Source organism: Chiloscyllium plagiosum, unplaced genomic scaffold (genome assembly GCF_037043375.1).
Source record: "Chiloscyllium plagiosum isolate Xiang-an unplaced genomic scaffold, Cpla_swu_hap1 HiC_scaffold_46, whole genome shotgun sequence".
Lineage (NCBI taxonomy): Eukaryota > Metazoa > Chordata > Chondrichthyes > Orectolobiformes > Hemiscylliidae > Chiloscyllium > Chiloscyllium plagiosum.
Genome location: NW_028270184.1, coordinates 64,091,741 through 64,163,829, shown reverse-complemented (window position 1 = coordinate 64,163,829; position 72,089 = coordinate 64,091,741).

Genomic DNA, 72,089 nt, shown 5'->3' with positions numbered 1-72,089 from the left:
CATTGGATAGGCATATGGAGGATAGTGGGCTAGTGTAGGTTAGGTGGGCTTGGATCGGCGCAACATCGAGGGCCGAAGGGCCTGTACTGCGCTGTATTCTTCTAAGTTCTATGTTATAATTTCAATTCCCCATCAATCTGTTTCTTTCTTTCCTATCCTCTGCTTGCTCCTCTCTCAATCTCACTATCCCTGCCTGTCATTCTCCCCACAGATTTTGTTACCCTCTGTCCGTCTATCCCTCTTATCTCCTATTGAATTCGTTCTATCTCTCCCTCCATCGTTTTTGTCCCTCCCTCGATCAGGTGCAAAGATCTGTGTTGAAGGAGGAGAATATTAGAGGAGACAAAATGGAACGTCCATAATTGGGATGAAAGCGAAAACGTTTTGGGCAATGCTTGGGGAATCTCGTGTTTGAGTGGAAAGTATTTGTGAAGGTGGGGGAAATGTTTGTGTGCACGGAGAGCAATATTTGAGGGTGCGATGTTGTTTTGAGGCATGGTATTTGGGTATGTGTTACAATACTGCAAAGGTGGGCCACATTTGCGGACACAGCTCCGGGAGTGTAAAACGGAGCAACGTGAGTCAGTGATACTTTTAGTAGGATGTATCGGGTGGCAAGAAATTGAGCGGGAAGAAAGTGAAATGAAGGGGTAAATGGGTTCTCAAAATTCTGAGGGCTATATTTGGCCGGGTGTGCCAATTTCGGCAATTTAGGATGGAGAAAAAATGTTAAGGGACAGGGAGAGGAAGGCAGGGAGAGTAAACACCTGGATACGCCAGTGTGAACAGAAAAGAATGAAATGAAAAGCTGATGGTGAAAAAGAGCCAGTGCTACAACTGAGAGATAGAGACAAAGAGAGAAAAAAAAACCAAAATGGAGTGAAGAGTAGAAACTCAGAGAAACAGTCAGAGACACAAAGCAAGAAAAGAGAAAGAGTACGAAACAAAAAGAGTGAAGAGTCGGGTTTGTGGACGATAGTTACACAGGAGGGGAAGAGACAAAGAAAGAGGGAATAGAAGAAAGAAGGAACAAAAGAGAGACAAAGGCGAGAATGTGAACAAAAAGATAAAGGCACATAGTGAAAAGAGAGAGAGAGAAACAAATAGAACAGGAGAGGAAGGGAGGAGTGGTCACTCAGCAGTTCAGGAGTCCAGAAAAAACATAGAGTGTGAAGAAGAAATACTCACCATTTCTGTATATCACAGCTCTCTCTCTCTCTCTCTCTCTCTCTCTCTCTCTCTCTCTCTCTCTCTCTCTCTCTCTCTCCCCCTCTCTCTCTCTGCCTCCTTCTCTCTCTATCTCCATGGTTTCTCATAATCCCTGGGGCTGCTTCAGGGAGGGGAATGGTAAAGGTTTAAAACAGGCATTGATATTCCAGCAGTACCCACACTCTCCCACACATAGTGAGACAGAGACAGCCAGAAACCCTCTGATATTGACATCCGGGCTCCATCCAAGTAGCAAAACGTTACAGGTTTGTACCACATTTGGAATATTGCGAGCAATCTTAGTCCCCGTACCGCAGGAAGACTGTATTGGTCCTGGACCGGGCCCAGTGGAGCTTCACAAGAATGCTTGTACAAATGACAGGCTTAACATGTGAGGAAAATTTGAGGACTCTGCAACTATACTTGATGGAGTTTAAAAGGATGACGGTGATGTGATTAAAACTTACAAAACAATGAGCGGGCTGGACAGAGTGGACGTTGGAGAGACGTTCCCATTGGTAGGAGAGATGAGGACCCGAGGGCACAGATTAAGAGTAAAATAAATACCCTTTAGAATGGAGATAAAGAGAAACTTCTTTACCCAGGGTGTTGTGAATCTATGGAATTACTTGCCACAGAAGGCTGTGGAGTGTAGGTCATTGAGTATATTTAAAACAGAGATAATTCTTGATTGCCAATGGGATCATGGGTTACGTGGAGAAATCAGGAAAATATCAGCTATGGTTGAATATCAAAAAAGACTCGATGCGCCGAGTTTAGATAATTTCGCTCCAGTGTCTTATGGTCTTATGGCTACCGAGAACTGGTTTATAACCCCCACGTCTGTCACTTAAACCCTCTCTCTTCCCTAATTACAATTCATCTAGCCAGTTCCCAATTTCTCAACCGAGAATGCAGCTCCCCCAGGTAAGGAGTAAACCAAAAGGATTCTTTGTGACATTAAAAGGGGGATGTAGGAGGGCTGGTAAAAAGCAGCAACACAAAAGGTCAGTCCAGTGACTCCATTCTGTTCCCTCTTCCCCGTCACTCTTTCTCTCTCCACTTATTCAAGCACACCCACATATACACACACAAACTGGCCCCAGAGTTGAAATCCGAACAGAGACAAAGGTGCAGTTTCAACTAAATACAATATATTTTTATTTCGACAAGGGAACAGCGTATTCTGTAGTCAGGGAACACAAATTTATCGCACAGTATCTTCCCGCAGACCACAAAAAGTGTGAGTGTGAGTGAACTTTACCATTAAATTTACTTCGACTGATTATCTGTAAATTTCCTTCAACTGATTTTCGGTGAATGAACATCAAACACTTTCGCAAGTGGATATCAAGGAATTACATCGATCTGCTGAATGAGTGGACGTTTGTTAATTGCATAAATGATCGTCAATTTATTAATACATTCACCTCCTCCCTGACAATGGAGCAACGGATATCACAGCACTGTCCTACTTTCTCATTGACATATCATCAGAAAAACTGATAATTATCTGATTAAAACAAAACGTGTTAAAGGTGGTTATACTCAAAGAAGTGTCAGTTACTGCTCACGCTGCCTGTATGAGTAAGTTGTGTTTCTGTCTGTGTCTGTGTGTGTGTTTATGTGTGTATGTCTGAATGTGTGTCTGTGTCTGCACAAGGGATTTCCTCTCCATGTCGATCTCTGAGTGTCAACGTGTCTGTTTTGTGTTTTTATGTGTCAGTCTGCTTGTGTGTCTGTCAGGTTTGCGCATCTTTCTGCATTTATAGAACATAGAACATAGAACATAGAAGAATACAGCGCAGTACAGGCCCTTCGGCCCTCGATGTTGCGAAGATCCAAGCCCACCTAATCTACACTGGCCCACTATCCTCCATATGCCTATCCATTGCCCGCTTAAATGCCCATAATGAGGGAGAGTCCACCACTGCTACTGGCAGGGCATTCCATGAACTCACGACTCGCTGAGTAAAGAACCTACCCCTAACATCTATCCTATACCTACCCCCGCTTAATTTAAAGCTATGCCCCCTTTTAATAGCTGACTCCATACGTGGAAAAAGATTCTCACTGTCGACCCTATCTAAACCCCTAATCATCTTGTACACCTCTATCAAGTCACCCCTAAACCTTCTTTTCTCCAATGAAAACAACCCCAAGTGCCTCAGCCTTTCCTCATACGATCTTTCTACCATACCAGGTAACATCCTGGTAAACCTCCTCTGCACCCGTTCCAGTGCCTCCACATCCTTCCTATAGTATGGCGACCAAAACTGCACACAATACTCCAGATGCGGCCGCACCAGAGTCTTGTACAGCTGCAACATGACCTCAGTACTCCAGAACTCCATTCCTCTACCAATAAAAGCCAGTACGCCATCTGCCTTCTTCACCGCACTATTAACCTGGGTGGCAACTTTCAAAGATCTGTATACATGGACACCAAGATCCCTCTGCTCATCCACACAACCAAGTATCCGACCATTAGCCCAGTACCCCATCTTTAATGTTACTCTTACCAAAGTGAATCACCTCACACTTAGCTACATTGAACTCCATTTGCCATCTTTCTGCCCAGTTCTGCAGCTTATCTATATCCCGCTGTAACCTGCCACATCCTTCCTCACTGTCTACAACTCCTCCGACTTTCGTATCATCCGCAAACTTGCTCACCCAACCTTCTAACCCCTCCTCCAGGTCATTTATAAAAATGACAAACAGCAATGGTCCCAAAACAGATCCTTGCGGAACACCGCTAGTGACGGCACTCCAAGATGAACCTTTGCCATCAACTACTACCCTCTGTCTTCTTCCAGCCAGCCAACTCCTAATCCAAACCTCCAACTCACCCTCAATGCCATACCTCCGTATTCTTTGAAGTAGTCTACCATGGGGAACCTTATCAAACGCCTTACTAAAATCCATATACACCACATCTACCGCTTTCCCCTCGTTCACCTCCTTAGTCACCTTCTCAAAGATTTCAATAAGGTTTGTGAGGCACGACCTGCCCTTCACAAAACCATGCTGACTATCCTTGATCACATTAAACCAATCCCTTACAATTCTCTCTAAGATTTTGCCCATAACAGATGTGAGACTCACTGGCCTATAGTTACTAGGGTTATCCCCACTCCCCTTCTAGAACAAGGGAACCACATTTGCGAGCCTCCAATCTTCTAGCACTACTCCTGCAGACAACGAGGACATAAAAATCAAGGCCAATGGCTCTGCAATATCCTCCCTTGCTTCCCAGAGAATCATAGGATAAATGCCATCAGGTCCAGCGGACTTATCTATTTTCACCCTTTCCAGAATTTCCAACACCTCTTCTCTACATACCTCAAAGCCATCCATTCTACTTAATTGTGACTCAGTACTCACATTGACAACAATGTCCTGTTCCTGAGTGAATACTGACGAAAAGTATTCATTCAGTGTCTCCCCAATCTCTTCAGCCTCCACACGCAACTTCCCACTACTATCCTTGACTGGACCTATTCCTACCCTCGTCATTCTTTTATTCCTGACATACCTATAGAAAGCCTTAGGGTTTTCCCTAATCCTATCAACTAAGGACCTTTCATGTCCCCTCCTTGCTGCTCTTAGCTCTCTCTCCAGGGCCTTCCTGGCTACCTTATAACTCTCAATCGCCCCAATTGAACCTTCACGCCTCATCTTTACATAGGCCGCCCTCTTCCATTTAACAAGGGATTCCAATTCCTTATTAAACCACGGCTCCCTCACACGACCCTTTCCTCCCTGCCTGACGGGTACATACTTATCAAGGACACTCAATATTGCTCCTTGAACAAGCTCCACATATCAAATACGCCCTTGCCTTGAAGCTTACTTTTCCAAGCCACATATCCTAAGTCATGCCTCACCGCATCATAATTTCCCTGACCCCAGCTATAACTCTTGCCCTGTAGTGCACACTTATCCCTCTCCATCACTAGAGTAAAAGTCACCGAATTGTGGTCACTGTCCCTAAAGTGCTCACCTACCTCTAATTCTCACACCTGGCCTGGTTCATTACCCAGAACCAAATCCAGTATGGCCTCACCTCTTGTTGGCCTCACCACATGCTGTGTCAGGAAACCCTCCTGCACACATTGGACAAACACTGACCCATCTAACGAACTTGAGCTATAGCTTTCCCAATCAATATCAGGAAAGTTAAAGCCCCCCATAACAACCACTCTATTACTTTCACTCTTCTCTTGAATCATCCTCGCAATCCTTTCTTCTACGTTTCTAGGACTATTAGGAGGCTTGTAAAAAACTCCTAACAGGGTGAGCTCACCTTTCCTATTCCTAACCTCAGCCCAAACTACCTCAGATGGCGAGTCTTCATCTATCGTCCTTTCCACAGCTGTAATACTATCTTTGACAAGCAACACACCTCCCCCTCTTTTACCCCCACCTCTGACCCTACTAAAACATTTAAACCCTGGGACCTGCAACAGCCAATCCTGTCCCTGTTCTACCCATGTCTCCGTAATAGCCACAACATCGAAGTCCCAGGTACCAACCCACGGTGCAAGTTCACCTACCTTATTTCGCATACTTCTTGCATTGAAGTATACACACTTCCTGTTTACAGGCACCCTCCTTTGAAATTGATGCCATGTTCCTAACCTCCCTACACTCCAGGTCCTGCACCCTAAAGCTACAGTCTGGGTTCCCATGCACCTGCAGAGTTAGTTTAACCCCCCCCCCCCAAGAGCACTAACAAACCTCCCACCAAGGATACTGGTGCCCCTCAGTTTCAGGTGCAGACCATCCTGTTTATGTGTGTGTGTTTCTGTATGTATGTATTTCTCTCTGCATGTGTGCGTCTCTGTGTCTGTGTGCCTGTTTCTGACAACTTGTTCGTGTGTTTGTAGCTGCATGTGTGAGCTAGTCTATCTGAATATGTTTATCAGTGTGTGTTTCCATGTCTCTGTGTTTCTCTGTTCAGTGTCGTCTCTGTTCTTTTGGTGGTGAATTATTTGACATGGTGTTGGGTACCAGCCCCCCCGCGTTTCTGTCTGTTGCTTGGCAGACGTTAATGTACATTTCTATTATTTAGACGTGGAATTTGTACATGGAGTCCGTGGATGCTGCCTTTACTCACTGGCTCCTGAGTGGGCAGAAACGCTGAAATTTGTTCGTCTAATATACTGTCGGCTAATGTTGGTCCAACCAGCATGACGCTCAGACTGTTACCATAATGGCAGGCTGCCTCATTGCTGAAACCTTAAACTAAAATGAATCAAAAAATCTAGATGGATTGATTACTGAGCGAGATCAATTAATTGATGGATTTGGGTAAAGGGATATTTCAACACATATTTTCACTGCTGCCTGAACTTAGTCTGTGTCAAAGCATAAATCGTTGTGTTTATGCAGCAACTGAGGAGCTACAGCATAAAGTCCAATTCCTGCGCAAACCTATCCAAAGTCATGGAATCCGACCCCAAATACCACTTTCGGTTCATTAAATAAAACACTGTCAAATAGTGACCACAACAGGATGAAATTGGTCGATATCACAAAAAGTAAAATTATGGATTGTTTTCGATTTCTCATTTCTGTACCACATTGACCATTACGGTTGGTGGTAGCTTGTAGTCTTCTACGGGCTCTACTGGTCACTAAAATGTGTCTGACGGTGAAAGATCTAGAGAACTTGGACAGCCGAGGTTAGAATTTAATGGAGGAACTCAACTGCGTCCCAGACACGATTTAATCGAACATCGCCTACTACAATGCAAAACCAGAGGAAGATCCCCAGCCGATACTTACCTATGAACATAAAGTGCCAGAAAGTGGTCTTTAAACAGTTCAGTACAGTTTCTGTTCCCAGAAGCACAGCCGCCGTTTTCTTACTGTAATATTATTGTTCAGATTCTGGCAACAAATGTCTGCAAATCGATCAAAGGTGAACGTGGCGCTGAACCACACAGTGGCTGCATAAAGCAGGGCAGCGTGGATATTACACATGGGGATCGATTCCAGGAAATAAAATTGTTCCTGATAAACAATGGGAATGCGTCTTGACATCAGCTTGAAGATAATTGCAAGTAGATCCACCACTGACATAGTCCCCAGGTAACGACTGACACATGGAGATAATCCACAATCTTTATTAAGCAGGACGTAGAGGTCATTGTGTTAATTGTGTGGACGGAAAACAACAAATTATACAACAGCATTGTGGCAATGTCACCTGTTTGATTGAGCACAGAGAGAGGTTTTACGATGTGACACTGTATTCAGAGATTTATTTTTAGATAATTGGAAACAACCAATGTGATTGTCCGTATCACTTCGAAAATCTGATGTAAAACGCCCAAAAGACGCACAAGCACGCATCTATAAGAACAGATGGTTTCTAGAAAATTTCCACACATTGGATCACTCGAGAGTGGAAATGCATCACTTCGACACATTTCTTCATGTAGATTGTGAAAACCTTGCCCTCAGTTCCTTGAAGACTAAGGTTGGAAATTTATTTCTTTTAGTCTAAATTGTGGTCGATCCTCTGTTGTGAACAAACGTAAGTCCAGCATAGGTCTATTGACCCCTTCATCTGCCTAAGGTGACTTCTCATTGGAACGTAATCTAGTCCCTCAGGATCATATCTTTTGTTTGTTTAACTGATGTCCGGCTGTTCCCACGTAACGTTAGTTATACAATTTTCTTGAAAATGTCGATTATAGAATATGACAGAGTCATAAAGATCCTCATCAGAAAAGCCCTTCTGTCCATGACATTCAGTGAGATCCACTTACCCCACAGCTGAAATCTCCCCACAAAGTAAACTCAACTGACATTTTCCAAACAAAAAGAATAAGACTAAGCCTCTATCATTTGACGTAAGATCCGCTTTTATGATCATGTCGATTTCAGCCCTTATTCCGAGATCTCTCCCACCTCCTTCCCAGTCTTGTATAACACTCTCTGCTGCAAGATATCCTGATATCAGTGCTCAGATCACCAAGCAGCCAAGTTTCTCTGAAACCATTAAGTCATATCTATTTCCATCAATGTATGCATTGAATTTCTCTGCCTTCATTTGCATGTAAATTTCAATTCAGATAGAGTGTTTTACGTTCAGATTTTTAACCATTATTCTCTACCCAATTATTTCCTTTATTTCTCATAACGACTGGTCAGGAAACAGTGTGAAATCGTCGTACTCTCAGAATCAGACCATACGGGTAATGTTCCATGAAGCACCATCATCATCCCTGGGCATATCCTGACCCATCGGCAGGACAGAATCATCAGTGATGGTCGCTCTGTGTATACAGGCAAGAAAGGAGTTACCCTGTGATCCCCCAATATTTATTCCTGAACCAGAGAAAACTCATGGTAACAGTTCGAAGATGGCCAAGGAAATCACCTGATGATGGACATCGACTGCCCTCCACCACCCTTCACAAGGATAACTCAGTCTCCCTTGAATTTGAAAAATATTCGGAGGAAGCACTGAGGTTGACAGGGCAGAGAACGTACTCTGGGTGTGGTGCTTCAATGTCCATCACCAAGAGTGATTTAACAGGCCGACCACTGACTGAGCATGGCGAGGCCTCAAGTAAACAAAAGACAGCCTGCAAAGAGCGATGCCTAAAGCAACAAGAGGGAAAACTTCTCAGCAAACTACTTGTCATAGATGTATCTGTCCCTTATAATATCTCTGGGAGCACCCAGTGCATAATCCTGGTGATGGGAAACACTCAGCCTGATATGGGAGACAATGTCCACCGTGATAAATTAGTCTCTATCAGTTTAACAGAATTAACGATTGTAGCGACACAATGACCAGTGCTGGGTCCTCAACTGTTTGCAAACTCTATAAATGGTTTAGGCATATGGACCAAATGTATTCAAAATAAATTTAAGACACAAATATATACTTCCCTCAGGAAAAGAAAATAAGAAACTGATTATTTTGCAATGATTGGCTTTCAGAGGAAATGCTTTTTGGCCAATCAGCTCTCCATGAAAGCAAAATGATGTGGCGTAGACGTTTTCCGAGTGTGCTGCTGTGACAAGCACATGTATTTGTTACTAATAAAGTACAGTTGTCTCTGACACAGCGTGCAGACATAGCTTACTCAGGAAATACAACCTTTTAATGTTCTTCCAATCACCGTTTCAAACGAACAAATAGGTTTTAACCCGAACTCGTGGAAAGGGATTTTTTTCGACAATGGGAGCGATCAGCCAGACGTAGCAAGCTTTACTTCAAGACAGCTTGTTTATAGCAGACCACTCTTCACCCGAACCAGATAAAACAAAACACTTCTCCAAACCAGCTGTAGTATAAACAAAAGCAGGAGAGTGCACAACACAACAGCAATACTTATTGTGTACGTTGAAAGAAACCTTGTTTTAAAAGAATGTATCTCCACCGTTCACAATTTTTTTTATTCAAAATAATCTACTTCAGGTATAAAGAAAATGACTGATTAGGGATAGTTAACATTGCTTTGTGCGTGGACAATCATGTCTCATGAACTTGCTTGATACATTTTGAAGAAGTAACAAAGTGGGCAGAGTGGTGGACGTGATCTATATGGACTTCAGTAAGGCGTTTGGCAAGGTTCCTCATGATAGACTGGTTCGTAACGTTAGACCTCATGGAATACAGGGATAACTAATTATCTGGATGCAGAACTGGCTCGAAAGTAGTAGACAGAAGGTGGTGGAAGAGGGTAACTTTTAAGACTGGAGGCCTCTGACGATTGGCGTGCCGCAAGGATCGCTGCTGGATCCACTGCTTTACTTTTGTATAAAAGATTTGGATTTGAAAATAGGAGGTATAGTTAGTAAATTTGCCGATGACACGAAAATTAGAGGTGCCGTGGACAGCGAAGAAGTATACATCAGAGTACATGGATTCTTGATGAAATGGGCCAATAGGTTGATGCTACATTTTGGGAAAACAAATCAGAGTCGGATTTTATGCTGATGTTATGTTCCTGTGAGTGTTGTTGATCAAAGAGACCTTGGAGCGCAGGTTCATAGTTCCTTGAAAGTAAAGTCGCAGGTAGATAGCATAGTGATTAAGGTGTTTGTTATATTTTCCTTTATTGTTCAGAGTGTTGAGTGTAGGAGTTGGGAGGTCATGTTTTGGCCACGTTTGGAATATTGCATGCAATTCTGCTCTCTTTTCAAATGGAAGAATGTTGTGAAACTTGAAAGGGTTCATGAAAGAGTTACAACGATGTTGCCAGGGTTGGGGGATTTGAGCTATCGGGAGAGGCAAACGCCCGAAACATCGATTTAACTGCTCCTCGGATGTTGCCTGACCTGCTGTGCTTTTCCAGCACCACTCTAATCTAGACCTAGTTTTTATTCGCTCACATGATTAGGTATCACTGGCTGATCCAGAATTTATTGCCCATAACTAATTAGCCAGAGCATAGTTAAGAAACGTCTATATTGTCTAGGCATGCATGTCAGCCATACCAGGCAATGATCGCAATTTCCTTCCCTAACGGACATTAGTGAGCCAGATACTTTTCTCTTCACAATCGACAAAGGATTCATAGCCATCAGCTGACTATTGTTTTTCCAGCATTTCCTTGAATTTCAATTCGTTTTTCTGGCATAGCAGGATTCTAACTCAGGTCCCGAGAGCATTACCTAGATCTTAGGATAAATAGCCTAACGATAATATCACAAACCAGTTGCGATATTTGTTCAGCATGGAGCATTTTGCAGACTTGGGAAGATACAAGACGGTACTCTTCCCACTATGCAAAGCATAATAGTGCATTAATCTCGAATCCGAGGTGAGGTATCTGCCCAAGATATGGCTCTTTGCAGTGCACACCAGACCCAAACTGCTCCAAGGAGACCACCAACATCGCGGTACACAACAAAGCAAACAGAATGTGCTTTAATCATTCCCGCCCAGCACCTCTGAAATCAATAATCCTGAAGTGCTTCAAGATGCTGGTCCTAGCCCTCAACAAGTCCAGTCACTCAGTCTGCCTTGGTCCTCTGCAACTTACCTATCGACGGAACAGTACCACAGTGGATGTTGTATCCCCAGCCCTGCGCTGATCCCCGGAACAACTGGACAATAACGACATCTATGTCAGATCCATGTGCAATGAGTACAGCTCCAAATTCAACACCATTATACCCTCCAGACTGATCTCAAACTCCTTTTCCTTGGCCTTGACTCCATCCTCTTGCAGCTGGATACTCTACTTTCTCAACACACAGACCGCAATCAGTGAATATAGACAGCTGCACATCCTCCACGATAACACGAAAAGCTCGAGCTTCCCACACCCGCCAAACCTACGTCCCCAGCTCCCACTGTACTCCCCGTTACACCCATGACAGTGCTTAGAAATTCCAAGCGAACACATCCTCAATTTTGCTGGTAAGACCACTGTAATAAGAAAGATGGTAAGTCGAAATACGGAAGGGAAGAAAACGGTTTGGTGACATGTGCAATGGGAACAACTTCTCTCTTAATGTCGGCAAAAACAAATGACTGATAGTTGAATTCACGCACGATCTACATCAACAGAGCTGAGGTTGTGAGGGTGGGAAGCGTCAGGTTCCTCAAAGTGACGAGAACAACAATCTTTTCTTCCCTTTCTTTGGAGATGAGACGTTTAAGATGGCAAAACGACGGTTCTTCTTCCTCCGTCCGCACAGGAAATTTGGCATGTCCATGAGGACCCTCAGCAATTTTTACGAATACGCCATTGAATGCTTATAGTCCAGATGCATAATGGCCTGGTATGCCAACTGTGCCCAGGACAGTACGCAATTACAGAGTTTGGTGCGCACAAAATAGACAAACACCAGAAGCCAACCTTCCATCCATGGAGTACACTACACAGCTCGCTACCGTGCAAAGGCTGCCACCATCATCCAAGGCCCATTGCACTCCAACAATGATCGCCTACAACCTCACCCATCAGACAGAAGATAGGGAACTTGCAGCAGCAGGATCCGGACCAGCTTATTTTCAGTGACTATTGTTCAGATGAATAGAGTTTCCAGCTTCATATAATGCTGAACTGACTAGCATTGTTCTTGCCGAGTGCACTCCGTGTGAAATATACCTTGCATGCCTCTGTCGCACTCTTTCTGAGCTGCACATCCTTGCTTGCAAAAATCTGTCAGTACTGCTCATACACAACGCTTTTCACTGTACTTCGGTACACGTGCCAAAAATCAATCAATCAATCCGATTTGATCAGTGAGTTTGGCGCAGTTATTCTCCAAGCATATACAGCTGTGTACACCAAAACAGTACATTGTTCGATTATACTGAGTTAGATCGCTGCCCAGCGTGGAAAAGCCTATGCTGGAAGTGACGGGATGTGTGGTTGCCATCCATTTACAGCTCCATATCTCCATTGTGCGATGAGAAGGGGAGCTGTGAGTGTGAAAATTACTGCCTGAGATAAATATTGGGATATTAGTTAAAGAACAACGACTGGGACGGAGTTTGGAAATAGACAGAGAGAGATTGAGAATCAACATCATGGAAGGATGTGGTCAACAGGTTTCAGAATGCTGAAATGAAGACCTTTTGGTAGCATCTTGCAGCATGTCCCAGTATTTCTAGGAATTATGCGTGAAAAGAATTTTGGTTGGAGTTCAGATGATGGACAGAATTGGATGAGCATTTGTTCTGCAGCTTTGATACTGGGAGTGAAGTCATGAGAGCCTATGTCATATTGGGCTGAGTCGAAAATTAAATTGTCTCAGTGACATTTGAATTGACTGTTACAGAGGGATAATCTGCATGAGGCCGCGTTATTTTCCTGTTGCTTTCTTATTAAACTCACCTCAATAACTAACTACCCCACCCATGGTGTTCCACTCATTCAATTTCTGCCCAATTCCCCCATACATCATATCTGGACATTCAGTGATCCCTGGCACTGGTGCTAACTTTAAAAGAGCAATTGGCATGCGACTGAGATCTTTCAAATTGAAACTGCTCTATACAGTTTACCCAGAGCATGGCAGACAAGTGGCAATTGCAACATGATTTGTCAGCATGGGCACAGAGAACTTAGTGGAAGGGCTATTATGAAGGATACTATTCTCTTCCAAGAGGAAGCCACACCACCAGACCCACCGAGAAAGATCTGTGCTCACCACGCACAGCTCAGTGCTAACACTGTTATCTGAACAAATATCCAGTCAAACAGGAGAAGATTTATTCACCTTCCCCAATCTGCCAGAGCAAGTTTTATCTTATTCCCTCTGCTCCTTCACAGTCACTGTGTATCTGTTACAGCTACACCCGAACAAGACTCATGCGACAGTAATATCATCACTGCATGCAGCAACTTTTACCCTCATCATTCTGCACCTGCTTTCCCATCCACGCAACGACTCCACATGCTTAACATGGTTTGCTTCAAGCATGTCTTCGGAAAATTGTTCCCATGAGCACGGACTCTTCAAACAATATTTACATCAGCTTTAAACATTTATGTAATCTTAAGCGCACTACACAGACCAATCAAAAATAGACACTTCTTTTATGGTGTTTAATATATAATCACAATTCGTAGTTCTGGTTAATTCGCTTCGCTCTACTTGTATTCAGCCAAAGAGAGCATTTAAAAACTTGCATCATTAAAATATGCTATTTCTAGTACAGAATGTTTTTCTCCTCAGCCGTTATCTTGAACGATATGTGATTTGTAACTTCTTCACTATAATCGAAGTTTCTATTTTTGCGTGTTTGACCATTTTTGCCTCAAGCAATTTCATACTTGACAACTCAGTTGGCTGTCCAGTTCGTTTGTGATGCAGAGGTAGGCCAAAAGCACACATTTATTTCCCCACCCTTACTGGAGTTTCCATGATGGGCCAGCTTTCTCAAACTACCCACTCATCCGAGGTGCGGTCACACATATGTTACATTACCATGAGTGGACTGTCTCTAATCAAAAAGCAGCTCCGTGATCCTCCGAGACAATAATGAATTCATTTTATCAAAAATAGTTTCCACATTATCATATATTTTATATTTCTGGACGATCTGATCATCCACGGCTTGTTTGTGGGACCAAAGTAAGCATTTTTCCCCGGTTTGCCCATTTCTGCTCATGATCCGATAATTCTCTACTCCATCAGTATTTATTTATCTGACTCTCTGTACCTCAGAAAATTCAATGTTTCTGCTTCCAGTGCTCTCTGGGGAAGAGATCTCCAAAGAAAAGCAAATCTCTAACGTAATAAAATAAATCCCCTCATCTCTTCAAAAACTGAAGATGATTTATGAAGAGCAACATTCAATGTAAAATGTACTCGCTAGTTGTATTCTCAATTAACTCTGTAGGAACGACGTTTTACGTAGCTATAACCAATCTGGTTGAGAACGTATCTGGAGGACACTTTCTGAAAGATGGTTTTTGTCTTCGGATGTAACTTTTTTTATTTTTGGATTTGAGGCCTTATGTTATGAACGTTGACATGTTACCTTCGAATGAGAAGCGATTTTATTTAATCATGTAAAATCCTCAGTAGAGTAAATGCCGTGCATAGTCGATCGCTGTTTGGACAACCCAAACATGTTGCCATTGGGTTTCGCAGATTTATTGAGGAAGTTATTCCAGTAATGAACCCATTATTTGTAGGTGACTGAAGAAATCTGCCTGATCAGTGGTATGACTGAGCATGACACAGCCTGAGACATATATCATTTGCCATATCACCGACCTTGTTATATTGAAAATTTTGTTCTGACCATTGGAGAAGTGGGACTAGAAATGGAATTAGACACCCCTCAACATTAGTCAGAACAGGGGATGAGTGGAATTCATTCAAGTGGGATTTCGCTTTTCCAGAAGTTTATGGCAGCTGAATCTTTAAATTATGATGAGGTTGACTTCATGTGATATTCGACAGACAGAGGAGTTTGAGATACTGCACTATTTTCAGAAATGTGCAGCTGGGATCACAGTGAGATGAGCCACGATCTTATTTACTGGTGGAGTAGTACCATATGGTGGAATGGATCTCTCGTGCTCCACAGTCTTAAGTTATGATGTTACTTTGAAGCTTTTGAACTTGCTAAACAGGAGTAGATCGAGCCGACTTCGATAGTTCGATTGAGGGTGGAGTGTTGTCTTGGAAAATCTGATCAGCGTCAGGAAGTCTACCCCCATCCGCATCCCACCCATCCACATTCATCTTTACATGCCTCCCTTCGCTGCAACTTCTCCTCCAGATGTTGGTCATGTTACAGACCCAGAATCGCCCTGAATAAAGCCCCGTAATTCACGCAGTGTTAGCTCAATGTCCTCCAGTCTCCCTGAATTCAGTATTGCACAACACACTTCCAGGAAAGGAGCTAGCTACTTTCCAATAAAAAACGCGAGGAATAAGAACAGGAGCAGGTCATTCATCACCTCAAGCCTGCTCTCTTATTTAATTGTGACGTGGTGGATATATTTCAGGGCTTAACTCGAAGTTTCCGCTCACTCCTTGCATCCATCAACTTGCCAGTATGTTCAGAAACCTATCAACATCTTTAAATACTTTCACAGGTGTAGTCTTCTCAACTCTCCAGGTTAGAGAATTCGTGACATTCACAGTCCTGAGATAAGACATTGCTTTGTGGCTCACTTTTAAAAAGAAGTCCCTTATTCCATTAACGCGTTCACGATTTCAATACTCCACGCAGGTATAGAAACTACTTCGCAACATGTACCTTCACAAGCCCAGACTGTATCTTGCAGTTTCAGTAATTATTATTCTTCATTCATTTCAACTGCAATAAATACACACATAACTATTAAAGACATTTTTGAAAAGTCAACACTTTCATTCCAGGAGTCAGCCGAATGAACCAAACTAATTACTTGCTGCAACAGCATGCCAGCTTTATGTTTAATACAAAGGAACACCTCAATGCTTTTGTGCTCTCTCTCATGTTTTCGACTCAACTCCATGAAATATAAGCCTGCCTTTTGTTTCTCATTGTCAAAAGGTCTCATTGCAAGACCTTTTTCTTGCAATAAATTCCACCCGCCAATGATTTGCTTACTCACTGAACTTGTCTTTATCCCAATTTAGATTCCTTACATTCGAATTGCAACATATCCTCCCATGTATGTTTGCATCATCCATAAACTCGGATATAAATTGCAGTTAATCTTCACCATCAAACCATCGGTATAGATCGCAAATAACTGGTAAAAAAGGACAGATATTTGTGGTAATCCAGTAGACAAATCTATTTAATCTGATGAATATGCAAGAGCCTTGGCTCTTCGACTTCTTTGCGTTCACCAATCCTCATTCCACGCTAATACTTTATCCATCACACTGTGAGGGTCCGTCCTGTGTAAGCTTCTTCATTTTATGGAGACACAAAAAACACAGCAAAGCTTGTTATCCACGAGTTCTCTTTTATCAAGTCGAATTTGTACATTGTTTGGGAACTCCAGCAAAATGTTGCATGATTTTGTGGGGCAAATCATTATTTCTCATTCATAAAACTGTGCTGACTCTGATTTCGTTACGCTTTTCTAACTATCCTTGCAAATTCCTTCCTTAGTACTTTAGCAGATTCGTTGTAGTATGGTCAGGCTAAATGGTTTTTATGTTCCTACTATCAGTCTCGCTACCATCTTAAAGATAGGCGTTTCTATGGAGGTTCTCCAGTTACACTGGAAAACTCCTGCAATCAACTCTTGCTACATGTTTTTGTGCTTCTAGCCAAGTTATTATCATATTATTTTTCTTCTCTTTTTTTATCTACTCTTAACTGCTTCTGGTCCCTAAAAGAAGTACTCTAAAACCAGCGTGCACTAACTTCTGCAAATTTAAATTGCATAGTTTGTGATTGAATAGTATCCTTTTGAGTCATTGTGCGCCATCATCATTATAATATCCCTGCAGTATCGTAGCAGGCCATTTAGTCCATTGAGAACACACCAATCCTTCAAAGAACATCCCACCCAGATCCACGTCTGGAACCCTGCAGTTCCCATGGCTAACCCACTGTTCTGACACATTTCTGGGCATAATGGTCAATTTATCATGGCCAATACAGCCAAATGTGTACACGCTTGGACTGTGGGAGGAAACCAGGCCACCAGAATGACACCCATGCAGACACTGGGTCAACATGCACACTCCACCGAGTTCCTGACTGTGATATCGCACTCAAAAGCTGAGTGCCGTGAGGAAGCACTGCTGACCGCTGGGCCATCCCTAGGTGGTTCACCTTCTTATCGAGTCATTCTTAATTACCAGAATGAATCATGGTTGAGCATTATGAAACATCTGTTAAATGTCAGTCAGTGTACACCACTGACCTTCCCCAGGGTCCATTTTCACATCCCGCTTTAGAACAGATTTAAGACAAATATCTAGTTATTTTCCATCATTCAGGAGAACTCTCCATATGTGCGTGAACACAGGATCAGCTGAGAATGACTCCATTGTCTCAGTTTTCCCATCATTGTCACTTGTGCTCAATGCTGCCAATTTCTAATGAGAATCCTCGAACATGACCTCATTTGCCCTCAACTGTGAATATCACCCAACCCTGGAGAACAGAGCCTTCAGCCGTGACCGACCCATCTCCAGTGTTTCTGATATGACACCATCCCCTCCTTCCCAGAAGGACGATAGAGACCAACATGTTCTCAATTTTCACTTCACTGGAATGCACATTCAAAGAATCAACCTCCCAAACTTCGACCACATCCAGCAGGATAGCACCATCTAAAACACTTTCCTTTCCCTTCCTCTGTTAGCATTTCAGACACTGTACCCTCTGCGACACCATCCATCACCACGAACAATTCTCCCATTTTGACTTAACATGCAACTGCAGAATCCGCAACACTTGCCTGTTCACCTATTCTCTCCTCACTGTCCAAGGCTCCAAACACATTCTGCAGGTGAAGTAGCATTTCACTTGTACTCTGTCAATCGATTCCACTGTCATTGCTGCTCACAATGCAGTTTATTTTCCACTGATGAGACCAAACAGAGATTGCTTTGATGAAGACTTCCAATCTGTCTATAGGAATAACACTGACCTTGTCATTGCTTCCAATTTCAAGATCCCACCTTGCTCCCATGCTTACATTTCGGTCCTGGACTGCTGTAATGGTCCAGTGAAGCACAGCCCAAGCTCGAGTAACATCTCACTTTACAATTTGGTACGTTACAGCCTGTGGGACTTAGCTTCCAATTCCAAACATTCACAGCATGACCTCATTATGGCAGTTCTCCATTTTTCATACAATCTCCCTCCTCGGTCCCCTCGATCTTGTCTTTTTTTGTATCTTATTTAACTTGCACTGCATAGAGTGAACTCATAACTCCCATTTACAACTCCATGCACACCCATTTTTCATCAGTTTCTCTTTCGTCACAATTAAAAGCTGGTTTGTCTTTGGAAGTGAGATTCAACAGCCTCTGTTTTTCGTCACCAATCCCCTACCTCCGTGAAGATATTAGAAGTTCACTTAATAATCCTTTTCAGTTCTGAAGAATTGTGACACTAGGCTTGAAGCTTCATCTCTGCTTCTCAATCTCCGCAGATGCTACCGGACTTGCTGAGTTAGTATAGAAATGATGAACATATCTTTAATAAAACAATAGCCTGTGCTTCGTGGAAATTTGGAAGCAAAACAAAACAAAAAATCCCTGGAGAAACTGGGAACTTTGGAAAATGCTCACTGTACTCGAATGATTAATTTTGCTTTCACTCCACAGATGCTGCCATATTTGCTTATTTTCTCCAGAAAATCCTGTTCTCAAACAAGTCTCAAAGATTTCTGTCAAAGCTCAAACCACCTTTCAAACAAGGAGTGCTATCCACCAGAAAGTGAATGATAATGCAAGGTCCACAAATTTATTGATTGTGAAACTACTTTGGGCTGGCATCATTGGCAACACAAATCTTTTAACTATATTCAGGGAGAGAATCAGAGGGAATAACATTAAATTTAACTACAGAACACGGCACGACTGGAAAGAAAAAACATTCATGCGAATATGTTAAAGTGGTTTTGAGTAATATGATCATGTGACACCATGAAGAAACCATGAGGGGAAGAGAATATTAAAGTGGAAATGTTGTAACGTTCAAAGCCAGAGTCATTCACTGAGTAAAAGGATGGTTGATTAATGGGTCTCAGTGTGAATTGAGGAAGTGGCAGCAGAACTACATTGCAGATATTGCAGCTCAAAGCTTGACATTCATGTGGTGCTGTAGATCACAGCAGTAAATGAAGTAGAATTGCATTCAATCAAAATCTGCAACTCTTTTTTGCACGGGGTAATCAATCTATGGTTCGTTGACGAGTGTGGATGGACATACCAGTGTTCGAAGCATGTGCACCTGAAACTGATGTCAAGCCATAAAAGCTGTGAAAGTTGACTGATTGAGTTCCAAACTGCAGAACTCTTAGAGTGGGTGAAATAATCCTCAGACCACCAGAGACATGTAATCTCTACAGCCCTGCCACATCCATTTGTAGACAGTGATGCACGACGAAACAATGGACTCGAGGACAGGGCTCCAGAAATATCCCCATTCTAAATAATGGAACAGTCCTGCATATCAATGCAAAAGACAAGATTGTGATATCTCTACCTTCCTCAGCCAGAAGTGTTGAGTCCACGATCCAAATCCCATTCATTATGATGTCCACAATATCACCAATGCCAGTTTGCAACCAATTCAGGTCGCTGCACGTGACATCAAGAAACAAACGAACATGCAAATCCGACAAAGGCAATGACTTTTGACACCATTCAAGCAAAGGGACTGAGGACCGGTGCTGCACAACAAGCTGTGTCCCTGACGAAACGATTTCAGTTTGCTTGCTGAGCTGAAAGGTTCACTTTCAGACATTTTGTCACCATACCAGGTAACGCTTTCAGTGAGCATCTGGTGAAGCCTGTTGAGTCTATCGCCATCTGTTGGTACATTTCTGTATCTGCTGGCAATTGGTTTGCTTTCTCAATGTCGTCTGATCATTTGAAAATGACTGGCACGCATAATTTGTCTGCAGAGATGATAACAATGTTTTTATCTTTTTGTGTCATTGCAATGTTCCATTTCTTGTGTATTGAGTGTGTTTCCTTCCTGTTTCCTGCTTACTGCTGGTGCTACTGTCTGTCTGATGATTTTTTGGGCTTCACCAGATGCTCACGGATGATGTTACCTAGTCTGAAACCTTGTCGAAACGTCTGACATCTAACTTTCCATGCCAGCGAGTACATTTACATTCAGACCATTTTCTAGAGCTGCAAGTCTTCTTGAAACGAGCCAAGTTGATTGTTTTAGCTCCAACCCTGACATCTCCTTGGCAATGTGGAAAATATTCAACCATGCTCCTAAATGGAGTACAGTTATTATTAACAAATTGCCACGACCTCAGTCTCATACAGATTGTTAAATCAGTGGACGGTCATTTCACATAGCCGTCAATCAGCATAGAAATATGCTGCTCACTGTGGTTTATGGTAGATCCCCACATGGAGATCCTGCTGACGTGAAAATGTCGCTGGATTACTAACCCAGGCTCACTAATGCCCTTCGGACAGCAACACTTTACCGAAATTTCTTTGTACTCGAAGATCAAACTAAACCACATACCCATGATTTTACGATCATCCATGTGCCTATCCAAGTATCAAATGAATCTCTCTAATTTATCTGACTCGATTAGTACTGTAGGCACTGCCTTCCGGTACTCACGATGCTCTGCATTAATAAGCTACCTCTGACAGGTCCACTAAACCGTCTTCCGATCACGGTAAAATTATGAACCCTCGTGAGAGCCTTTTTCCCCCCTTTGTTGAACATCTCCTCAAAGGACTTTTCTCTCACAACATAGGAATTCCATAATGCGATTACCCACCCACCAGAAAATCATAAAATAGGAACTCTAATAGCTCCGTTGATTTATTGAATTAGCTATTTATTTCTATGTAATGTTTGCCTATCCTCCATCTCCATACTATGCTCCTCCTCTCTAACCATTACTTTAGTAGGACAACGTGAGGATTGCAGATGCTGGAGATCGGTGCTGGAAAAGAAGATAAGGACAGGCAGAATCCAAGGAGCAGGAGAATCGAAGTTTTGTGGCAGAAGCCCTTCATGTGAAATGTGGGAGGGAGTTCAAAGGGGGATGAGAGAAAAATAGGAGGGTGGGGGTGGAGATAAGGAGAATATAGCTGGAGAGGCAATTGTAGATGCAGGTGTGATGTGGGTATAGTCATAGGTGGCAGGCGAGGATGGAATGGATTGGTGCGAAGGAAGATGGACAGATACAAAAGCTTAAAAGGGTGGTGACAAGTTGGAGGGTTGGATCCGGAATATGGTGGGGCAAGGGGAGAATGGAAACTTGTGAAGTCGACGTTCATGCAATATGGTCGAAGGGTCCCAAGACGGAAAATGAGGCATTCTTCCTTCAATCGTCAGGTGCCTTGGGTTTGGCGGTGGCGGTGTTGCGTGTTCTTGGAAGAATGGGAATGGGAGTTGAACTCATCTACCACAGGACATTCGGGATGCTTGATATGATAGTGTTTTTTTTTCTGGATACGTTCGGTTATTCTATATTGTATCTTCTTTTGTTTGTGTTTTATTTAGTAACCTTTAGAATAAACTCTGTTTTGAGTGAAACCAAGTGGTTGGGCCAATTGCATCATTGCTGCAATATCCACTTTACTTCTGCTTGATATAAAGAGGAAAGGTAGCGTCCGGCATCTTTATTTAAGCGTTATGAATGTGTCTGCCCTGGTCCATAACAGACTGTGCAGCAGGAAACATGTTTCCGCTGATGCAGGATTTGTTCTATGTTTCCAAATTGGAATTACTGTTGCTGGATTTGAAGGCAGCGTGTGGTAGTTGTAAGTGTGTTTTCTTCCAGGTGTTGAATTCAGTTAGTTTAAACAATGCTTGGGATTGCCATGACATTTTCGAATCACCAAGAGTTCTCTGGGGTTGGAAGAAGTGACCTTGGCGTTTTTGAAAATGTGAATAAGACCAAATTGCTGGAATGAGCAGAAATCTGGAGGCGGAGCTGGCTCTTTCTACATTAGCTGAACGTACAAATTTACTGAAAATGCGATCAGAATCCTTGGTGATGGCTGAAATTCAATTAAAAACGAAGGAGGTTGGATTACAGTGAAAAGACAAGGAAAGGGCAACAAAAATGAAACTTTTTGAATTACGATTAAAAAGAAGAAATGGGGAGACAAAAGAAGAGAGAGAAAGGGAAGTAAGAGATTTTGAAGTTCTGAAATTGGCACTTAACCAAGAAAGTTAGCTTGAAAGGATGGAGATGAAGGCTGAAGGTAAGTTTAGTGAGGAACAGAACGATCGTGAGCAAACCCATGGTAACCAAACGCCTGATGAGGATTTGGTTCAGTATATTCACTCATTGTTTATATTTGATGAGAAAGATATGGAAGCGTATTTCATCTTACTTGAAAGGTGGCTAAGGAAATGCAATGCGCAGTGTCCATGTGGATTTTGTTGATCCAAACAAAACGTTTGGGTGGAGCCCTTGAGGTATTTGCATCACTGTTAGAGGATGTATCTTGGGCTTATGACGAGGTGAAGAAACAACCTTAAACAATTTTGAAATGTGCCAGAAACGTAGAGACAAACATTCAATAGACAATAGGCAATAGACAATAGATGCAGGAGTAGGCCATTAAGCCCTTCGAACCTGCACCATCATTCAACATGATCATGGCTGATCATTCCTAATCAGTATCCTGTTCCTGCCTTCTCTCCATAACCCTTGATTCCACTATCTTTGAGAGTTCTATCCAACTCTTTCTTAAATGAATCCAGAGACAGGGCCTCCACTGCCCTCTGGGGCAGAGCATTCCACACAGCCACCACTCTCTGGGTGAAGAGGTTTCTCCTCATCTCTGTCCTAAATGGTCTACCACGTATTTTTAAGCTATGCCCTCTGGTTCGGCACTCACCCATCAGCGGAAACATGTTTCCTGCTTCCAGAATGTCCAATCCTTTCAAAATCTTATACGTCTCAATCAGATCCCCTCTCAGTCTTCTAAACTCAAGGGTATCCAAGCCCAGTCGCTTCAGTCTTTCAGTGTAAGGTAATCCTGCCATTCCAGGAATTGAACTCGTGAACCTACGCTGCACTCCCTCAATAGCCAGAATGTCTTTCCTCAAATTTGGAGACCACAACTGCACGCAGTACTCCAGGTGTGGTCTCACCAGGGCCCTGTACAGCTGCAGAAGCACCTCTTTGCTTATATACTCAATTCCTCTTGTTATGAAGGCCAGCATGCTATTAGCCTTCTTCACTACCTGCTGTACCTGCATGCTTGCCTTCATTGACTGGTGTACAAGAACACCCAGATCTCTCTGTACTGCCTCTTTACCTAAATTGATTCCATTGAGGTAGTAATCTGCCTTCCTGTTCTTGCCACCAAAGTGGATGACCATACATTTATCCACATTCAACTGCATCTGCCATGCATCTGCCCACTCACCTAACTTGTCCATGTCACACTGTAATCTCCTAATATCCTCATCACATTTCACCCTGCACCCAGCTTTGTATCATCAGCAAATTTGCTAATGTTATTGCTGATACCATCTTCAATATCATTAATATATATTGTAAAATGCTGCGGTCCCAGCACGGATCCCTGCGGTACCCCACTGTTCACTGCCTGCCATTCTGAAATGGAGCCATTTATCACTACCCTTTGTTTCCTATCAGCCAACCAATTTTCAATCCAATCTAGTACTTTGCCCCCAATACCATTACTCACTAACCTCCTGTGTGGGACTTTATAAAAAGCTTTCTGAAAGTCCAGGTACACTACATCAACTGGATCTCCCTCGTCCATCTTACATCCTCATAAAATTCAAGAAGATTAGTCAAGCATGATTTCCCCTTCATAAATCCATGCTGACTCTGTCCTATCCTGTTACTACTATCCAGATGTGCCGTAATTTCATCCTTTATAATAGACTCCAGCATCTTTCCCACCACTGAGGTCAGACTAACTGGTCTATAATTTCCTGCTTTCTCTCTCCCACCTTTCTTAAAAAGTGGTATAACATTAGCCACCCTCCAATCCTCAGGAACCGACCCCGAATGTATCGAACTCTGGAAAGTAATCACCAACGCATCCACGATTTCCCGAGCCACCTCCTTCAGTACCCTGGGATGCAGACCATCAGGCCCCGGAGACTTATCAACCTTCAGACCTAACAGTCTCTCCAACACCAAATCCTGGCAAATATAAATTCCCTTAAGTTCAGGTCCTTCAGCCACTGTTACCTCAGGGAGATTGCTTGTCTTCCCCAGTGAACACAGATATGAAGTACCCATTTAATTCCTCTGCCATTTCTTTGTTCCCCGCAATATATTCCCTTGTTTCTGTCTTCAAGGGCCGAATTTTACTCCTAACCAATTTTTTGCCTTGCACATACCTAAAAAAGCTTTTACTATCCTCCTTTATATTATTGGCCAATTAAACTTTGTACCTCATTTTTCCTCTGCGTATTTCCTTCTTAGTAATCCTCTGTTGCTCTTTAAAAGCTTCCCAGTCCTCAGTTTTCCCACTTATCTTTTCTATGTTATACTTTTTCTCTTTTAACTTTATATGTTTCTTAACTTCCCTCGTCAGCCACGGCCGCCCATGCCTCTTCCTGGGATCTTTCTTCCTTTTAAGTTGAACTGATCCTGCAACTTCTGCATTATACACAGAAATATCCGCCCTTGTTCCTCCATGGTCATCCCTGCTAAGGTTTTCCAGCATTGAACTTTGGCCAGCTCCTCCCTCATAGCTCCATAGTTCCCTTTATTCAACAGAAGTACTGTCACTTCCGCCTGTACCCTCTCCCTCTCAAATTGCAGATTGAAGCTTATTGTATTATGGTCACTACTTCCCAATGGCTCCTTCACTTCGAGGTCTCTGACCAATTCTGGTTCGTTACACAATACCAGATCCAGAATTGCCTTTTCCCTGGTCGGCTCCGGCACCAGCTGCTCGAAGAATCCATCTCTGTGGCACTCCACAAAGTCTCTTTCTTGAGGTCCAATACCATCCTGATTCTCCCAGTCTACCTGCATGTTAATATACCCCATAACAACTGTAGTGACATCTTTGCGACAGACCAATTTCAGCTCCTGATTTAACTTACATCCGACATCCAGACTCCTGTTTGGGGGCCTGTAGATGACTCCCAAGAGGGTTTTTTTTCCCCTTATTTCGCAGCTCTATCCACACTGACTCTACATCCCCTGATTATAGGTCCCCCCGCGGAAGGGACTGAATATCCTCTCTTACCAACAAGGCCACCCCACACCCCTCTGCCCGTCAGTTTGTCCTTATGATAGCACGTGTAGACTTGAATATTCATTTCCCAGGTCCTGTCCACTTGAAGCCACGTCTCCTTTATCCCCACAATATCGTATCTGCCAATCTCCAAAAGTGCCTCAAGCTCATCCATCTTATATCTCATGTTTTGTGCATTCATGTATAGTATTGTTAATTTGTTACTTTTCTCACCCTTCCCATTAACCCCTATTTCACTCAACCTTACAGCATGATCCCTTTCTGAGTTTTCTGCCTCATTGGTACAGTTGTTTTTCGTGACTTCTCTTGTGCTAACTTTCCCTTCAATTTCCTTTTTAAACAACCAGTCTGTCCCCTCCCCCCCCTCCCCCCCTCCCCCCCCACCCCCCGCTACTTAGTTTAAATGTAGCGGTGCTGCAGTAGAAAACCTGCCTGCCAGAATGCTGGTCCCTAACCTAATAAGGTGCAAACCGTCTCTCTTGTAGAATTTATGTTTTCCACAAAATATACCCCAGTGATCCAAGAACTTAAATCCTTGCTTCCTGCACCAGTTCCCCAACCACACGTTCAAGTCCATTATCTCCCTGTTTCTGGCCACACCAGCACGAGGAACTGGAAGCAAACTGGAGATAACCACCTTGGACGTCCTGCTTTTCAGCCTTCTTCCTAATTCTCCGAAGTCCCGCTGTAGTATGTTCCTCCTCTTCTTCCCGACATCATTTGTGCCGACATGTACCACCACCTCTGGCTCTTCATCCTCGTCCTTGAGGATTTCCTGCACTCTGTCCGCGATGTCTTTCACTCTGGCACCAGGAAGGCAACACACCATCCTTACATCCCGTCTGCTGCCACAGAAACCCCTGTCAGTTCCTCTGATGGTGGAGTCCCCTATTACCACGGCTCTGTGCGATGTCCGACTCTTCCACTCTGCTTCTGCGCCAACTTTTGATTGACAGAACTGGCCGCCTTGCGAACTGGCAGTGTCATCAGTCTCTACTGTTTCCAAAAGCTTCAACTTGTTCCTGACAGGTATTTCTCCTGGTGTCTCTTGCACCTGTCTCCTCTCTGCCTTCCTCATCGTCTGCTCTCTTCTACTCTCTTCTGGTATGGTCGGTGTAATAACCTCACTGAAGGTCTTGTCCAGAATGATCTCGTCAGGAGTCTAAGGGGGCTCTCTGGGCAACCCAAAATTGAGGTTGAAAGGATCAAAGTAATTTTGAAAGGTCGATAATGGCATTAAAAATATCACTAATCTGTGACACACTGAAACAGAAATTGATTTTGGAGGAGTTCAAACAATTACTTCCTGAAGTACTGGGAAATCATGTAGAAGAGTAGAGAGTTCAAAGAGCTAGCTGAGCAGCTGAAATGGCTGATGATTATGAGTTGGTTAATAAATTGATGTTTGGCTGCCAAAATCAATTTCAATCCGTGAGAGATAGAAATTGGGGAAAAGAAAAATCGACACGTACAAAGGGAAAGGTAGATCGCAATGAAGATCATGAGGACAAACTACTACAGGGTGAAAAGGCAACTGTTGAAGGAGAAAGAGAAGTTGAAAAGCTCAGATGTTTTCACTACAATGAATTAGGCCATGTGAAATCACAGTGTTGATGGGTTAGGTAGTGCACGGTGCATTGGATCTAGGAAAACAGGATAAGCCAGTAAATTTTGTTGAAGTGGTAACGGAAATCATAGTGGAATCGGAGAATCTGCACCCGAATGTACAACTTGGTCGGAGGTTCATTAAGGAGGAAGCGACAGACCTTCTTAAACTATGTATATGCAAAGATAAAGTTGACTGTCCAAGGCTGGAAACACCAGGTAAAGAAGTTGAAAACATTAAAAGAAACAGGATCTCCTGAATTCTTGATGTTGCAAGATGAGGTACCACGACGGACCTTTGTAGGGAATGTATTAGTTACGGGAATTTATGGTGAGACAAGAAACGCTTAATGATGTAGAGTGAGTGTAGCGTGTGCAGCGAAGAGTGGAGAAGTTGTGGTAGGAGTACTGGACAAGCTTGCAGCTCCAGGGATACAATTTATTCTTGATAATGGTATAATTGACAGTAAAAGTGCTGACTACTGAGATTGAAAAGCTAGGGGAAAATCTGGCAAATGTATTATTGTGGGACACATACCCAGGGATTTTTCAGGATTGTGGGATAACGAGGTCACAAAGTAAACAGTGGAAAGAGAAGATATAAAACAGTGCAGATCAGAAATTGAAGTGGAATTAACAGAAACCCTGTTTGACCAAATGTTTGACACAAACCAGGATCAAATAAATGACAAAGCAGCCAACCTTAGCTCAGATAAATTGATTTACTTCCAGCAGAATGATGAAAACTTAAAATGATTGTATCAAAAGGCGTACACAGAAAAATAATCTACACGTATGTCTGAATGCTACGGTCTTAAATATTATGTCTTATGAGAAATTAGTGCACATCACATAGTGAACAGATGAGAAATGGGAAGACGTTCACCAAGTCGTATTGCCAGTGGGGTGGTATTGCAGATGGAGCATGAACCACCAGGAGAGCGTAATGTAGGGGTAGGAAAAGCTCAACCTAAAGTACAAAAACATTTTTACTGACCTAGACTGCATAAGGATGTCATTGAATATTGCCTGATATGTCATGTATGTCAGGTAATTGGAAAAACACAGGAAGTAATAAAACCCGCACCTTTAATACCTATTCCTGCATTTGAGTCACCTTTCACAATAATCTTAATAAATTGTTTAAGACCCCTGCCAAGAACAAGAGAAAACTGCGTAGCAGTATTTCGTAGCAATAATGAATGCATCCCCGAGATTTCCAGACCCCGTTCCCTTCTGCAATAGCAAAGCTAAAAGGATTGGAGAGAAGCTCATCAAATATTTCACAAGATACGGATTAGCAACAGATACAATTAGATCAGGGATAACACTTCGCATCAAAATTGGTTAAGGACAGCTTAGAAATTTTAAAACAGTTCAAATCTACTGCGTTGAATTTAGAATCACAGGGAGCCGGAGAAAGGTGGCATCAGACATTAAAGACCATACGGAGAGTTCATGGCTAAGATTGCCCAGATGGTTGGGACAAGGGAATTCCGAATCCAATTTTTGTTAGAATAGACGTATCAAATGAATCGAGCAAACTTATTCCATTTGAATTACTTTTTGTCATGAAGTGAGAGGTCCAATAAAATTGATTAAGAGGAAACGGGTAAGTTATAATTCAGAGACCACATATTTACACGATGTGTCAAATTTTGGATAGCAACTGAAGGGTTCCATAAGCCCTCAGGTTTCTGAAGCATCAACAGGAGGGGCGGAAGCAGACCTTGAGCATCTGAATCAGGAAAAAGTACAGGACATTCATGCCATCGATACTATAATGTCGGAACACCAGGAGGATATTCTTCCCAATAAATTGGAGAACCAGGAACAGAAGAGTCCATTCAACCACTCATGCATCTTGCACATAAATGTGAGCAGACCTTTTACCGTCTTGTGCCTGTGACACAGGAAAGGGAAGAGATTGTGGAGGTTATATGCCCGGGTTCATTCCCCAACTAGAAGTGCAAAACAGCCGCTTCCCGATTTGGATTATTTGCATACTGCTTTATAAAACCCTCCTCGATGCTCTTTACAAATTATTCTCCATCTCGAACTCTGACACTCAGTAAATCCTAGTCAATATTAGAAAAAGTAAAATCTCCTATAACCACCACCCTATTGCTCCTCCATCTTTCCATCAGCTGTTTATATACTTGAGCTATCTCACGCTCAATGTTAGAAGGCCTGTAGGATAGCCTCAACATTATTACTGCACTCTTTGTATTTCTGAACACTGTACATATTGCCTCACTTGCTCGAGTCCTCCACAGCGCCTTCCTTCAGCAGAGTTGTGATATTGTCTCTGACCAGAAATTCGACTAGTGCACCCCTTTTGCCTCCCTCTCAATCCCACCTGAAACATATATGTGACAGGATGTTTAGTTGATTATCATGCCCTGCCTTCAAGCAAGTCTCAGTAATAGCAATAGCAACATATTCCCAGGTACTAATACAAGCCCGAGGTTCTTCTGCCTTACACACAATACTTCCCTGACTAAAACAAATCCATCTCACAATAATTGTCATTTTGCAGTCAGCGTCTGCTACCTGTCCTCTCTTTCCTGTAATCACCCTGACTACACGATCGCGTTGCTTGCTGGATTTTGTTACTGCACCCATACTATTCACTAACCTATTCATCTGGTTCCCATCGCTCTGTCTCATTACTTTAAACCTTCCCCAACAGCGTTAGCAAAAGCACCCACAAGGACGTTGGCTCTATTCTGGCCCAGGTGGAAACACTCCAATTTGGAGTAGGCCAATTTGGGACCAATCCGGTCCCAAAGTCTGAAAGTATGGACTCCTCCCCAATGCACTATCTCTCAAGCTACGCATTCATTCTGCCGATTCTTTAATTTCAACTCTGACAAGCATGTGGAACAGGTTTGCAATACTGAGATGAGTACCTTTGAGGTTTTACTTTTTAACATGGGTCCTAACACCCTAAATTCTGCTTTAAGAACTCATTCCGTTATTTCTACCTACATCATTGGTGCCTATGATGGAGTTATCCATTATTGTTAACAAATACTGATCCCACTTTTTGGTCTTGGAGGTGGTCCAACTCAATAATTACGACCCTAGTATAAGGTTTTTCAAATGCATAAATGAGCATGAGAAATCCTGGTTTAATTACCGCCTGTGATTTTTCAAACACCCTCTGTTATGTACCGGAACAGATATCCTCAACGCAATTTAAAACATTAACCCAGATCCGAACATTGTTTTATTTTAAATGCAGATATAAATTTACTATTCCAGCAGGGATGTAGCTAGTCAAATCACTTGATTTTAAACAGAATGAAATTGATTTAAACCCGACTGACAAAACACAAACAAACGAAAGCAGAATTTACAGTGAAGCATTGCCAAAACAATGAACTGAAATGGATAAATCCATCCGGATGTAATAATTAATGAGTCAATTTGATTCATTGATGAATTTGGGTAAAGGGATATTTGAGCACATTTTTCTGCTGCTGTCTGAAATCAGTCTGTGTCACAGCATAAATCGCAGTGTGTTCGTGCAGCAACTGTGGAGCTGCCACATGAACCCCAATTCCTGCAGAAATAAATCCAGATTCATAGAATTAAACCCCAAATACCGGTTCCATACAGAAAACGCTGTTAACATTGACCACAACAGGATGAAATTGGCATGAATCACAAAGAGTAAAATGATGGATTTTTTCGATGTCTCAGTTCTCTGTCACATTGACCTTCATCACTGAGATGAGTACCTCCGAGGGTCTACTTTTTAAGCTTGGCTTCTAATACCCTAAATGTTGCTTTCGGAACTCATCCCGTTATTTCACCTTTACCATTGGTGCCCATGATGGAATTATCCATTATTGTTAACAAATGCTGGTCCTACGTTTTGCTTTTGGAAGTGGTCCAACTCAATAATTAAGACGCTCATATAAACTTCCTCAAATGCATGAATATTCAGTCGAAGTCCTGGTTTTATTATCGCCTGTGATTTTGCAAACACCCTCTGTTATGTACAGAAACAGATAATCTCAAAACAATTTAAGATTTTAACCCAGAAGAACCGTTCTCTTATTTATTTTAAGGGCAGATATGAATTGCCTTTTCAGGAGCGATGTAGCTGGTCAAATCACTTGACTTTCAAAAACAAAATTTATTTCACCACTACCGACGAAACACGAACAAAAGAAAACAAAATTTACAATGAAGCAGGCTGCTTCGTTGCAGAAACTTCAAACGGAAATGAAAACAAATATGATGGATTGTTTAATCAGTGAAATTGATTAATTGATTAAATTGGTTGAAGGGTCATGTCAGCACATTTTTCAGCTGCTGTCTGAACTTAGTCTGTGTCACAGCAAAAATCGCAGTGTTTGAGCAGCAACTGAGGAGCTGCAGTATGAAATCCAATTCCTGCATAATCCAATCCAGAGTCATAGAATGAAACCGCAATAAACACCTCCAGTTCCATACAGAAAAAAAAACTTAACTTTGACCACAATAGGATGAAATTGGTCGAGATCACAAACAGTAAAATGATGGATATTTTTCGATATTTCATTTCTGTGTCACATTGACCGTCAACACAGGTGTGAACCCATAGTCTCCTTCGGGCTCTGCTGGTCAATAACATGTGTCGGACGGTAAAATCATTAAGCAGCAAAATCAGGAAAAATGGGAGAGCCGCGGAACTCAATCCGCCCCAGGCAGGATTTTATCGAGGATCGTCCATTACATCACAAAACCAGGGGAAGATCCCCAGTCGATACTGACCTGTGAACATAAAATACCAGAAAATGTTTTTAAACAGCTCAGTACAGTCATTGTTCCTAGAACCACAGTCGCCATTTTCTCACTGCAATATTTACTTTTCAGCTTCTGGCAGCAAATGACGACAAATCGCTTACAGGTGAACGTGACAGTGAACCAGATATAGCAGTCAGTGGTTGCATCAAGCAGGACGGCAAGGATATTACACATGGGAATCGAGTCCAGAAAATAAAATTGCTACTAATAAACATTGGGAATGTGTCTGGATATCAGGTCGAAGATAATGACAAGTAGTTCCACCACAGCCATAGCCCCCAAGTAACGACTAACACATGGAGATAACCACATATTTATTAAGCAGGATTTAGATCGTCATTATGTTTACTGCGTGGAAGGAAAATGAACAAATTGTACATGAGCATTGTGGCAATGTTACCAGTATGATTGAGAACCGTGTGAGATTTTTCAATGTGGCACTGTATTCATCAGAGATTATTTTAAAAAAAAAATAGAGATAAAACAACAAATGGGAAGGTCTGCATTACTCAGAAAATATGACGTAAAACCCAAAATAAAAAAAAAACATACAGACACGCATCTACAAGAGGAGAAGGTTTCGAGAACATTCCCACACACTGAATCACTCGAGAATGGAAATACATCACTTCGACACAATTCGTCATATGGATGGTGAAAACATTGCTCTCAGTGCATTGAAGACTAACCCAGCTTGGAAATTTATGTATTTTAGTGTAAATTGTGAGCGATTGTCTGTAGTGAACAAACGTGAGTGCAGAGTAAGTCAATTCACAACTTCATCTGCTGTAGTGACTTCTCCCTGGAATGGTATCTCGTCCCTCTGATCTTTTCTTTTGCTCAATTAACTGACGTCAGACTGTTCCCAAATGGTGTCAATTATACAATGTTGCTAAAAATGTCGATTATAGAATGTGACAGGGTCATAAAAATCCACATCAGAAAAGCCCTTCCATTCATTAACTTCAATGATATCCACTTAGCCTTATGACACAAATCTCTCCTGAAACTCAAATAAACTGGCAATTTGCAAATAGAAAGAATCAGATTAAGCCTCAATCATTTGATGTAAGATCCGCTTTTATGCTCATGTCGATTTCAGCCCTTTTTCCGAGATCTCTCCCACCTCCTTCCCAGATTTGTTTAAGCCTCTCTGTAAAATGTCCTGATATCAGTTCTCAATGTACCCAGCAGCCATGTTTCTCTGAAACCATTGAGTCATATATATTTCCATCAATGAATGCATTGAATTCCTCATTCTTCATTTGCATGTACATCCCAAAAAAAAGAACGCTCTTTGCGTTCAGATTTTCGAGCCATTATTCTGTATCCCATTGTTTCCCTTATTCCTCAAAATGACTGTTCAGGAAACAGTGTGATATCGTCACACAGGCAATACGGTTAATATTCCATAAAGCACTATCAACATCCCTGGGCATTTCCTGCCACACTGCCTGGACAGAACTGTCAGTGACGGTGGCTCTGTGGTATACAGGCAAAAAAGGAGTTACCCTGAAATCCCCGAACAATGATTCCTGAAGCAGAGAAATCTCATGGTAACAGATCGAAGATAGTCAAGGAAATCACCTGATGATGGACTTTGACTGCCCTCCAAAACTCCTCGCAAAGATAACTCAGTTTCCCTTGATGTTTAAAAAAAAATCGGAGGAAGCACTGAGTCTGACAAGGGCACTGAACGAACTCTGGGTGTGGTGCTTCAATGTCCATCATCGAATGATTCGACAGGCTCACCACTGACTGAGCATGGTGAGGCCTCAAGTACACAGGACACAGACTGTGAGAAGTGATGCCTGAAACAATAAGAGGGAAAGCTTCTCACCAAATTGCTTGTCACAGATGTATCTGTCCCTAATAGCATCTCTGGGCGCACCGAGCACACAATTCTGGTGAAGGGAAACACTCAGCCTGATGTGGTAGAAAAAGTTCACTGTCAGTTGAACTGAATTAACAACTGCAGCAATACCGTGTCCAGTGCTGTGTCCTCAACTATTGCAAACTCTATAAACGGATTAGATAGATGGAACAAATGCATTCGAACCTAATTTAAGGAAAAAATATGTACTCTCCTCAGGATAAGGCAACAAGAAACTGATTACACTGCAAAGATGGGCTTTCAGAGGCAATATATTTTAGCCAATGGGTTTTCCATGAAAGCAAAAGGATGCGGCGTAATTTTTTTTCTGAGCGTGTTGCTGTGATGTTCGAGCAAACTTATTTGTTACTGATCATGTACAGTTGTCACTGACACAGTTAGCAGACATAGCTTACTCAAGAAATATAGTCTTTTAATGCTCTTACAATCACATGTTTCAAACGAACAAACAGGTTTTAACCTGAAATCGTGTGAAGAAAGTTATTTTTGGCAATGGAAGCAATCAGCCAGACATAGCAAGCTCTGCTGCAAGGCAGCTTGTTCTTAGCTGGCCACCCTCCAGCTGAACCAGATGAAACAAAAACTTCTCCAATCATGCTGCAGTTCAAAACAAACCCAGTAAAATGTGCAGCACCGCAGCAACACTTACTGTGTAAGTTCAAAGAAACTTTGTTTTAAAAGAAAGTATCTCCACTGTTCAGAATTAATTTTTCTTCAAACTAAAGTGCTCCAGGTATAAAGAAGAGGATTGATTAGAGAGAGTCAACAATGCTTTATGCGTGGGAAATCATGTCTCAAGAACTTGATTGAAGTTATTTTCTGAAGATTAACAAAGTGGACAGAGCGGTGGACGTGACCTATATGGACGTTTGCAAGGCATTTGACAATGTTCCTCATGATAGACTGGTTAGCGAGATTAGAAATCATGGAACACATGGAGAAATAGTAATTTGGATGTAGAACTGGCACGCATGAAGAAGACAGAGAGTTGTGGTGGAGGGTTGCTTTTTAGATAGGAGGCCTGTAACCAATGATGAACCACAAGGATCGGCGCTGGATCCACTGTTTTTCTTTTGTGTAAATGAATTGGATTTGTAAATAGGAGGTATAAGCTGAAAAATGTGTTGCTGGAAAAGCGCAGCAGGTCAGGCAGCATCAAAGGGCTTATGCCTGAAACGTCGATTCTCCTCCTCCTTTGACGCTGCCTGACATGCTGCACTTTTCCAGCAAAACATTTTCCAGCTCTAATCTCCAGCATCTGCAGTCCTCACTTTCTGCAAATAGGAGGTATAGGCTAGTACGTTTGCAGATGTTAACAAAATTGTTCGTGTCGTGGACACCGAAGAAGGATAGCTCAGAGAACAATGGGGTATTTAAAAAATGGGCCAACGGGTTGAGGAATAGCAGATGGAGTTTAGTTTAGGTCAATACAAGATGCGACATTTTGGAAAAGCAAATAAGAGCAGGACTTTTACATTGATGATAAGTTGCTGTGGAGTTTTGCAGAACAAAGAGACATTGGAGCGCAGATTCATAGTTCCTTGAAAGTAGAGTCACAAGTAGACAATATAGTGATGAAACAGTTTGGTATGGTTTCCTTTACTGGTCAGAGTATTGAGTGTAGGAATTGGGAGGTTATGTTTTGGTTATACAGGGCACTAGTTAGGCCGCTTTTGCAATATTACGTGCAATTCTGCTCTCCTTCCAAAACGAAACATGTTGTGAAACTTGAAAGTGTTCAGAAAAGATTTACAAAGGTGTTGCCAAGGTTGGAGAATTTGAGCTGTTGGGAGAGTCTGAATAGGCAGGGATTGTATTAATTGGAGTCTTTGAAGGCTGGGGAATGATCTGACAGGGTTTATAAAATCATGAGATGCACGGATGGGATAAATAGACAAGGTATTTTTCCTGGGCTGGGATAATCCAGAAGAGGACGCCAAAGGTTTCGGATGAGAGGAGAAATATATACAAGAGTCTTTTCATAAAATGGGGAACATTTTCACACAGAAGGTAGTCCATGTAGGGAATGAGCTGCCAAGAAAGTGGTGGAAGCTATTACAATTGCAGTGTTTAGACAAAAACCTGGATTGTGACAAGAATAGGATGTGTTTAGAGGGATATGGGGCAAGTGCTGGAAAATGAAACTAGATCAGGTTAGGTAATCTGGTCGGCATGGATTAGTTGGACAGAAAGGTCTGTTCCTGTGCTGTACGTCCCTATGACTCTATGATTTTATAGGCTGGAAATGAAGTTATAATGAGGCGGTGGAGAATCTGTAAATGGATAGGCAATGGACAATTTGGCAGATGGAACATAGCGTAGGTAGCTGTCAACCTGTGAATTATTCAGGAAGAATAAATCACTGTATATTACGTTAATGGAAAGACATTACATGATTGATACAGATTGCACCGGATGGTTCATTTTTATACAGGTGGACAAGAGAGGTGTTGCTCTATCTCCATGATGGTCTGCTCAATGATGATCCCTGTGGACTTATTACCCTCAGTGCACATGGAATATCTTGATTTGCATGCTTGTCGGTGGAGAGTAGTGGTGGTTAGGGAAGTCTTGAGATGTGTATCAAACGGGTGGCCTTTATCCGAAAGGCCGTTCTTTCTTTCTAAGTGCAGACCTGAAGACGATGGAAATAGCTGAGTATTCACCCACATGAACTCTGTACATAGAACATAGAACATAGAACAATACAGCACAGAACAGGCCCTTCGGCCCACGATGTTGTGCCGAACTTCTAACCTAGATTAAGTACCCATCCATGTACCTATCCAAATGCCGCTTAAAGGTCGCCAATGATTCCGACTCCACCACTCCCACGGGCAGCGCATTCCATGCCCCCACCACTCTCTGGGTAAAGAACCCACCCCTGACATCTCCCCTATACCTTCCACCCTTCACCTTAAATTTATGTCCCCTTGTAACACTCTGTTTTACCTGGGGAAAAAGTTTCTGACTGTCTACTCTATCTATTCCTCTGATCATCTTATAAACCTCTATCAAGTCACCCCTCATCCTTCGCCGTTCCAACGAGAAAAGGCCGAGAACTCTCAACCTATCCTCGTACGACTTCCTCTCCATTCCAGGCAACATCCTGGTAAATCTTCTCTGCACCCTCTCCAAATATACATTTACACTCTGCAACAGTAATGGAGTGCGAATTTTGATGGTCCAGTTACACGAATGAGAACATAAAATAAAGGCATTACCAGATCATCTGAAATGGTTAGTTCAATCACATTCTCAACTCTCCTCACAGAACCATCCCAGACGTCTATTTCTTTATTTACTTACATGATTAGGCATCACTGGCTGAGCGAGGATTTATTGTCCATCACTATTGGCCTGAGGATAGTTAAGAGCCAGCCACATTGCCGAGGTCTGCATGTCAGCGAGACCAGGTAAGGATAGCAATTTCATTCCCTAAACGACTTTAGTGAGCCAGATACTTTTCGCTTTACAATCAACAATGGATTCTCAAACATCAGCAGACTAATGACTACAGCATTTCGTTGAATTTCAATTCGTTTCACTGGCATGGCAGGATTCGTTCTCATGTCCCGGGAGCATTACCGATATCGTTGGCTGAATAGCCTAACCATAATACCACAAGGCCATCCACACAAACCCAGATGCGATAGCTGTTCAGAATGGAACACTTTGCAGACTCGGTAAGTGGACTGCTCAATACATGCGGACAAACTCCCCGCTATGCAAAGCCTAATGATGCATTAATCCATAAACTAGGTGAAATATCTGCCCAACATGGGGTGCTTTGCAGTGGACACTGGGCCCAAACTGCTTCAAGAAGAACACAAGCATCACTGCATAAAACAAAGCAAAGAGACTGTGCCTTAATGAATGCCGTCCAGGGGCTCTGACCTCAATAATCATGAACTGCTTCAAGAGGCTGGTCAAGGCCCACAGCAACTCCAGTCAGCCAGCCTGTCTTGGTCGACTACAACTTGCCGACCAACGGAACAGTTCCACAGTGGATGCCATATCCCCAAACCTCCACTCATCCCGGGAACTACTAAACAACAAGGACACCTTAGTCAGACCCCTGCGCAATGGGGTACAGCTCCAATTTCAACACATGATCCTCTCCAGGCTGATCTTAAAACTCCTTGACCTTGGTCTTGATTCTGCCCTGTGCAGCTGGTTCCTCAGCCTTCTCACCCACAATCAGTGAATATAGACAACTGCACCTCCTCCACGATAACACGGAACACTCGAGTGCCCCACTCCCGCCACGGATACGTCCTCAGCTCAAACTGTGCTCCCTGTTACACCCCTGACAATTTGCAAAATTCCATATGAACCGAGCCTCAAGTTCGCTGAAGACACCATGTAGTAAGGTACAACCCTGACTATGTTGCGAGATTCCAAGTGAACGTATCCTCAAGTTCGCTGATGACACCACTGTAGTAAGGTAGATATCTGACAATGATAAGTCAAACTACAGAAGGGAGGGGAAGGACTTGCTGACGTATGCAATGACAGCAACCTATCTTTCAGTGTCGGCAAAACTAAATAACTGATCATTGACTTAACACACCATCTGCATCAACGGAGCTGTTGTTGCAAAGGTCGAGAGTGTCAGATGCCTCAAAGTTATGGAACAACAAACTATTCTGCCATTCCCATGGAGATGCGATGTTCAAGAAGGCAAAACAACGGCTCCTCTTTCTCACACAGCTCAGAAAATGTGGCATGTCCATAATGACACTCAGCAACGTTCAGCAATCCGCCAATGAATGCATATTGTCCAGGTGCTTAATGGCCTTGTATGCCAACTGCTCTGCCCATGACCGTAAGTAATTGCAGAATTTCGTGTACACAATACAGGCAAACATGGCAACGAACCTTCCATCCATGGACTCCACCTACACAGCTCGCTGCAGTGGAAACGCAGCCAGCATCATCAAAGAACCATCGCACTCCGCCAATGATCGCCTACAACCTCACCCAACAGACAGAAGATAGAGAATATGCAGCAGTAGGTTCTGGATCAGCTTCTTCCTGGTGATTATCAGACGTTTGAATGGACTGTCCATTTAGAAGCGGTTAACTGGAACTGTTCGTTCTTTGACTGTGAATTTTGACGTCAAAATGGATCCTAACTGTGTCTCTGGCAATTTTGCCACTGATATTCGTAAGCAGTTTCTTTCAATGTGAAATACCATAGTGGCAGCATTATCCCGAACACAATGGGGATCGACAGTTCCAAGGAGTGGGACAGGCGAGATCCGAATCTGAGCATATTAGACCGGAATATTTCAACAATGGATCAGAATCTGAGAACAATTGCCTGGGATATTAGGATAATGAATCACAATCTGACAAAAGCTGATTGGAATGTTACAATATTGGCAGGGGTTATTCCAATGGTCTTACTGATTGTCTCAGCATTAGCCATGTTTGAACTGCGGATACAATGTGTACTGATGATTATCCAGGCGGGTTCATATCCCATCCTCTCTGTTGTTACTGGTAAGTCTATCTCTGTCCATTTATTAATTCTGTTAACCGTTTCCTTGAAACCATTGTGATTTCAGTTATCTATATTTGGCAAAGATGTGAACGAATGTATTTACTTTCAGTCAGATACTCCATTCTATTCTATGGATTCCATGTTTCTCACATCCAAATATCCAAGGAGAAAAATAAGTGTTCAGAACCAGGATTGCCTCATTTTAGTGCTGAGTTAATGTACATCTCGATGCTCTCTCTATCACGAAGCCTGTCCATTACCAGCTCCGTAAGATCGCCAGTCTTCACTTCTGTCTGAGTGTCCTGAATAAACATAGAGCATAGAACAATACAGCGTAGAACAGGCACTTTGGCCTACAATATTGCGCCAACCTGTGAACTATTCTCAGCCCGACCCCCTACACTATCCAAAATCCATCCATGTGCTTACCTAAGGATTGTTTAAATCTGCCTGAGTTAAATGTGGCTGAGTTGACTACATTGGCAGATAGGGCATTCCACTGCCTTACCACTCAGTGTAAAGAACCTGCCTCTGACATCTGTCTTAAATCAATCACCCCTCAATTTGTAGTTATGTCCTCTCATACAAGCTGACATCATCATCCTATGAAAAAGACTTTCACTGTCCACCCCATCTAATCCTCTGATCATCGCGTATGTCTCTATCAAATCCCCTCTTAGCCTTCTTCTTTTCAATGAGAAAGTCTCTCAACCTTTTCTTATAAGACCTTCCCTCCAGACCAGGCAACACACTGGTAAATCTCCTCTGCTGCTTTTCCAAAGCTTCCACATTCTTCCCGAAATATGGGGACCAGAATTGTACACAATATTCTAAGTGTGGCCGCACCAGCGTTTTGTATAGTTGCAGCATGATATTTCGACTCCAGAACTCAATCCCTCTGCCAATGAAACCGAACACACCGTATGCCTGCTTAACAGCACTGTCCACCTGGGTTCAGGGATCTATGTACGTCGATTCCAAGATCCGTCTGCACATCCACACTCCCAATAATTTTTCCATTGCCTCAGTATCGTCTAAATATCATCTAAACTTTACCAGTTGCAGTTCTCTGTTAGCCACTCTTCAAGTTTTAAAACAAAACTGATCACAAACTTGTTCTTGTCTCAACCTGGACCAATGCCAGGTGGAAAGTGTGGAGCCAGTTTGATTCTAAAATTAGGCGTTCACAGCCCTCTTTTACCCCTTCCAGCATAAGCTGAAATCTTACATTATGGAGAGGACCGTACTTATAGAAGTAGTTATTGGAACCTTAATAGATGAAATGGATGTGGGAGGGAAACAGAAAAAAAAAGAAACTCAGTATTGGACGAGTTGATGCCGGGTGTGATGAATATGTTCTCATATTTTCGAAGGAATGTGATAACTTAATACTTGGGGAATCATGATTTGACTTGGCAGAATCAACTTCTTTTTAGAGAGCGGAAATAAACTTTGGAGTTTGTAGCAGCTATGGCATTCACAAATGATAACCGGTGAGAGTTGCTTATTTGATATATCTTTTGCTTGAAATTATTGTTGACAGGCGCACGAATGCCAAATGGAAACGAGGCAATATACTGCATTAGTTATGAATTAGTTAGTGATGAGAATACAGAGAGAAGCGCCTTTTTTCTGCACTGAAAGCTATTACTCAGAGGGTATGACATGCATCAGTTTTTGAATCCAGCAAATTAGAAGGCAGAAGAACAGTTTTGATGTGGGAAACAAATACCATGATCTCACTCTGTACTGATTAATTTGTGCGAGATATGGAAATGTTGATGTCTCCAAATGGACCTGCAGGTGCTTTAACGTGAGTCAACAAAAATAATGCATCAAGGAGATTAAGTAATTAGGGCAGCATATTATGTACCGTCATTCATTGTAAGAAGATTCAAATACATAAATAAAGCTAACTTCTTGCAACTACATCGCCTTTATGAAAGAGTATTTGTGGCACTATGTACTCATTTATCTCCTTTGTAATGAACGATCTGCTTTCCACAGACACAGTGCAAACGAGTAACACCAGTCTCATCCCTGACATGATGGGATCATTACGAGAGAGTGAAGGAACTGATTTATTAATCTGGGAGGAGAAGAGGTGGTGCCTTTGGTATCAAGGTCAAATAGACATTGGCTGGTTGAGAAATTCTATCAATTGATTTAAATTATTGTTAGATTAGATTCCCTACAGATTGGAAACAGACCTTTCAGCCCAGCAAGTCCACACCGGCCCTGCGAAGAGCAACCCACCCAGACCCATTCCCCGTCATTACCCTCTGACTAATGCACCTAACACTAATGGCAATTTAGCATGGCCAATCTGCACATCTAATCTGTACATCTGTGGACTGTGGGAGGAAGCCGGATCACCCAGGGGAAACCCACGCAGACATGGGGAGAATGTGAAAACTCCACTCAGACAGTTGCCCGAGGCGGGAATTAAACCAGGGTCCCTAGCGCTGTGTGGCAGCATCACTAACCACTGAGTCACCGTGCTGCCGTAAAGCCACTGTGCCACCCTACCTTGTTACTTTTACCGAAGGACAAGGAATTGTTCTGTTTGTGAGTAATACAGGCAAATCAGAGTGTGCAAGGACATAAAGTACATAGTATTAAAAAACTTAGACACAATCAAGCATACAGGTTGCATGCATATGAACATGAATATGAATTTGAACTTAGAGAACTCTTTCATCACTCTAATCGGGCATTCCTAACAGTTTATGTGCCTCTGCGGAGCCTCACTCTGATTGAGAGAGACATACAAGCTCGAAATGAATACTCCTCCAATTACTGCACAACCCTGCACTGACAGCATCTTGTTCACAATGCACACAGCAGCCCTAACACATGCCTTCTGAAGCAGCTAGTCATTCGCACAAGCTTCTGACCTCCATTGAGAATATCAGTCTGTCTTCATGAAGATGGACGATAGCTGCTTATGACTTCACACAAAACACATAGTTTTGCTCCACACAGAAAACCACGTCAAAATACCACGTGTGTCCCACGAACTTTGAAGGCATGAGGAACAAGGGGGAGCCGTCGATCTGTGCATCTTCGGCTGCAGTTTTTAACATGTTGGAGCAGAAAGCGCCTCATTTTCTCCTTGTACAAGTGAGTCGAGGAACTAAATGGCTTCTTCCTTGACCGTTTGGACAAGGTTAATGGTCTTTTTTGGGCAACACTTGTTTTTTTTTTCTTTAAAGCTCGATATGTTGACGAGTGTGAAAATACTGTAGCGTTAAGAAATTGTTTTGTGTTGGATTGTTTTAAGACAGAGATTGAAAGAGAGGTACCAAGCCGTCTGGAGAAAACCAAGATGTAAACAGTCTTTTTTTAAAAACCCATCTGAATGGGTGTGGCCAGCTGTCACAGATGTGTATTTCTGGATTTTGGTTTTTCAGTAACATTATAAAGAATGAAGTCTCAACTTAATTGGAAAAGTTTCAGTGAATGTCCCCGGCTGCTATTCTCTCTGAATTTTCTATTGATCATTTCTCCTGGATTGGAAAATGGCATGTCAGAAACTGTAACTGAATGTATCTTCTTACAAAATGTTTATTTTGCGGGATGTTACTACATTGACACTGTTAATTAGTAATAGATTCCTTATTTATTCTTCCGTTAAGTTTTCCAATAGAGTTAAGTTATTTAAATTATTATTCGTTTGGTTGCATTTTAACTGGTGTTTAAAATAATGCTGTTTTGCTTAATGTTGAGTCGTTGACCAGCCGCATTGCATATGGAACAGACACTTCACATTAGCCTTAAAAAAAGACGGAGTTAGAGTTTAGGCTACCACGTTAAAATACTCTCGAGGAGGTCTGTCTGGTCCATAACATTGGGGTGCTTTCTCTTCATGTGAATTAAGCTGGACAGACTAAATGGGCTATCCTGCTTTTTTTGCCAATAGTTTCGATGGGCTGAATGTCTTCCTCATACGCTGATGACGTTAGCTTGACTTGCTGAATGAGCTCTTCCTTTTTTTAACGTGTATATATATAGTGTCCAGCAGTAAAGTTCCATGAATGCTATATACAGGTTAAAATCACGAACTTGAATATTGTCCACGTCTTGCTGCACATGGTCACAGACAGCTTTACGAGCTGAGTTATGACAGGTTCTTTTGAATATTGTGTGATCTTCAGTGAACATTCCCATGTATGATATTATGGTGGTTACAAAACGTTAATGAAGCAACTGAAGATGCTTCTCCTGAGGTATTTCCCCGGTGGAACTCCTGCAGACAGATACTGGAAATGAGGGAATAGATGTCACCAACTACAATCAACTTCCTTTGTTACTGAACTGTGCAGCAATGTCCTCTGTCTGTATCCTATTGCAAAGGGTCTGCCTCCACTTGACATCACATTGAATGAGTATCCTGGTGGAACAGAAATTTAAGTTCCAATCCATTCTGGCACTTCCTCCAAATCACTAATCTGGATTGTGAGTTGTTGATAACCTCATAGTGATCCCTCAGGAATCTCCTTAATTACAGCTTTCCAAACTGGAAATGATTAATTATGTGTATTCTGTATTTCCTGTCAGCCAAGCAGCCCCCAGCCAGCCTCCCCCACCGACCGGCCCCCGTTCCTATGCAGAGGACTAGGGCGTTTGCATGGCCTCGTCGTCTGGTCTTCAAAATGCTCAAAGGGCTGAATACTTAGAACGAACAGAGTTGTTGTCTCTGGTTTGTTACCCGTGCCACGTGATAGAGATTCGAGGAATAGGGAAAGAGAACACTTAAATGCGTGGCTACAGGAATGGTGCAGGAGGGAGGGATTCCGGTTTTTGGATAACTGGGGAACTTTCTGGGGACGGTGGGACCTCTATAAACAGGATGGTCTACACCTGAACCTGAGGGGCACCAGTATCCTTGGGGGGAGGTTTGCTAGTGCTCTTCGGGGAGTTTAAACTAACTTTGCAGGGGCATGGGAACCCAGATTGTAGCTTCAGGGTGCAGGTCCTGGAGTGTAGGGAGGTTAGGAACATGGCATCAATTTCAAAGGAGGGTGCCTGTAAACAGGAAAGTGGCTTGAAGTGTGTATACTTCAATGCAAGAAGTATAAGAAATAAGGTAGGTGAACTTGCAGCGTGGGTTGGTACCTGGGACTTCGATGTTGTGGCTATTACGGAGACATGGCTAGAACAGGGACAGGATTGGCTGTTGCAGGTTCCAGGATTTAAATGTTTTAGTAGGGTCAGAGGTGGGGGTAAAAGAGGGGGAGGTGTGGCATTGCTTGTCAAAGATAGTATTACAGTGGTGGAAAGGACGATGGATGAGGACTTGCCATCTGAGGTAGTTTGGGCTGAGGTTCGGAATAGGAAAGGTGAGGTCACCCTGTTAGGAGTCTTTTACAGACCTCCTAATAGTCCTAGAATCAGTGAAGAAAGGATAGGGAAGGTGATTCAGGAGATGAGTGACAGTAATAGGGTGGTTGTTATGGGGGACTTTAACTTTCCTGATATTGATTGGGAAAGCGAAAGCTCAAGTTCGTGAGATGGGTCAGTGTTTGTTCAATGTGTGCAGGAGAGTTTCCTGACACAATATGTAGACAGGCCAACAAGAGGTGAGGCCATACTGGATTTGGTTCTGGGTAACGAACCAGGCCAGGTGTTAGAATTAGAGGTAGGTGAGCACTTTGGGGATAGTGACCATAATTCGGTGATTTTTACTCTCGTGATGGAGAGGGATAAGTGTGTACTACAGGGCAAGAGTTATAGCTGGGGTCAGGGAAATTATGATGCGGTGAGGCATGACTTAGGATGTGTGGCTTGGAAAAGTAGACTCCAAGGCAAGAGTGTAAATGATATGTGGAGCTTGTTCAAGGAGCAACTATTGAGTGTCCTTGATAATTATGTAACTGTCAGGCAGGGAGGAAAGGGTCGTGCGAGGGAGCCGTGGTTTAAGAAGGAATTGGAATCCCTTGTTAAATGGAAGAGGGCGGCCTATCTCAAGATGAGACGTGAAGGTTCAATTGGGGCAATTGAGAGTTATAGGGTAGCCAGGAAGGACCTGAAGAGAGAGCTAAGAGCAGCAAGGAGGGGACATGAAAGGTCCTTAGTCGGTAGGATTAGGGAAAACCCTAAGGCTTTCTATAGGTATGTTAGGAATAAAAGAATGACGAGGGTAGGAATAGGTCCAGTCAAGGATCGTAGTGGGAAGTTGCGTGTGGAGGCGGAAGAGATTGGGGAGACACTGAATGAATACTTTTCTTCAGTATTTACTCAGGAACAGGGCATTGTCGTCGATGTGAATACTGAGTCACAAATAAGTAGAATGGATGGCTTTGAGGTATGTAGAGAAGAGGTGTTGGAAATCCTGGAAAAGGTGAAAATAGATAAGTCCCCTGGGCCTGATGGCATTTATCCTGGGATTCTCTGGGAAGCAAGGGGGGAGATTGCAGAGCCATTGGCCTTGATTTTTATGTCCTCTTTGTCTACAGGAGTAGTGCCAGAAGACTGGAGGATAGCAAATGTGGTTCCCTTGTTCAAAAAGGGGAGTAGGGATAACCCTAGTAACTATAGGCCGGTGAGTCTCACTTCTGTTGTGGGCAAAGTCTTAGAGAGAATTGTAAGGGATAGGATTTATGCACATCTGGATAGGAATAATGTGATCAAGGATAGTCAGCATGGTTTTGTGAAGGGCAGGTCGTGCCTCACAAACCTTATTGAATTCTTTGAGAAGGTGACTAAGGAGGTGGACGAGGGGAAAGCAGTAGATGTGGTATATATGGTTTTTAGTAAGGCGTTTGATAAGGTTCCCCATGGTAGGCTACTGCAGAAAATACGGAGATATGGCATTGAGGGTGAGTTGGAGGTTTGGATTAGGAATTGGCTGGATGGAAGAAGACAGAGGGTTAGTAGATGATGGCAAAGTTTCTTCATGGAGTGCCGTCACTAGCGGTGTTCCGCAAGGATCTGTTTTGGGACCATTGCTGTTTGTCATTTTTATAAATGACCTGGAAGAGGGGTTAGAAGGTTGGGTGAGCAAGTTTGCGAATGATACGAAAGTCGGAGGAGTTGTTGACAGTGAGGAAGGATGTGGCAGGTTACAGCAGGATATAAAGAAGCTGCAGAGCTGGGCAGAAAGGTGGCAAATGGAATTCAATGTAGCTAAGTGTGTGGTGATTCACTTTGGGAAGAATAACAAAAAGATGGGGTACTGGGCTAATGGTCGGATACTTGGTAGTGTGGATGAGCAGAGGGATCTTGCTGTCCATGTACACAGATCTCTGAAAGTTGCCACCCAGGTAAATAGTGCGGTGAGGAAGGCATATGGCGTACTGGTTTTTATTGGTAGAGGAATTGAGTTCCGGAGTCCTGAGGTCATGATGCAGTTGTATAAGACTCTGGTGCGGCCGCATCTGGAATATTGTGTGCAGTTTTGGTCGCCATACTATAGGAAGGATATGGAGGCACTGGAACGGGTGCAGAGGAGGTTTACCAGGATGTTGCCTGGTATGGAAGGAAGATCGTATGAGGAAAGACTGAGACACTTGGGGCTGTGTTCATTCGAGAAAAGAAGGTTTAGGGGTGACTTGATTGAGGTGTACAAGATGATTAGGGGGTTAGATAGGGTTGACAGTGTGAACCTTTTCCCGCGTATGGAGTCGGGTATTGCAAGGGGGCATAGCTTTAAATTAAGGGGGGGTAGATATAGGACTGAAGTTAGGGGTAGGTTCTTCACTCAGCGAGTCGTAATTTCATGGAATACCCTGCCGGTAGCAGTGGTGGACTCTCCCTCTTTATGGGCATTTAAGCGGGCATTGGATAGGTATATGGAGGATAGTGGGTTAGTATAGGTTAGGTGGGCTTGGATCGGCGCAACATCGAGGGCCAAAGGGCCTGTACTGCGCTGTATTCTTCTATGTTCTATGTTCTATGTTCTACTTCGTTCTATTCCAGTCTAACTTCACAGGTGGCAAGAATGGTCTTCACCTGCCTCTGTGTAACTTATCCTTACAGGCTGAATGGGATCATCCTCTCCCTCTGGAAGAGCTTCAAGTGGTAGACTGTGAGAACTTGAGTTCAATGCTTCATTTGTCCACTCAGTCATCTAAACTGCTGCTCAAATTAGAATATTCATAGCTGCTCTGATTGGGTCAAAATACCCCTTTATTTCTTCACAATAAATATTGACTCTCCCGTCCATCAAAGGTCAGTTGAGCTCAATTTTGAATATGCTCAATAACACAGACTTCACTGTTCTCTGAGGATGAGAACACCACAGGCAGCATAATGTAAAGAAGAAAGAAAAAAACTTCTCTCAATATCAAACGGGGAACATTTAAAGTTCCGATTTCGTTCACCTCACATCCCACTTTTGAAAAATAAAGGCACAACAAAAATGAACAGACGTGGAATGTTCAGCCCCTCAAACCTACCGTACATTTCCTTTGACTGTTCAATAAAGTATTTATCAAACTCAGTCTCAACGACTGTCTTGAGTAAACATTTCCAATACCTGAAGATCATCAAGCGTAAGAAATTGGAGCAGAATTAGGCCATTTGGGCCATCGAGTCTACCTGGGTTCTTGATGATGACTGACACGTATCTGAACATGTTTCTTCTGTCATCTCATACTCATGCTTGATCCACTTGTTGTTCAATTTGCACCAGCTCGACACAAAAGGCAGATAGCATCAGGGCCATGGTTTCTAAGTTTTGACAGGTGGAAATGGAACAGACACTGGGTTTAAAGTGAGAATTGTGCTTCAATTGACATTAATCCGTACTTGGTGGTGCAAGTCGATGTTTCAGAATCTCCACATGAGTCGTCAAGATCCTCTCCGGCTCGTACCAGAATCCTCCCCACATGGAAGAGTGGCGGGGGGAACAGAGGTCCGGCACTCCAACACATGGCTTGACCCCTTTTGTCCTATTGCATGATGTTTCTCCTGGAATGAAAGAACTGTCAGGAGGGAGGGAGGGAGAAGAAGTCCAACTGTAAAAGCTTGTGGTGGGGTGAAATGGTGACGTGTCAGGTTGAGTCAATCGGCAGTATTGAATCCATTCAGTGTTATTAATGTGGTTGGAGGAGATTGGATGAGAGAGATGGTGGTGGAAGGTGTTGCATACAGTAGTGAGAGTGGTGGTGCATGAGCATTATTTGTGTGCACTATGACGCAAAGACAGTGACCGTGACAGAGCAGAGACAATGTGGTGGCACTCATTCTGGCAGAGCGGGGAAAAATATTGATGTTTGTTCTTTGTTGCTTGACATTTATTTAAATAGCAGATACTGCACACAGCTGAGAGAATTCTCGGTGGGTCTGGTGCTATAACCTCCTCTGAGAAGATAATAGTCCTCTTCTATATTAGCTCACCTGCCAGGATCCGCTGGACCCCGACGACAACTCGTGGTGCAATTTACTCACATCTTCAATGATTGGCAAAATATGCAGGTTAGGCCTAAACTGGGAAAGCTCAATCGTTGCCCATTAGCCTTTTAAAGATAGCAACAATGTCAGGAATAACTGAATATCCAGAGACATCAGTCGATGGTGAGAACCTCCAGTCATAATGGCTGGGAGGAACGGGCTGGCATTGAATTTGAGCGACACTAAGGTGTGGGGTAAATGGTTAATGAAGTGCGTTCTATAAGATGGCACGAGGAAACTAATTCGGAATTGCGTAGACAGTTCATCTGCTACACTCATCGAAAATGTCACTGAGACAAATTATTGTTGGATTGAGCCCAACGAGTCGAAAACTCTGCTGTCCCCAATTCCAGTTACAAATCTGCTGAACAGTTCATCCAAAACTCTCCATCATCTGAACGCACAATAACACCCCGTTCACCCTTCATTCCTGGAATTTCTGGGCTGTTTTGCAAGATGTAGTTGAAAGGTCTTCATTTGAACAATGTAAAATATGTGACCACATCCGTCCAGGGCATTGTCTCTCAATATCCCCTGCTGTATCTCTTTCCCATCTCCTCTCCTTTGTCGGTCATTAAACTGATTTCGACAGAACTTCACTCTGGCAGTGATTTTCACATCCACAGCACCCTTTGTCATGACAAAATGGGAATATGGAGTTGTAAACGTTGGAGGTTCAACGTCCTGGCACATCCAGCATTGGCTGCAAATTTGTCCACACTGGGCAGCGATCTAACACTGTGTTACCAACAATACACAGGAGTGGCATATACAACTCTCCATAGAGGGCGAATAACTTCTCCAGTTTTCCAGTTCAATTCACTGGAGTTAACTACAAAGCTCCCCACGATGGACATACGTGGATGGTATCAACTCAGCGAAACTGAGGAATGCAGATGCTGGAGATTAGAATTGAATGTGTGGCATTGTAGAAGCACAGCAGGTCAGGCAGGATCCGAGAATCAGAAGAGTCGACGTTTCGGGCAAAAGCCCTTCAAATGGAATGAGAGGATCCTCTCATTTCTGATGGAGGCCTTTTTCCGAATAGTCGACTCTCCTGCTCTTTGGATGCTGCCTTACCTGCTGTGTTTTTCCATTAGCACACTCTCGACTCTCATCTCCAGCATCTGCAATCTCCACTTTCGCCTGGTTGATTTTAACCTCATACTCAGTGTATAGATCAATGCACCGCGGTGGTCTGCATAGCTCCCTGTGCTGTGCAGATATCTGGCCAGGGATTAGAGATAAATGCACGACTGTAGCCTTTATGATTTCCAGGCAGACCAGATTCCAAGATTGGACCGAACAGAACTTAGTCTACATCATTTTCGATGTTGAACAGACATCATATGTGAGTCTATGGTATCTGGGCTAGTTTTGCAAAATGGATTGAGAAATTGATGTAACTCATTATTTCAGCTGATCTGCTAATGCATTTCTTTTACCTTGAGATTGCACCGCCCTAACTCTCACTTCATTAATTTTGCAGTGTGACCATTCACAGTACATCATGTTGGTGAATACCTACTGTTCTGGAAGCACAAATTGCTTTTTCATTCGGAAGCAGTCCGCCATTCCCATTGTCTTCATGTTTCCACATAGAAGGAAAGGATGACATCTTGGATAAACGGCCCTTTTATAAACGGCTTAAAATATCCTACAAGCAATGCCCCCTCCCACTACTCCCCGATGCCAACCAACCACATCAATATATCCCGTGCGTACTGAGAGAAATAGGCCAATGGGAACATCAGGTTGCAAACCATGAGGAAGATAGAGCAATACGTCCGATGCCTGAAAAGGTTAGAGTGAACCTTCTAGTACACACTGTATCATTAATGCCTGTAGCCTCTCCACATTTATGTAGCACACAGCCTTTTCTTCTTTCTGAAAATTTGATAAGTTGACAGGTGCCGATGTGGCATTCATTCTACCAAATTGACCATTGGTTATCCATTTACCGATTCTCTACCACCTCTTAATAACTTTTTTTCATGCCTAGATTCGCATCATTTAGCAATTTAGTTACTGTTTTGATCCTTTTATTGAAACAGTTGTTACAAATTGCAAAATAAGTACCCGTCTGTGTCACTGTAGTCATCTAACTCTACCAAAATCATAAAGAATAATTAATGGCTGAACCATCCCTGCTTTCAGCTCAGCAACCTGTCCTCCCAGTATTCCTGTGAAGCTGTTTTGAAAGGGTGAATATTCCCTTCCATGTCCTGCATAAGGCCACTCCAATTGCTGAGAAGCAACCTGGAATGACTGAATAGCTTCATTCTGTTCCTGTTTAAAACGATGGAAGGGCTGAATACACTGTTTAAGTCTCGGACAAGGTGAGGAGTGCAGGTTCTGGAGAGCATAGTCGAAGAGTGTGGTGCTGGCAAAGCACAGCAGTTCAGAAAACATCTGAGGAGCCAGAGAATCGATGTTTCGGGCATAATCCACTCACCAGTATGTGTGCAGTTGTGAATGGTGCTGAACATTTAGTAACCATAACTGAACAGCCCTCTTCTGACTTTATGATTGAGGGAAGGCCATTGATTCCGCTGATCGTGATAGCTCACAGAGCCTCATGGGTGTCCAGTTTTCATTTGAATTGTCCATTAGAACAACGTCATACTATGCAGGAGGTAGTGATATATAACGCATTGGATGATACCTTCAATAATCGAACTGTGTAATGTGTATTCCGATAGATACTGTTAGGAATGGATGCATCCGTGAAAAATATTTTGGTGAGACCGTTTCCCTCTTTTTGGTTTAATGATCAATTCCCATAGAATAGGTAAAAACAATGACTGCAGATGCTGGAAACCAGATCAGGAATAAAGGGCTTTTGCCCGAAATGTCGATTTTGCTGCTCCTCAGATGCTGCCTGAACTGCTGTGCTCTTCCAGCACCACTAATCCAATTCCTATAGAATGGCTGCTGTGTAGTCCATGTGATCATGCAGCAGCAGCGGGAGCGGTATGAGCAAGGACGGGGTGGGATGGGGGGGGGGTTGTCAGGAGGCAAGTTTCCCACTCAAACACTTATTTTATGGAAACATCAGGCTCAATTTTGTCGCCACAAAGGGAGCAGTACAAGCAAGCACCAGGCAGTTGTTAGAAAGGTACGTTTCCCATTAAAATACTTAGAGTCACAGAGTCATAGAGGCAAACAGCACGGAAGAAGACCCTTTGGTGCACTCGTCCATGCCAATCACATATCCTTACCTAATCTGCATAGAACATAGAACAAATCAGTTTCGGCCCTTGATGTTGCGATGATCTGCGAAAATGATGTGAAGCCTATTTAACCTATACTAAACTATTGTTGTCCACATATTTATCCAATGACTATTTAATTTAGATGGCGAGACTCCGGCTGTTGCAAGTAGGGCCGATGTGACATTCATTCTACCAAATTGACCATTGGCCCTGACTACTCTCTGAGTACAGAACCTACCTACCTTCTGTATCCATCAATTCTCAGTTTAAAACTATGTCCCTCGTTCTCGCCATTACATTTCAAGGGAAAAGGCTCTCTCCGGGCATCCTAACTAACCCTCTGCTCATCTATGTCTCTAAAAATCGTCTGTTAATCTTCTTCTCTCGTACCGAAATAGCCCCAATCGCTCACCCTTTCCTCATAATGTATTTCTTCCAGGCGAGGCAACATCCTGGTAAATCACCTCTGCACTCTTTCCATTGCTTCTTATACTGTCCTTCTTATAATGTGGCATCGACATGTACGCAATACCCCAAATACGGTTGCACCAGAGTTTTGTACCGCTGTAACATGACCTCATGTCTCCGAAACTCAATCCCTCTACCAATAAAGTCTAACACATCATACATCTTCTTAACAAAACTCTCAACCTCCCTGTAAAAGTTCAGGGAACTCTGCATGTAGACATCGAGGTCCCTGTGCTCATCCACACTATCAAGATTCTTAACATTAGCCTAATACTCTGTGTTCATTTTACTCTTCCAAAGTGAATCAACTCACACTTTTCTGCATTAAACTCCATTTTTCAACAAGCTGTCCAGCTCTGCAGGTTATAAATGTCCCTTTGTAATCGCCAACATAATTGGATATCCATATGCACATCATCAACGCTTGACCCTCGCCCACCTGCTTGGTCACTTTTTCAAATAATTCAATAAGGTTTGTGAGGCACGACCTACTCTCCACACATCCATGTTGTCTATCCGTAATGAAATTATTCTTTTCTTAATAATTATCATTCCTGTGTCTTATTGTCCTTTCCAACATTTTACACACAAATGAAGTAAAACTCACATACATACAGGGTTGTACGTAGCAGGGCTGTCTCTACTACCCTTCTCAAACAAGGGGAGAACATTTACTACCCTCCAATTTTCTGGCTCTATTCCTGTCCACAATGACTACATAAAGATTAAAGGCTGTGTCATGTCCTCCCGAGATTCCCAGAGAATCCAATCCAGCTAGTGTACTTAACCATTTTTGCACTTTCCAGAAATGTTAACAACTCTTCCCCTGAATTGCCATCCCGTCTAGTCCAATATCAATATCTCAGTACTCTCCTTGAAAACATTGTCTTTTTTCCTGTGTGAATGCTGACGAAAAATATCCACTTACACTACTCTCCTTGACAGGCCCTAATCTTTCTCTTGTAATTCCTGTATTCCTGATATTGCCACAGATACTTCAGGACTTTCCTTGATCCTACCAGCCAAAGACGAAACGCCTCCTGACACATCTTAGCTCTCTCTTTCAGTCCTTCCCGGCTAAACAGTAACATACAAGCGCCCTAATCGAGTCTTCACGTCTCATCTTTACATAACCCTTCTTTTCCTCTTGGAAAGATCTTCAGCCTATTTAGTAATCCACAGTTTACCCACGACACCACGTCCTCCCTGCCCGGCAGGTACATGCTTAACAAGGACTCGCAGAATAAGATTGAATACGCTGCACATTTCAATTGTGCCCATCTCCTGCAGTTTCTCTTACCGTCCGATGCATTCTAAATCTCGCATAATTGCATCATAATTGCCTTTCTCCCAGCTACAACACTTACCCTGCGGTGGATGCCTGTCCCTTTCCATCACAAAAGTAAATTTTACCAAATTATGGTCACTATTACCAAAGTGCTCAAGTTCTTCCAAATCTAACAGCTAGCCCGGTTTATTACTCAGTTTCAAACTGAATGTGACCTGGCCTCTTGTTGGCCTATCTGCATACTGTGTCAGAAAACCTTCCTGGACATTGGACAAAAGCTGACTAAGGTTCTTGAATTGTTGGTTTTCCAGTCAATATTGGCAAAGTTAAAGTTAATCACAACAACCACCCTGTTACTTGCACTTCTATCCAGAATCACTCTTGCAATTCTTTCCTCCACGTCTCTGTAAGTTTTCGGAGGGTATAGAAAACGCCCATCGGTGTGGCCTCTGCTTTCCTGAGTAGACGTGTCCTAATCATACATCCTTTCTGCCACCCTAATACAGTCCTTGACTAACAATGCCACATCTTCCCTTCTTTTACAACGGTCCCTCTACGTACAGAAACAAATAAACATTTGCCGGCATTTGATCCATATCTCGCTCAAGCACTCATATTCATTTACCCATTCAGATCCCTTACAAATGCTTTAATTGTACCAGGTTCCACGACTACCTCTAACAGCTCACTCGTATACACACTACTCTTCGTGTGGAAATGTTGCACCTTAAGTACATTTAATATCTTGCCCCTCTCGCCATTACTCTATGGCCTCCACTTCTGGACTGTCCCACCGCAGGGACAATACCTTGTCTATTTTTCCATACCATGGCCCTCATGATTTTTAATCTTTGGCGCTCACGGGACAGCAGGCCAAGCCTATCCCTAAGATCAAATCCTTCCAGCCTTGCAACATTGTAGTAAGTCTTTACTGAAATCTTTCAAGTTTCACAACTTGCTTCAGATCATAAGGAGTCTAGATTGCACACAGTATTCCAAATGTTGCCAAACCAATGTCGTGTACAGCCGCGAAATGACCTCCCAACTCCTATACTCAGTATTGTGATCAATAAAGGAAAGGAGAGCAAATCCCTTCTTCACTATCCTATCGAACTGCGACTCGAATTTCAAGGAAATATGAACCTGTTCTCCAAGGTCTCTTTCAGCAGCATCAAATACAAAACAATGCCATGGAGTGTATAATGCCTACTCTGATTTGCTTTCTAAAATGCCACACCTCATATTTATCTAAATCAAAATATAGCTGTCGCTCATCAGCCCATTGGTCCATCAATGGAATCATTGGTCTCCATTTTGCTGCAGCAGCGGGAGCGGCGAGAGAGAGCAGTTGAGTGGGAGTAGTCGAAGAATGATCTTGGAAGGAGAATTCACTGATATATTTGTAGTGGCTGTTGTCTAAAACAACAGAACCGAATTGTATGTTGCCTCTCATGTGCACAGGTTGCAAATGTCTCAGGTCATCTACAGGACTTTCTGAAGAGTGAAGGATAACACCCACCTCTCGTGGTGCATATAGGCACCAATAATACAGGTAATAAACGTGATGGGATCCTTTCCAGTGTCACTGAGAGAGTTCGGAGCCAAGTTAAAATGTAGAAAACTCAAAAGTAGTGGTCTCAAGTTTTCCACAAGTATGTCATGTTAGTTTAGAAATAAAACAATACGCAGGATGAATGGGTGGTTTAAGAGATGTTGTAGGAGGGAGGGCTTCAGATTTTTGCGACATTGGGACCTGTACTGCGGCAAGAGGTACTATTACAAATCGGGCAATTAACACCTGGCCAGGACTGGAAACAACAGGACTGAGGGTACTATTTTGCTAACACTGTTGGGAACTGTCAAATCTAATGTTGCATGTGATGGGAAATAAGTGAGGAATGTCGTGGATAGTAAATAGTTTATAATGAAACCCTGTTCGGAACAAGATAATGAAGTCAGCGTGACGAAGGCGAAGAGTAGGAAGGGAAAATATGATGAAAGTAAAGGGACAGGTCTGAAGTGCATTTGCTTAAATGTGAGAACTGTAATAGGTAAGACAGATAAACTTTAGGGCTTGGATTAGTACCTGTAAGTATGATGCTATTTCTATTACTGAGACTTGGTTGACGGCAGGACAAGTTGGGCAAATTAAGATAGCAGTATATAAATGCTTCAGGGGCAATAAAGAAGGAGGTGAACGGTGTGGAGGAGTTGTTTCTCAGTCAGAAAGAATATCGCAGCTGTGCTGAAGGAGGACAAGATGGAGGGTTCAAACAGTGACTCAATATGTGCTGCGCTCAGAAATACGAAGGGTGTGATAACAAAGTTGGGGCAATACTACAGGTCGTCCAGCAGCAAACGTGAGATAGACTAAAAACTATGTAGATATTTTATGGAAAGATGTCGGAGCAATAGGGTGACAGTGATGGGAACTTTTAAATTTCCCGACGTCGACCGCGATTCACTGAGTGATAGAGGGTTAGGTGGAGCAGAATTTGTATGGAATATCCACCAGTGTTTTATTGAGCAGTATGCAAATAATTCAACTACTTACCCTGCCATTGGGAAATGATCTCGGCCAGGTGGTTGTAACTTCAGTAGAGGATTACTTGGGGATTTCTGATCACAATTGCATAAGTTTTAGAATACTCATGGTCAAAGACCAGAGTTTTCCTAAAAGAAAATTAGTATATTGGTGGAAGGCTAACGACCACAAAAATCGACAGGAGCTGGGTTTGTGGTTTGGGAGCAACTTTTGCGCGTGATTCCACATTTGATAAGTGGGGATTTTTAAAGAGAGCTTGCAGGACAAATATGCGCCTGTGAAAATGAGGAATAGAAATAGCAAGATGAGCGAACTGTGGATTACAAATGAATTTGTGATGCAAGCAAAGAGGAAAAAGAAAGTACACATAGGGTCGAGGTGACTGAAAACAGACGGAGGTTTAAAAGTCTATCGGGAAAGTAGGATCAATTTGAAACGAGGAATTAAGAGGGCCAGAAGGGATCATGAATTATGCTTAACAAACAGGGTTAACGAAAATCCCAAGGTCCTTTGTTCGAATATAAAGACCAAGGGACGAAGTAGTGTGGTTAGCCCACTCAAGGACCAAGGAAAATGGCATGGAGCCAAAGAAAATGGTTGAGATCTTTCATGAGTACTTTGCGTCAGCATTCACCAATGAGAATGACATAACAAATGTTGAGGTTAAGGATAGATGTTTGAATATTCGAGATCGAGTCAGCATACGGAGAGAGGAAGTGTTGGGTATTCTAAAAGGCACTGAGGTGAACAAGTTCCTAGGTCCACATGGGATCTATCCAAAGTTACTGAGTGAGGCGAGAGGGGAAATAACTGGGGTGTAAATAGGAAAAATTGCAGCATTTTTGAACACGTGTGAGGTCCCGATGGACTGTACACCTGCTGATGTTGATTAAGAATAGTAGCAGGGACTATCTGGGTAATTATAGACGAGTGACCCTGATATCAAGGGTGGGGAAACTGCTGCACAAACTACTGACGTATAGGATCCACTTACGTTTGGTAAAAAAAAGGCTTATCGGGGATAAGCAGCATGGTTTTGTGCACTAAAGTTCATGTCGTACCGATTAACAGAAAAGTTTGAGGAAGTGACAACGTTGATTGATGAGGGAATGGGTGTAGATGTTATGCACTTCAGTAAGGCGTTTGATAAGTACCACAAGGTAGTCTGATGGAAAATTTAAAGGTGCATGTGGTCCATGGTGTACGAGCTAGATGGTTAGTAAACTGGCTGGGCAACTGGAGACCGAGTGTAGGAATGGAAGGAAGTGTCTCAAAATGGAGACCTGTGAACAGTGGTATTCCATCGGGATCCGTGTTGGGTCCACTGTTGTTTGTGATACAAATAAATGATCTGAAGGAAGGTATTGGTGCTCTAATTAGAAAATTTGATTGGTAGAATATCAGACAGTGAAGGGTACTATCAGATAATGGAGCAGAAGAGAGAGAAATTGGAGAGTTGGGCAGAGAAATGGTAGATGGAGTTCAATCCGAGCAATTGCGATGTGAATCGCGTTGGAACATCCAATTCTCGAGCGAATTATGCGGTAAATGGAAAAACCATGTTGAAAACCGATGTACGGAAAGATCTGAGTATTCATTCCATTGTACACTTAAAATGGCAAAGCACATCGATAGAGTGGTCAAGAAGGGATATGGCATGCTTTACTTCATTTGACAGTGTGCTGATTAGACGAGTTGACAGGTCATGGTACAGTTGTACAGGAATGTATAGTAATGTACAGTTACGCTCTCGATATTATGAACGTATGTGCTTGCTTTGGAGAGGATGCAGAGGAATTTTATCAGGATGTGGCCTTTTCAGAAATGCGCTACAATTGCAAGAGTTCGTGCAAATTAGGATTATTTTCATTAGAAAGACGAAATATGTGGGGTGGGGTGTAGGGGGGACATGACTGAGTTCGATAATCATGATCAGTATAGACAGGGTTGAAAGTAAGAAGCGTTTTTTTCCCAGAATGTGGAGCTCATTAACTAGGGTAAAAGAGAAATTTAAGGGAAATATGCGTGGACAGTTCTTCATGCACATCATGTTGAGTATGTGAAATGTGTTGCCAGCAGAGTTGGTAGATCCAGGCATTAATGCATCGTTCAAAATGTATCTAAACAGATACATGATTGGGTAAGGAACAGCGGGATATAGATTCTTCGAAAATGGGAGATAGATTTATGTAGAGGATCTGGATCGTTGCATGGTTTCAGTGCAGAATGGCCTGTTCCTGTGCTTTAATTTTCTTTGTTCTTTGTTCTCTAAACTTGCTCACCAGTTTACCATGTTGAGAAACACCTTACCGAAGACCATATAGCCAACCCCAATGCAGTGCCTTGAGCACTTTCCTTCATCACTTCTTCAAAACTCTCCATCAATTTAGTGACACACTATTTCCAACGCACAAAACCATGTTTACGATCTCTAATCAGTCCTTATCTTTCCAAATATATGTGAAGTCTGTCCCTCAGAAACACACCCAGCAACATGTCGACCGCCGATGTCAGGTTCATTGGCGTACAGATAAAACTCTTTTTTACTTACCAGCTTTCTTAAATAATATTTCAAAATTAGCCACTCTCCAGTCTTGCACTAATTTTCCTGTGACGATCTGTGATACAGATGTCACAGCAAGGGGCCCGACAATCACTTCCCTAGCTTTCTACAAGTTCGACAATATACCTGATCAGTGCTAAGGGTTTTATCCATGTTTCTACGTTCCACCACTTCCTGCGACTGCTCTTTGGTCCTGTGCACACTTTTCAAGGGCTCAAGATCTATTTCCTTTCGTTTCCGACTTCACACTAAATGCTGCTGTGAAATACTCGTTTAATATCTACCCCATCTCGTGTGGTAATTTGGGCTTCCCAGAAAACGGAGGGACCTGAAAGACCTGCCCAGGAATGAGAACCGACAGAAGACGCTGCAGACTCTATAAGACCACAGCCTGACATTAAGTGTGTCAGAACTTACCTGGACAGCAGCCAAAACACTTCTGCAAAACTCGTGGCTGAACCTGGAGCCGCAATTCGGCAGCAACTGAAACAAGGAACGAACTGGACAATTCGGAACATACGCAGAATCCTAGCATCTCCACTGGGTCCTAAGAAAATTCCCTCCCGTAAAAATACACACAGTAAATTACCTGTTACACTGTATCCTCAGCAGACCCTCTGCAAATATTCAGTGAACTGCAACGTACCTGTTCCAAAGGGTGCTTCGCGGGATTACTTAACTGGAAGCAGTCTCAATCCACTCCAACAAATCACCACAGCATTCAAATGTCAAAAACTTAATGATGCTGTTCCAAATTAGATTACTTACAGTGTGGAAACAGGCCCTTCGGCCCAACAAATCCACACCAACCCGCCAAAGCGCAACCCACCCAGACACAGTCCCCGACATTTAGACCTTCTCCAAACACTACGTGCAATTGACCATGGCCAAATTCCCTAACCTGCACATTTTTGGACTGTGGGAGGAAACCGGATCACCCGCAGGAAACCCACGCAGACACGGGGAGAATATGCAAACTCCACACAGTCAGTCGCCTGAGGCGGGATTTGAATCTGGGTCTCTGGCGCTGTGATGCAGCAATGTTAACCACTGTGCCGCTCAAAAGCCTGCGAAGAACCGGGATAAATGTGCCGGCCTACTGGTATGACTGAGACCACTCGGTTTCAACAACCCCTTTTCTCCCTTACTCCTGCCAAATGTACAATCTCTGGAGTACAAGATGGACGCATTCACATCACGGCTCAGCTTCCAGCGTGAACTGTACGACTGCTGTACAGTCTTCTTCACAGAAAACCTGGCTCAATTCATCTATTCTCAATTACGCTCTTCAGGCTGATGTTTTTTCTATCCATCATGTGGACTTTACAGCCTCGTCGGGAAAGACATAGGCTGGATCGGTTTGCTATTTAATCAACATTTTGTGTTGAGCTGACATTGCAACTCTGGGAAGCCATTGCTTCAAACAATCATAGAAGAATACAGCGCAGTACAGGCCCTTTGGCCCTCGATGTTGCGCCGATCCAAGCCCACCTAACCTATACTAACCCACTATCCTCCATACACCTATCCAATGCCCGCTTAAATGCCCATAAAGAGGGAGAGTCCACCACTGCTGCTGGCAGGGCATTCCATGAACTTACGACTCGCTGAGTGAAGAACCTACCCCTAACTTCAGACCTATATCTACCCCCCTTAATTTAAAGCTATGCCCCCTTGTAATACCCGACTCCATACGCGGGAAAAGGTTCACACTGTCAACCCTATCTAACCCCCTAATCATCTTGTACACCTCAATCAAGTCACCCGTAAACCTTCTTTTCTCTAATGAAAACAGCCCCAAGTGTCTCAGTCTTTCCTCATATGATCTTCCTTCCATACCAGGCAACATCCTGGTAAACCTCCTCTGCACCCGTTCCAGTGCCTCCACATCCTTCCTATAGTATGGCGACCAAAACTGCACACATTATTCCAGATGCGGCCGCACCAGAGTTTTATACAACTGCATCATGACCTCAGGACTCCGGAACTCAATTCCTCTACCAATAAAAGCCAGTACGCCATATGCCTTCCTCACCGCACTATTTACCTGGGTGGCAACTTTCAGAGATCTGTGTACATGGACACCAAGATCCCTCTGCTCATCCATACTACCAAGTATCCGACCATTAGCCCAGTACCCCATCTTTTTGTTATTCTTCCCAAAGTGAATCACCTCACATTTAGCTACATTGAATTCCATTTGCCACCTTTCTGCCCAGCTCTGCAGCTTCTCTATATCCTGCTGTAACCTGCCACATCCTTCCTCACTGTCAACAACTCCTCCGACTTTCGTATCATCCGCAAACTTGCTCACCCAACCTTCTAACCCCTCTTCCAGGTCATTTATAAAAATGACAAACAGCAATGGTCCCAAAACAGATCCTTGAGGAACACCGCTAGTGACGGCACTCCATGAAGAAACTTTGCCATCAACTACTACCCTCTGTCTTCTTCCATCCAGCCAATTCCTAATCCAAACCTCCAACTCACCCTCAATGCCATATCTCCGTATTTTCTGCAGTAGCCTACCATGGGGAACCTTATCAAACGCCTTACTAAAATCCATATATACCACATCTACCGCTTTCCCCTCATCAACCTCCTTCGTCACCTTTTCAAAGAATTCAATAAGGTTTGTGAGGCACGACCTGCCCTTCACAAAACCATGCTGACTATCCTTGATCACATTATTCCTATCCAGATGTGCATAAATCCTATCCCTTACAATTCTCTCTAAGACTTTGCCCACAACAGAAGTGAGACTCACCGGCCTATAGTTACTAGGGTTATCCCTACTCCCCTTTTTGAACAAGGGAACCACATTTGCTATCCTCCAGTCTTCTGGCACTACTCCTGTAGACAAAGAGGACATAAAAATCAAGGCCAATGGCTCTGCAATCTCCTCCCTTGCTTCCCAGAGAATCCTAGGATAAATGCCATCAGGCCCAGGGGACTTATCTATTTTCACCTTTTCCAGGATTTCCAACACCTCTTCTCTACATACCTCAAAGCCATCCATTCTACTTATTTGTGATTCAGTATTCACATCGACGACAATGCCCTGTTCCTGAGTAAATACTGAAGAAAAGTATTCATTCAGTGTCTCCCCAATCTCTTCCGCCTCCACACGCAACTTCCCACTACTATCCTTGACTGGACCTATTCCTACCCTCGTCATTCTTTTATTCCTAACATACCTATAGAAAGCCTTAGGGTTTTCCCTAATGCTACCGACTAAGGACCTTTCATGCCTCCTCCTTGCTGCTCTTAGCTCTCTCTTCAGGTCCTTCCTGGCTACCCTATAACTCTCAATCGCCCCAATTGAACCTTCACGTCTCATCTTGAGATAGGCCGCCCTCTTCCATTTAACAAGGGATTCCAATTCCTTATTAAACCACGGCTCCCTCGCACGACCCTTTCCTCCCTGCCTGACAGGTACATAATTATCAAGGGCACTCAATAGTTGCTCCTTGAACAAACTCCACATATCATTTACACTCTTGCCTTGGAGTCTACTTTTCCAAGCCACACATCCTAAGTCATGCCTCACCGCATCATAATTTCCCTGACCCCAGCTATAACTCTTGCCCTGTAGTACACACTTATCCCTCTCCATCACGAGAGTAAAAATCACCGAATTATGGTCACTATCCCCAAAGTGCTCACCTACCTCTAATTCTAACACCTGGCCTGGTTCGTTACCCAGAACCAAATCCAGTATGGCCTCACCTCTTGTTGGCCTGTCTACATATTGTGTCAGGAAACTCTCCTGCACACATTGAACAAACACTGACCCATCTAATCGTTGAATTCCTCAACATCAAAGGCTTCCCCTTCAATCTACCACTTAGATGTATCGTTGATGTACTAACTGTTGTGTACATAACGCCACAGCAAAGGTTGAGGAAGCTCTGGATGCACTGTACTCCATAACTAACACACTGGAGACGGAACCTGTTTATTGGTAACTGGTGAATTCATTCAAGCCAATCGAAGGAAAATGTTGCCCAATTATCACCAGAAAATTACATGTTCCACTAGGGTCCCGAACGTTGTAGACCACTGCTTCACCTCTATTAAAGATGCCGACCGGATTATCCCCCGCCCTCATTTTAAAGAACTCCGACCACAATGCCGTGTTTCTTCTCCCAGCTGACAGGCAGAACCTCAGACACAAGACCCCTCATGAGTACAGGTCCAGTGCTCGTCAGAGAGGCAGCGGATCAATTCCAGTGCTGTCTGGAATCGGCTAGTTTGGACATGTGCAAACCTTCCGCAGGTACCTTGGACATGTACGCCACCACAGTCACAAACATTATCAGCAAGCATACCGAAGAATTCAATCCAGGTGTTCCCCAACAGGAAATTAGCCGTGGCTGACGAGGGAAGTAAAGAAACATATAAAGTTAAAAGAGAAAAAATATAACAGAAAAGATAAGTGGGAAAACTGAGGACTGGGAAGCTTTTAAAGAGCAACAGAGGATTACTAAGAAGGAAATAGGCAGAGGAAAAATGAGGTACGAAGGTAAGCTGGCCAATAATATAAAGGAGGATAGTAAAAGCTTTTTTTAGGTATTTGCAGGCAAAAAAATGGTTAGGACTAAAATTGGGCCCTTGAAGACAGAAACAAGGGAATATATTACGGGGAACAAAGAAATGGCAGAGGTATTAAATGGGTACTTCAGATCTGTGTTCACTGGGGAAGACACAAGCAATCTCCCTGAGGTAACAGTGGCTGAAGGACCTGAACAGAAGGGAATTTATATTTGCCAGGATTTGGTGTTGGAGAGATTGTTAGGTCTGAAGGTCGATAAGTCTCCAGGACCTGATGGTCTGCATCCCAGGGTACTGAAGGAGGTGGCTCAGGAAATCGTGGATGCGTTGGTGATTATTTTCCAGAGTTCGATAGATTCGGGGTCGGTTCCTGAGGATTGGAGGGTGGCTAATGTTATACCACTTTTTAAGAAAGGTGGGAGAGAGAAAGCAGGAAATTATAGACCAGTTAGTCCGACCTCAGTGGTGGGAAAGATGCTGGAGTCTATTTTTCACAGCAGTGAGCGGCGGGAGCTGGGCGGAAGTTCAGACGGAGCGCAAAGCCGGTAGGGAAGGTAAGTGATTACTATTAGAGTGGGTGTGTTCTGAACCCCAGGTCCTACAAGGTAGGGTCTCCCTCCCTCCCTCCTCCTCACCCTTAATTAAGAGTCCACAGACGTGCCACAAAAAGAAGGTCTAAGGAAGTTTAGATCGAAGTGTGAGGCGTCAGCACAGGAGTCTTTGACAAGAAGGTTGAGTGAAGTGATTATACCACAGTTGAAGAGGGTGAAGACATGAAGTGGCTTGAAGTGTGTATACTTCAATGCAAGAAGTATACGAAATAAGGTAGGTGAACTTGCAGCGTGGGTTGGTACCTGGGACTTCGATGTTGTGGCTATTACGGAGACATGGCTAGAACAGGGACAGGATTGGCTGTTGCAGGTTCCAGGATTTAAATGTTTTAGTAGGGTCAGAGGTGGGGGTAAAAGAGGGGGAGGTGTGGCATTGCTTGTCAAAGATAGTATTACAGTGGTGGAAAGGACGATGGATGAGGACTTGCCATCTGAGGTAGTTTGGGCTGAGGTTCGGAATAGGAAAGGTGAGGTCACCCTGTTAGGAGTCTTTTACAGGCCTCCCAATAGTCCTAGAAACGTAGAAGAAAGGATAGGGAAGGTGATTCGGGAGATGAGTGATAGTAATAGGGTGGTGGTTATGGGGGACTTTAACTTTCCTGATATTGATTGGGAAAGCTATAGCTCAAGTTCGTTAGATGGGTCAGTGTTTGTTCAATGTGTGCAGGAGAGTTTCCTGACACAATATGTAGACAGGCCAACAAGAGGTGAGGCCATACTGGATTTGGTTCTGGGTAACGAACCAGGCCAGGTGTTAGAATTAGAGGTAGGTGAGCACTTTGGGGATAGTGACCATAATTCGGTGATTTTTACTCTCGTGATGGAGAGGGATAAGTGTGTACTACAAGGCAAGAGTTATAGCTGGGGTCAGGGAAATTATGATGCGGTGAGGCATGACTTAGGATGTGTGGCTTGGAAAAGTAGACTCCAAGGCAAGAGTGTAAATGATATGTGGAGCTTGTTCAAGGAGCAACTATTGAGTGTCCTTGATAATTATGTACCTGTCAGGCAGGGAGGAAAGGGTCGTGCGAGGGAGCCGTGGTTTAATAAGGAATTGGAATCCCTTGTAAAATGGAAGAGGGCGGCCTATCTCAAGATGAGACGTGAAGGTTCAATTGGGGCGATTGAGAGTTATAGGGTAGCCAGGAAGGACCTGAAGAGAGAGCTAAGAGCAGCAAGGAGGGGACATGAAAGGTCCTTAGTCGGTAGGATTAGGGAAAACCCTAAGGCTTTCTATAGGTATGTTAGGAATAAAAGAATGACTAGGGTAGGAATAGGTCCAGTCAAGGATAGTAGTGGGAAGTTGTGTGTGGAGGCGGAAGAGATTGGGGAGACACTGAATGAATACTTTTCTTCAGTATTTACTCAGGAACAGGGCATTGTCGTCGATGTGAATACTGAGTCACAAATAAGTAGAATGGATGGCTTTGAGGTATGTAGAGAAGAGGTGTTGGAAATCCTGGAAAAGGTGAAAATAGATAAGTCCCCTGGGCCTGATGACATTTATCCTAGGATTCTCTGGGAAGCAAGGGAGGAGATTGCAGAGCCATTGGCCTTGATTTTTATGTCCTCTTTGTCTACAGGAGTAGTGCCAGAAGACTGGAGGATAGCAAATGTGGTTCCCTTGTTCAAAAAGGGGAGTAGGGATAACCCTAGTAACTATAGGCCGGTGAGTCTCACTTCTGTTGTGGGCAAAGTCTTAGAGAGAATTGTAAGGGATAGGATTTATGCACATCTGGATAGGAATAATGTGATCAAGGATAGTCAGCATGGTTTTGTGAAGGGCAGGTCGTGCCTCACAAACCTTATTGAATTCTTTGAAAAGATGACGAAGGAGGTTGATGAGTGGAAAGCGGTAGATGTGGTATATATGGATTTTAGTAAGGCGTTTGATAAGGTTCCCCATGGTAGGCTACTGCAGAAAATACAGAGATATGGCATTGAGGGTGAGTTGGAGGTTTGGATTAGGAATTGGCTGGATGGAAGAAGACAGAGGGTAGTAGTTGATGGCAAAGTTTCTTCATGGAGTGCCGTCACTAGCGGTGTTCCACAAGGATCTGTTTTGGGACCATTGCTGTTTGTCATTTTTATAAATGACCTGGAAGAGGGGTTAGAAGGTTGGGTGAGCAAGTTTGCGGATGATACGAAAGTCGGAGGAGTTGTTGACAGTGAGGAAGGATGTGGCAGGTTACAGCAGGATATAGAGAAGCTGCAGAGCTGGGCAGAAAGGTGGCAAATGGAATTCACTGTAGCTAAATGTGAGGTGATTCACTTTGGGAAGAATAACAAAAAGATGGGGTACTGGGCTAATGGTCGGATACTTGGTAGTGTGGATGAGCAGAGGGATCTTGGTGTCCATGTACACAGATCTCTGAAAGTTGCCACCCAGGTAAATAGTGCGGTGAGGAAGGCATATGGCGTACTGGCTTTTATTGGTAGAGGAATTGAGTTCCGGAGTCCTGAGGTCATGATGCAGTTGTATAAAACTCTGGTGCGGCCGCATCTGGAATAATGTGTGCAGTTTTGGTCGCCATACTATAGGAAGGATGTGGAGGCACTGGAACGGGTGCAGAGGAGGTTTACCAGGATGTTGCCTGGTATGGAAGGAAGATCGTATGAGGATAGACTGAGACACTTGGGGCTGTTTTCATTAGAGAAAAGAAGGTTTAGGGGTGACTTGATTGAGGTGTACAAGATGATTAGGGGGTTAGATAGGGTTGACAGTGTGAACCTTTTCCCGCGTATGGAGTCGGGTATTACAAGGGGGCATAGCTTTAAATTAAGGGGGGGTAGATATAGGACTGAAGTTAGGGGTAGGTTCTTCACTCAGCGAGTCGTAAGTTCATGGAATGCCCTGCCAGCAGCAGTGGTGGACTCTCCCTCTTTATGGGCATTTAAGCGGGCATTGGATAGGTATATGGAGGATAGTGGGTTAGTATAGGTTAGGTGGGCTTGGATCGGCGCAACATCGAGGGCCAAAGGGCCTGTAATGCGCTGTATTCTTCTATGTTCTATGTTCTATGACTGCCCAGCTGGTTCAGTGCGCTACGTGCTTGATGTGGGAGGTCAACGACTCTGGTGTGTCTGGCTCGTATATGTGTGGAAAATGTGTGCACTTTCAGCAATTGACCCAGCATATTGCAGCGCTGACGAAAGAACTCGAAGACCTTAGGCTCATCCGAGAGAACGAGATCTTTCTGGACAAGACCTTCAGCGATGTTATTACACCAATCATCCCAGAGGAGAGCAGAAGAGAGCAGACGATGAGGAAGGCGGAGAGGAGTCAGGTGCAAGAGACCCCGGGAGAAGTACCTGTCAGGAACAAGTTGAAGCTTTTGGAAGCAGAGACTGATGACACTGCCAGTTCGCAAGGCGGCCAAGTTTGTCAATCAAAAGTTGCCGCAGAGGCAGAGCGGAAGAGTCGGATATCGCACAGAGCTGTGGTAAGAGGGGACTCCATCGTGAGAGGAACTGACCGGGGTTTTTGTGGCAGCAGACGGGATTTAAGGATGTGTGTTGCCTTATTGGTGCTAGAGTGAAAGACATTGTGGACAGAGTGCAGGAAATCCTCAAGGATGAGGGTGAAGAGCCAGAGGTGGTGGTACATGCCGGCACAAATGATGTCGGGAAGAAGAGGAGGAACATACTACAGCGAGACTTCGGAGAACTAGGAAGAAGGCTGAAAAGCAGGACTCCAAGGTGGTTATCTCCGGTTTGCTTCCAGTTCCTCGGGCTAGTGTGGTCAGAAACAGAGAGATAATGGACTTGAACGAGTGGTTGGGGAACTGGTGCAGGAAGCAATGATTTAGGTTCTTGTATCACTGGGGTATATGTTTTGGTAAACATAAGTACTACAAGAGAGACGGCTTGCACCTTAATAGGTCAGCGACCAGCATTCCGGCAGGTAGGTTTTCTACAGCAACACTACATTTATACCAAGTAGCGGGGAGGGGGGGTGGGTGGGGGGTAAAGGGGACAAGCTGGATGTTTAAAAAGGAAATTGAAGGGAAAGTTAGAACAAGAGAAGTCAAGAAAGACAACTGTATTAATGAGGCAGAAAACTCGGAAAGGCATCATCATACGGGTTGATGGGAAGGGTGAGAGCAGTAACAAATTAAAAATACTATACATGAATGCACGAAGCATTAGACATAAGATGGATGAGCTTGAGGCTCTTTTGGAAATTGGCAGATACGATATTGTGGGGATAACTGAGACGTGGCTTCAAGTGGACGGGGTCTGGGAAATGAATATTCAAGGATACACGTGCTATCGTAACGACAGACTGACGGGCAGAGGGGGTGGGGTGGCCTTGTTGGTAAGGGACGATATTCAGTCCCTTGCGCGGGGGGGGCCTAGAGTCAGGAGATGTAGAGTCAGTGTGGATAGAGCTTCGAAATACTAAGGGTAAAAAGACCCTCTTGGGAGTCATCTACAGGCCCGCAAACAGTAGTCTGGATATCGGATGTAAGTGAAATCAGGAGCTGAAATTGGTCTGTCGCAAAGATGTCACTACAGTTGTTATGGGGGATTTTAACATGCAGGTTGACTGGGAAAATCAGGATGTTATTGGGCCTCAAGAAAGAGACTTTGTGGAGTGCCTCAGAGATGGATTCTTAGAGCAGCTGGTGCTGGAGCCGACCAGGGAAAAGGCAGTTCTGGATCTGGTATTGTGTAACGAACCAAAATTGGTCAGAGACCTCGAAGTGAAGGAGCCATTGGGAAGTAGTGACCATAATACAATAAGCTTCAATCTGCAATTTGAGAGGGAGAGGGTACAGTCGGAAGTGACAGTACTTCTGTTAAATAAAGAGAATTATGGAGCTATGAGGGAGGAGCTGGCCAAAGATCAATGGTGCAATACCTTAGCAGGGATGACCGTGGAGGAACAATGGCGGATATTTCTGTGTATAATGCAGAAGTTGCAGGATAAGTTCATTCCTAAAAGGAAGAAAGATCCCAGGAGGAGGCATGGACGGCCGTGGCTGACGAGGGAAGTAAAAGAGAAAAAGTATAACATAGCTAAGATAAGTGGGAAAACTGAGGACTGGGAAGCTTTTAAAGAGCAACAGAGGATTACTAAGAAGGAAACACGCAGAGGAAAAATGAGGTACGAAGGTAAACTGGCCAAGAATATTAAGGAGGATAGTAAAAGCTTTTTTACGTGTGTGCAATGTAAAAAAAGGTTAGGACAAAAATTGGGCACTTGAAGACAGAAACAGGGCAATATATTACGAGGAACATAGAAATGGCAGAGGAATTAAATGGGTACTTCAGATCTGTGTTTACTTGGGAAGACACAAGCAATCTCCCTGAGGTAACAGTGGCTGAAGGACCTGAACATAAGGGAATTTATATTTGCCAGGATTTGGTGTTGGAGAGACTGTTAGATCTGAAGGTTAATAAGTCTCCAGGACCTGATGGTCTGCATCCCAGGGTACTGAAGGAGGTGGCTCGGGAAATCGTGGATGCGTTGGTGATTATTTTCCAGAGTTCAATAGATTCGGGGTCGGTTCCTCAGGATTGCAGGGTGGCTAATGTTATACCACTTTTTAAGAAAGGTGGGCGAGAGAAAGCAGGAAATTATAGACCAGTTAGTCTGACCTCAGTGGTGGGAAAGATGCTGGAGTCTATTATAAAGGATGAAATTACGGCACATCTGGATAGTAGTAACAGGATAGGACAGAGTCAGCATGGATTTATGAAAGGGAAATCATGCTTGACTAATCTTCTAGAATTTTTTGAGGATGTAACTATGAAGTTGGATGAGGGAAATCCAGGAGATGTAGTGTACCTGGACTTTCAGAAACCTTTTGATAAAGTCCCACACAAGAGGTTAGTGAGTAAAATTAGGGTGCATGGTATTGGGGGCAAAGTAGTAGATTGGATTGAAAATTTGTTGGCTAATAGGAACAAAGGGTAGTGATAAACGGCTCAATTTCGGAATGTCAGGCAGTGACCAGTGGGGTACCGCAGGGATCCGTGCTGGGACCGCAGCTTTTTACAATATATGTTAATGATATAGAAGATGGTATTAGCAATAACATTAGCAAATTTTCTGATGATACAAAGCTGGGTGGCAGAGTGAAAAGTGATGAGGATGTTAGGAGATTACAGGGTGACGTGGACAAGTTAGGTGAGTGGGCAGATGCATGGCAGATGCAGTTAAATGTGGATAAATGTATGGTTGTCCACTTTGGTAGCAAGAACAGGAAGGCAGACTACTACCTCAATGGAATCAATTTATGTAAAGGGGCAGTACAGAGAGATCGGGGTGTTCTTGTACACCAGTCAATGAAGGCAAGCATGCAGGTACAGCAGATAGTGAAGAAGTCTAATAGCATGCTGGCCTTCATAACAAGAGCAATTGAGTATAGAAGCAAAGAGGTGCTTCTGCAGCTGTACAGGGCCCTGGTGAGACCACACCTGGAGTACTGTGTGCAGTTCTGGTCTCCAAATTTGAGGAAAGACATTCTGACTATTGAGGGAGTGCAGCGTAGGTTCGCGAGGTCAATTTCTGTACTGGCAGGATGACCTTACCCTGAAAGACTGAAGCGACTGGGCTTGTATACCCTTGAGTTTCGAAGATTGAGAGGGGATCTGATTGAGACGTATAAGATTATGAAAGGATTGGACACTCTGGCCGCAGGAAACATATTTCCACTGATGGGTGAGTGCCGAACCAGAGGACACAGCTTAAAAATACAGGGTAGTCCATTTAGGACAGAGCTCAGGAGAAACGTCTTCACCCAGAGAGCGGTGGCTGTGTGGAATGCTCTGCCCCAGAGGGCAGTGGAGGCCTAATCTCTGGATTAATTTAAGAAAGAGTTGGGTAGAGCTCTCAAGGATTGTGGAATCAAGGATTATGGAGATAAGGCAGGAACAAGATACTGATTAGGAAAGATCAACCATGATTATATTGAATGGCGGTGCAGGCTCGAAGGGCTGAATGGCCTACTCCTGCACCTATTGTCTATTGTCTATTGTCTATTGTCTAAATGATGAAATTACGGCACATCTGGATAGTAGTAACAGGATAGCACAGAGTCAGCATGGATTTCTGAAGGGGAAATCATGCTTGACTAATCTTCGTGAATTTTTTGAGGATGTAACTCTGAAAATGGACGAGGGAGATCCAGTAGATGTTGTGTACCTGGACTTTCAGAAAGCTTTTGATAAAGTCTCACACAGGAGGTTAGTGAGTAAAATTAGGGCGCATTGTATTGGGGGCAAAGTAGTAGATTGGATTGAAAATTGGTTGGCTAATAGGAAACAAAGGGTAGTGATAAATGGCTCCATTTTGGAATGGCAGGCAGTGACCAGTGGGGTACTGCAGGGTTCCGTGCTGGGACCGCAGCTTTTTACAATATATGTTAATGATATAGAAGATAGTATCAGCAATAACATTAGCAAATTTGCTGATGATACAAAGCTGGGTGGCAAGGTGAAATGTGATGAGGATGTTAGGAGATTACATGGTGACATGGACAAGTTAGGAGAGTGGGCAGATGCATGGCAGATGCAGTTTAATGTGGATAAATGTATGGTTATCCACTTTGGTGGCAAGAACAGGAAGGCAGATTACTACCTCAATGGAATCAATTTAAGTTAAGGGGCAGTAAAAAGAGATCTGGGTGTTCTTGTACACCAGTCAATGAAGGCAAGCATGCAGGTACAGCAGGTAGTGAAGAAGGCTAATAGCATGGTGGCCTTCATTACAAGAGGAATTGAGTGTAGAAGCAAAGACGTGCTTCTGCAGCTGGACAGGGCCCTGGTGAGAACACACCTGGAGTACTGCGTGCAGTTCTGGTCTCCAAATTTGAGGAAAGACATTCTGGCTATTGAGGGAGTGCAGTGTAGGTTCACGAGTTCAATTCCTGGAATAGCGGGATTAACTTACACTGAAAGACTGAAGCGACTGGGCTTGTATACCCTTGAGTTTCGAAGACTGAGAGGGGATCTGATTGAGACGTATAAGATTATGAAAGGATTGGACACTCTGGCAGCAGAAAACATGTTTCCGCTGATGGGTGAGTCCCGAACCAGATGACACAGCTTAAAAATACGGTGTAGACCATTTAGGACAGAGATGAGGAGAAACTCCTTCA